This window comes from Phaseolus vulgaris, chromosome 1, assembly GCF_051622355.1.
Source record: "Phaseolus vulgaris cultivar YP4 chromosome 1, ASM5162235v1, whole genome shotgun sequence".
NCBI lineage: Eukaryota > Viridiplantae > Streptophyta > Magnoliopsida > Fabales > Fabaceae > Phaseolus > Phaseolus vulgaris.
This window is the reverse complement of record NC_143498.1, coordinates 40,063,344-40,135,432: the sequence shown is the minus strand read 5'-3', so window position 1 is coordinate 40,135,432 and position 72,089 is coordinate 40,063,344. Positions and strand designations below refer to the sequence as shown.

The window sequence follows — 72,089 nt, the reverse complement described above, 5'->3', positions numbered from 1 at the left end:
CGGTCATTCAAAAGGCAAAAGTGAGAAGGAGCAAATGAAAAGGTATTTAGAAATGTCACCCCAAACAAGTCACAACTCTATGGAAAGTGTGACTTTTCTACTACTTTCTCATAAGTCTTATACTTCTTTTCATACTTTCCTTTTATGTTCTATTTTAACAGTGCTTTGAGCTATCTGCGTTGTAAGACTTCGCGTGATCCATGAGATCACCATAACGTTGCACCTCTCCCACGCTTCGTATTCACTGTCACTATGTGAAGGTTTTGGTATCTCCCCATTGACAAATTTGAACTTGTTCTTTGAAACTAGGGTACGCTTCATTGCTCTACTCCAGGAATGGTAATTGGATCCATCAAGATGCGGCGTGACTAGAACCACCGTTGGACTTTCTCCTGGATGAAGGTAGTATGCATTGCTTTGATTTTGCTGATCATTCTTGGAGGAACTTTCTTGTATCGCAACCATGAGGAAGAAGAAGCCAAGAAAGGGGAAAAGAAAACAAGGAAAGGTTCGAAGGAGGAAAAAAAAAAACAAAGGCTACCCGCTCTGATACCATCTTGAGGTTCTGCATCTTTCTTAATAAAAGGGGCAAGATGAAAACAAGGAAGAAGCAGTGCACAGAAAGCAATCAGAATTAGAAGAGTGAAAAAAATGGAATTATTAATTCACACCTGCTGCATCTGCAGATGCCATTGTTTTATATTACAAAAAGGGAAAAGAAACTCTAATGGATTTTTGGTAAACAAAAGTGAACAAGGCCCAAACTAAAAAAAAAACAAAAGGACAAAAACACTAAAAAACTGACTTAGTAAAGTGAGGTTGTACTCGCTTATATATTATAATTAGTCATATTTTAGATCGATATATAATCTACAACACCCCGTCACTCCAAGGACATCGAACATGGAAATAAATGGTGGTCTAATAGCGGATGGTACGATTGGCTCAATCAATCTCAACTATGATAGGCTTTTAATAACTCTCATACCATATTAAGATAGTAAAATTTAAGTCTAACTCATATTCATAACAATAACTTTATAAGGTAAGGTTTGTCCCATCTATATATTATAATTTAGTCATATCTTTAACTAATAAGATTCTCTGAGAGTAAATTTTGTCATCTTGAGACTCAACATATAAGCAAGAGACCTACAAATACCACTTTTTATGTTCATTTAAATTTGAAAAAAAAAATACGTTTATCTATAATATTCTAACAACCAAGGTAAAAAAAAACATGTTTTGACGAAAAAAAATACTACAAAACAATAATTAAAACATTGATAACTAATTAGATATCAATTTAGAAACTATCTAATTTTTATTAATAATAAAAATTATTTTAAAATCAATATTTTTATAGTCTCTAAAATAGTATCTAATTTAGTCAATATAGGGACTAATTATTTTTAATCTCTAAAGTAGTGTCTAATTTAGTCAATATAGTAACTAATTATTTTTTATTTATAAAATTAATTTTTATTTAATGATTTGTTTAGTGACTAGACAAGTTGTATTAGTAATAACCTTACATTTCATCAGTAATTTATTTTACAAACTATAATTATATGAAAAATTATTTGAAAATATAATAATTACATTTTGAAATGACCATTTCAAAATCTTTAAATTGGAGTATGTCACAACAGGTTTGATAATCCAAAATTATAATTATATAACTAGAAATTGTGAAAGTGCATAAAAAATTATTTTGGATTAAAAACCAAAAAAAAAACATGTACATTTTAAAAAAAATGAGTTAACATTATTAGAGTGATAAATTAATATTAGAAATTTTCATCTGTAAAAATGAGATGAAGGAAGAAACAATTTCACTCCAAAAAGTATGTTTTTTTGTGTGATTTTCTGTTTTGGTTAAAGTGAAATGTAAAACAATTTTATAAATTGAGGAAAAGCTATTATGGCAATGAAAAACAGCTATATTATAAATGGATAAAATATTTTTCTATTTTTTAAATATATTAGTTTATATAAATAATTATTCTACTACATCAATTAAATACATAGTTATTGTTTCTCAGACTTTCCCACCTTTCACTCACTTTCAACTTTTATGGAGAGAAAGTGTAAACATGTTGATTATGATACTTCCCACCTAAACCTATTAAATGGACCCAAAATGACCCATGCCATACCATGCCATATTCCATCATCATTTATGCTGCATAATTCCCACACACTAATCAAGTTGGAATTGCTCTTTTCAATTATCAATTAATTACAGCTGAAACAAATAAAAGGCTACAAATAAAAATATTATTTCAATAAATAATATACAAAAATCCTTAAAAGGAAAAAAAAGAAATCATTTTTGTTGAATGAAAAGATATTAAATAAACTAAGTAAATTACAATAAGAATTATTTTATATAATGAAAATTAATATTTTATTTATTATTTCAACATAAACAAGTTTTTAATTTTATTTACTGTCGTGAAATATTCATTTTAATATATTAAAATAAAATGAAAAGGATAAAGACCACTTATTTCCTCCTTTTCTTGTAGAGAGAAGAGAGGAATAATATTAATTGTTTCATTTAGGGAAAACAATTATGGAATTGTTTATCAGATACTTTTATTCATGTCTAATTTAGATTACAAAAAAATATAATACAAAAAATAATTTAGATTATTTTTTAAAGAAAAATTAAAATAAATTTTATTACAAAAAAATTTCCCTACACCATATCAATTCCAACATGTACCCAACCTCTTATTGAAAATGACAAAAATATCCTCTAAAATGACGAAAATAACCTTTAAAAAGAGGTTTAAATAAAAATTACTTTTGGAACTTTCTATCTGGAAATATTTCAGATTTAGATATCCGGAACACATTTTTGAATTTCGGAAATTTTTATTTGGAATGCATTTTTAATTTTGTGTTCTGAAATTTTTTATCCTAAATGTATTTTTTTATTTTTTAATTACATTTACTATTCTGAATTTTTAAATCCAGAATAAGGGTAATTTGGAAATTTAAAAAAATAATAGGGTGCAGGAAGAAATTGCCTTTTCTAGTTTGTGGACAAATTTAACTGTAAGTGAACTTCGTCATGTGTCTAACTGATGTGGTACAGTTTTCAAAACATGGCAAATTCTCCCTACACCATATCAGTTCCAGACAGATTCTCCGTGCACCATATCATTTTTAACTGACATCCAATCACACATAGAAAAAGTCCAATCTACCCTTAATGAATCTAAAAATACCTTAAAGTGTGATAGGCACCTAATGTCATGCACCCAACCCTATTTTTCTTCTTCTTCTTGTTCGTTTGTGCTTGAAGTAGTAGCAGCCGCAGCCACCCTCAGCCACTGTCATCTCCCTTGGTTTGCTTCACCATCAGTTATGGGATGGTTTGGTAAGTAATGAAAAATATTTTTTTGCATTTGGTATGTATTTATTTATTGATGATATATGTTGATTATTGTAGGATCGTCGTGAGTTGAAGGTCGTTTCACATGGGAGGAAGATAAATAAGTTAGGAGCACCTCATGAGCGCATACAGGCTGCTGTAGAATTGTCTGGCTTAGGTAGTCTGCTTCATGCTAGTTATGAGAGTTTAGACCGATGATTGTTGTGTGCTTTTGTAGAGAGGTGGCATGCAGAGACAAACAATTTTCATTTACCGGTTGGGGAGATGACCATCACTCTTGATGATGTGTCAAATTTGTTGCATTTACCCATTGTTAGTCATTTTTACACGCAGGAAACCTTAGATTCAGATTTGGCGAATGATTTATTGGTAGAATTCCTCCGTGTTGACCGTGGACTTGCATCTGAAGAAACAAGACACTGTCGGAGAGCTCATGTGCGCCTGAGTTGGTTAACAGATGTGTATGAAGATGCATGCTCAAGGAGGCAATGGACTGTGGCTGCCAGAGCTTACTTACTTCACCTTGTCGATTGCACTATTTTTGTGGACAAGAGTGTTACATCAGTCAGTGTGTTTTATCTTGGGTTTTTTGTTGATTTGAGGCTTACCGGGGGATATTCTTGGGCAGCAGCTGCCCTAACTCACATGTATGAGCAGCTAGGAGATTGTAGTTATGCAAACACTAAGCAACTAGCTGGTTATGCGACATTGTTGCACGGGTGGATTTATGAGCACTTCCCGTTTATAGGGATGAGACGTATGCAAGCACTGTATTCTGAAGACCAACCTCGGTGTAGGTTGTATGATGCTGGAAAAGGTACTTCAATTGTTGTTGTTCGATCACAGTTGGATACATTGACACCAGCTTCCATTCGGTTTTGTCCATACAACGAGCACAGAGAAGAACGTCCATTCGAGTGGATTTCCTTATTTTGTGGTTATTTGAGGCTTGGAAATTGGACACAATTGCACATGCCAGAACGTGTTCTGCGTTAGTATGGCTATACACAGATCATCCCTCGCAACCCATCTGTACTTGGACATGGTCATCCGGATACGAATGAAATGGACCGTCGATGGTTACATTTCAATGATTATGTCATACATGACTGTGCCACAACACCTCATCCTAGCGCTTGCGTTGAAGAGTACATGGCTTGGTTTATATATGTATCACATCCATATGAGATTAATACGGATGAGGATAAGCGTTCTGTACTGGTACCCTCAAATGCACGTGATCACGAAGCAGTGCCAAGTCATCCTGGGGAGTCACATCCTGCTTTGGTATGCTTCTAACTTTGTTAACGTATTAATTTGTATTATCTTTTTCTAATAGTATGTCATTCATGCTTGTAGGGTATTTGTCGTAGAATTACAGAGACATTGCAACCATTACTTAATCATGACAATGTCGTGGAGGGCAGCCCTGTTTGGGAAGGCATACAAGCAGCCATTATGTTAGCACGGGGAGCGACTGATGATAGAGTTGTATATGTCAGGAGACATGCACGTAGGAATGATTGACAATGTATTAGGATTTCTTTTTATGTAATATTTTTATCCATGACAATGTATTTGAACCTTATCTATATGTTTCAATATGGATTTTAATATTGTTATTAAGAATGTTTTCGGTTTCTGCTTCATGCTACTTACAATGTTTTAGTAGACACCTCACTCATTTCCGGACATTGACATCCATAGACACCTAACTAGCTTCCGGATTTTTATCCGTAGACAAAATTTTGACTTCCGGATATGGCCATCCGCAGGCACTTCACTGACTTCCGAATATGGTCATCCATATGCTCCTCATAATTGTGTAGGACAGTTCCAAAAGCTATTCAACATTGCAAATGTACTGAATACATAACCATTGCAAATGTACTAAATACATAACCATTGCAAATGTATATTCAAATACGCTAAACATCCATAAACCTAAACATTAAGTATCTATTACAAATGTTATGATTACAAATATCGTCTAATGGATATTAGTTGTGTATAAACTTGTATCCGACTAGTATAGTTTGGGTCGTAGGATAACGATGTGATGCCCACAATATATCCGTAGGTGGAATTGGACAATCATCTTTGAGTTTGACCTATAAAGGTAATAAATATAAGGTACATAAATCCTAATTTAGTAGTACGAGAAAGTTTTTGATTGGTTTAGTTTATACCTGCACAAAATGATTTTCGTGGACATGCCCAATTGCAATGATTCGGTGATGACGGGAGTTACTAGGTGCTTGGGTTCTTAAAGGAAAAATACTCAATGATTGTAACATGGACAAAGAAACAAGAATGACATTATACCGATTTGCAATAACATATCCCATGTCTGGAATTGCCATCCACTTATTTGTTTCTGCCTACAAGTACAATTGAGAAACAAAGTTAAATGAAGAAATGCAATGTAAAAATGAAATGGTGTTAGTGGTTGGTACCATAGACATGTGTTCCACTAGAAGTGACTTCTTCAAGTATTCATATCTATCATCACCACCAAAGAGTTGAACATATTCTTGTCTCCATTCACTTAATTCTTTTAACAAATTCATTCGAACAACAGCCCATGACTCCTCTCCCATTTCCAATTGGGCAACAACAGCACAGTAGCCACAATAGCCATCAGCCTTAACGTCGACAACATCAACAATGTATGGATGATACCCTACAGGGAACTGATCAAGGAAAGGAATACATTTTGCTGGTACAATTTCTGGTAAGCTTTCTTCATTAGATTTTTTTGCTTGCACAACTATCATGTTGTGAGTGTAAGAAATCCACATGTTCAAAATAAGAAGGGATTCGCTTAGTTGATCTCATTAATTTGGTAGGACGAGACATCTTTGCAGAACCTTTTGTTTTCACCTTATGATCTGGTGCGTAAATAGATGTCTTCTCTAGAAAGGGAATCTCCTGCAATTTACTTTTGATGTTAACCTTACCTGCAACATCCAACTTTTTGAACCGCTTCGTGATGACCTCAAACTCTATCAATTGACAACTCAGATGAAGATTGCTCAGTTGCAATGTCTTCAAAGCTTAAACGAGTCCACATCACATGTATTGATTTAAGTGGTATGCTACCAACACCAAATGAAGCTAATTGACACGCACAAGGAAGACCATGAGTACATGTAAGACTACATCCACACCTACTTTTATCAAACCCCACTGATTTAACCTTATCAACCTCTTCCGAAATAAGGTTCAAAGCATATTTAGACATAAAACCTAACAATTTTTTGTAAGTTCTAACCTTAAACTGATGTCCAACCACATGCAGACTCTTTTCGAATGAAGCTTTGATTGCATTATTTTGTAAAATAATCATCTTATTGATGGAATCCCAGCAGAAACATAAATCCATGCCTTGACAATTTTTTCTTTATGTGGACGTAACCATGTATCCATCACATAATCAACAAATATAGGCCATGGAGAACAGACAACTCGAAGAGCATTGACACGATCTTCAAAGGCCTCAACAATATCACAATCCACAACAGATCCCCACACTTCCATTACTTGATCCCATGCCTCTCTTGGAAGCACCAACATTTTACATTTTGCTTTCACATTTTTAACAATGTGAAATCGACAGAGCAAATTATAAGCTTCAGGAAACACCATTCTAATTGCATTCATTAAGGCAACATCTCTATCACATACCATCACCCTAGGGCATGAATCAACTCTAAAAACAACCCTTTAAGTCTGTCAAGGCCCACAAAAATTATTTTCCTTTTCTGTTGCTAGTAAACAAAATGCAACGGAGAAAGTCAAACATGTAGACGTAATCCCAACAACCTCAAGTAACAGCATCCTATACTTGTTCTTCTTGTATGTACTATCCATTAATATGACTATTAAATGAGTTCACCATTTTTACTGAATCTGGGTGTGTCCAAAATTTATCTTGCACAATATTCGAGACCTCATCACACCTACGCCAATGCACGTACCTGTCTCGCTCCAGTAACAACATCAGTTGTTGCATTTTTGTTCTGTGACCTCGTTGTGATCTTCGGTGAACAGTGATTGCATTATAAACCTGCTTAATCGTCGTCACATTCTTCACATTTCTCTCTTTCATGGTTAGTAAAATATTTCTTGGCTTCACCGAAGTTTTAGTCATATCCTCAACCATAACCTTTTACTCTATACTTAACATACGGATGACCCACCATTGTCTCTGTCAAGTCATGCTTGTGAGAACCATAAATTAATTCAACCATCCACCCTTGACCACCTTTGACTGGTTTGCCTCGCAATCTGAAAGGACACTCACACTTCCTACTTCCCGTTCGACTGACATCTACTTCTTTTTTATACCGTCTGTATTTACCTCCACTCTCACATCCTAACAATACGTAGGTCATCCTTCCTCGTTGGCCCGTCCATGTATCCGACCTTAATATAACAATAACAAACCCATAACTATAGCTAACACTTCTCGCCCACTCTAACAGCTCATCTCGATCACGAAATACCTACAATAACATATGCCAAATTTTAAAACAATTCATAAAAAAAGCATTCACAACCCAACATTGACCATACCTCATTTGTAGAAAATGTCTCACTACACTCATGTGCCCTGTGTTCATTATCTAATGTGTTATAATTTATTGACTGCTCTAGATCAACATCATCTAATCCTTCCCACACATCAATCTCCCTTAAAACTCCCATGTATGACTCTGTTGTATCCATTGGGTTGCTGAAAAAAAAATGAGCACTTAGCTTCCGGATAAATAAATCCATAACAAAAAAAATATTAACTGGATATATACATCCGGATTGCATAAAACAATTCTGGATATGTACATCCATAAGCCAATTATGACCTACGGACATGGGTGTCCGAAAGCAACAAACCACACTTCCGGATGTTGACATCCGTAATTGAAAAATTTGACTTCCGGATATTAATATTCGTAGTGAAAAAAACAGATTTCTGGATGCCGATATCCAGGACCAACTGAGCTCGAACAAAAACCAGAAACGATTGAAAATTGATTACTTACCTCATTAACTCGGCAAACGAAGCTTACACTGAATGTCTGTGCACAACAATGAATGTAACCTCCTCTTTTGCAGCTCAAAGCAAAGTTTCACACAACAATGAACTTCCTTTACCTCACCATACAATAGTTTTCAAAGTGAAGAAGACAAGGGCATGATGGGATTTTAAAAAGTTCGTCAGGTGTCAGTCACAATTGATCGGGTGCAGGAAGCAATTGCCTCAATTCCAACAATCTGCTATTAAAAATGATAAAAAAAAATTCTCTAAAATAACGAAAATAATCTTAAATAACAAGAGGGTGTGGATAAAAAATTACTTCCAAAATTTTTTTCTGAGAATATTTTAGATTTAAAATTCCAAAACTCATTTTTAAATTCTGAATATTTTTATCCAAAATGCATTTTCAATTTTGTGTTTCACATTTTTTTTTTCAAAAATTTATTTTTTACTTTTAAATTATATTTATTATTCTGAATTTTCAAATTCAAAATAAGAATAATTTTGAAAAATGATAGCATAGAGGTTAAAATTGATATGGTGCATAAAGAAGATGCCTCAAAACATAAGCGTTAATCTTCGCATGAACCTAATCCATTATAAGGAGGTTTCTTCCTGTACCCCGATCAAATTTTTCCCTCCACCCTCAATTCCATCATCAATTAGGTGAAATGACAAAAATACCACATCTAATTGGTATTCTTTTTGGAAAGTTATTTCCAGAATATTTATTTAAAAAATACATCTTCAGAATATAATAGCTTATTCTGGAAACTCTGTTCAAAAAACATTTTTCGAATATAATTTTATAAATCCAAAAATTATATTATGAAACATTCTAGAGAAATTAATCCATAAATCATTTTTAAAAACGGTAAAAAAAAAATTTTCAAAATTGATTGGGTGCAGGGAGAAATTTGTTGCACCCATCCAATAATTGATAAAGTAAGTCCTAGGCCTAGATTACGTTTAATAACAAGTCAACTGCCTAATTTATAGTTATTTATAAATAACAAAACTTCAAAAATAGATACTCAACTACATTGTCTTACAATATACATTAAGAGAATATATCCATAAAAATATGCTTAATAACATTATTTATTTGTACAAAGTAACAAATACTAATTTTGCAAGTTTCTCAAGAACTCTAACTTGAATTTAATTATTTATTGTTTAAAATAAAACTTCACAAAAATGGCATGCATCCAAAATAAAAGTATTCTTCTACATAAATAATATTTAACTAATTAATTACTTCTTTAACCATATAATCAAATCTAATTATATTTTCTCCTTTGACAAGAAGACCCCCAAAATTATACTTACAAGGCTAACCCTCAAGTCATTCTATTTAAGGTCATCTCTCTAAAATGACAATCAATTCACCCACCGAGCATGATAGAGTAATTAAGAAATTCACCATATGCTTTGAACATGATCATGGGGTAAATATCTTAGGAGCCAAACATGCTTAGAACTGAAATGCTGACAAATCACCCGCATCCACGGGAAATAAGTTCAATTTCTTTCTAAATTAAATTGATCCTTATTTACAAGTTACAGCAAAATTTAGAATGAAAGATAATACGTATAGCAAAAATGGGAAAGGGGTAAGGGTAGGAGATCTAATACACAAGAAAACAAGGGGGGGAAGGGAGATTCTATCGACATTACGATACAGGCTTGACATCCGGAACATCATCAAGAATGAAGGGACCAAGCTTACCAGTCCTGAATAGAGTAAGTAACTTCTTGGATACCATTAACCGTGCTTCTGAAGCTTTGTGCGGTATCTTCATTGCCTTTTGGAGTGCACTAAATTGCAGGTCAATAAGGCTCTCCAAATCGCTCTCGTCTTCTACATTCCCATTGAATTCTGTTACAGTTGAATAGAGTGCGTGCTGAACTCCCATTACAAGATCCTTTTGTAAAATGGGAATAAATTATGTCAAGAGAAACAAAAAAAAAATGAGAAACGTGGGTAATTTCCATCATCATAAACTGCAACATCAAATGCAAGAAACGTACTTCAAAGCACCTTTCTCGTAACTTCAGATGCAAGACAAAGTAGAACTACATATAGGTGACAGTGAGTCCTAAAAAAATTATATGTGCTTGCAGACAAATTCATGTGTCGTCTTCATTTTAACAAAACTGCAGCCATTTGTAGTAACTACGGTTTTCTGTTACTCTTCTATAAGCTTATAATAGTTTTTCAAACAGATGGCATCATATGGAACGTGATGGTCCACAACATATTTTATTTTTACGCTATCAGAGGATTTAAATTAAATCGACAGACTAATAATAACTAAACAACTTTTAAAGAAAAAGTGATGGAATAACTTCGGATGCTACAGTAAAATGTCAAAACATTGATGGCAAAAAGATTTCTAATATAATGGGATTAAAACAATTGGGAAGTGTAATATAATTGGGACTTCATCAGCCAAGGTGTGAAAATTTCCAACATTGGTAGTTAAAAGCGTGATATTCCATTACACAGAAGACAAACTACAGAAAATTGTTCCTTGTTACCTCAACATACACCAAATCAGATCTATTTGGCGGATTTCTTCTCTTTGGCTTAAGATTTTTCAGACTATATTCATGATTCTCCTCAGCTTCGTATTTAATCCCATCTATTCTCCTATTATTTAGGTGCTTCCAGTGAAGTGGAGTCCCCCGGGTATTCAAAACTGCCAATAAGTACTGAGCAATACGCTCCTCACCCACTACTGAATCTTTGACGGACCCTGTCAATGCATCAACCAAGTTTGCATGACAAAATATACCAGGACATATGCTAAAAAGGATATCATATTCAGAAATCCAACAGCTGTAGATGCCCTGCCTAGTCCCATTTAGAGGTAAGTTACATGCCCCACATGAGAACACATGAGAACACATGAGAAAAAGAGATATTCAGTTCAGTTTCCAAAACTGGTCTGGGAAAACAACAATGAATGTACAAGATGTAGGGCAAAAAATAAAAAACTTCTATCCACATAGACTGGTAGAAAACAGAGATGGTTGTCTTAAAAAATGACAAAAATATGTCACATTCAAAGAATACCTAATTCAGTACCCATGAACATTAGTACTGAAAAAAGAAAGAATCATGAAAGTCAATCAATTACTCATAGCAATTTGAAACTACATAATTTTGTCTTTTTTAACACAGTTTTTCACAAATCGAAAAATGCCCACCTCCACAGTTTCATTGTCCTGGAGTGCCCTTAATGCCTATTCACAGATTAAAACCAGCCTTGTCCTTATGTTATCTTGATAAAATAGATTAAATCCTCAATAGTTAATAAGACAAAGTCACCTTCCTATTACTTTATCCACTAAAGAAAACAGAAAATACACAACAGGGAAACTGATTGTTTGATACACAAGTAGTTTAAACACAATCAATAAAAAAATGGGACCACAACAAGAGTTCAGCAAGCAACAAATGGCTTTTATATCCTGCCTAAAGTATCGATATGAAAACATCAAATAGAACTTCAAAATCAATTCCAAAGAAATGGGAATAGATCATCACTGTAAAAGGTAACGGAATCAAATTAGTGGAATTTAACATCAAATTCAAATTCAAATTAAAACCTTGCCAGGTTATCTTATGTGCGTTAATGTGAGACCTAATCACAGGACTAGTAAGAATCCTTCTTCCAACCTATAGTGAATCAGGAGACGTATACACATCCTTAACAGAGCCCCTTCAACCTAGTATAAAACACTAACTACGTAGGTCAGGCTCCGCCCACTGCTGCTGTCCCATAAAGGCATCTGCTACAGTTTATTAAATGCAATAAAATAGTAAACAGACAATGTGGTTTGCAAGTAAAATATAAGAAAAGTAAGAGAGACAACACAACTACTGAACCATATAAAAGAAGACTTCTTCTGTGTATAAATTTAAACATTCTCCTTATTTTATTCGTATTCTATGTACAGAAATAAGAACAGAAATTATAGGTCATCCTTCGCAACAAAGACTTCCTTGCATAACTACACAAGGTAATTCATTTCAGGCTTTTACAATTTGCAGACTAGATTGTAGGCACATGGAAAACTGGGAGGAAGAAAAGATCAAATTAATGCTTTTTATTCATATTCCATTTCACAAATCACAGTTCCCTGTAAAGGCTTTGAATAAATCCACAGAAATCAAACATGTTGAGCATAAAAAATGTAATTTTGGTACCTACTTTTAGCCAACAAAGCCATGCACTGATAATAATGTCAAATTTATTAATAACAAAGAAATATTTTATATAAATTTTAAAAGACATATTACCTGCCAGTGCCAGCTTTAACCCTGTCTCTATGTCCGAGATACTAGGAACCAGAACGCCTGGGGAATCTAGTACATATATGCTTGGTTTATGAGCTATCTGAAACATCAGGTCAAAGTCATAGTTTAACTATGGAACCACCAACTAAAAATAGAATCAATTGACAGACCGATAATAAAACAAAATGCAGAAGCATAGAATATGCACTGATTTCCTTCTCCCTTCTCATTTGCAAATCCTTTCTTCATTTATATGCCAAATAATAAATTTTCAAGCCAATAGTAAAAACTTTCAGGAATTAGGAAAAGACAAAAATAATAATCTCAGAAAAATATTTTGACAACAAAAAAAATAAAAACTATTTCTGAAACATTTAGCAGGTTTCCAATATTTTCAAGAAAGGGTAAAGCGTAATGTGGTACAATACAAAGCTAAATATGTAGTACATATGGGTACACTTTGTAGGTATGATATTTTGATTGGTTTACCTCACTAATACAAATTTCTTTTCCTCAAACAAAAAAATACAAATCATATATACTCCTAAAATTCCTGGAATTTATTTACAGTAGTATTTTTTTTAAAGAATTTCCTACTAAAATGGAAAGTTTCGTTAAGCTGTCATGTATGTATGGGTGTTCATTGAATTTGGGTACACGATAACCCAACTTGACAAAATCCAACCCAATTAGATTGTGTTTCATTTATGATTGAGTCACATTTATGATTAGGTCAAACTCGACCCAACCTAAACTAATTCACTCGTGTACAAGTTGGGTGATGGGTTTAGACCCAACCCAAGACTCACTCTTATATTGTGTTATGGACAAATGGTGTTATGTTTTTCTTTTCATGTCTTGAATTAGTTTGGAAAAACTTGATATGACTTGAGACAAAGAAAATAATTAGTTTAGTTTCGAAACTGATTAAAATCATTAGTGCATCTAGTCTGGGACTCTTACCACTTAGATGACAAAAAAAGGAAAAATACTACATTTTCTTTCATTTTATCAACCAAAGGTTAAACAATATGTCATAAAGTTGCTTATCATCCCCTCTTCTCCCCAGTCCGTTTCATGCTATTTTCTTCCCATGTTTCCCGTTCACTTGTGTTACAGGAACCATGTTGCCACTTGCAACAATTAGGAATGTTTACGCTATTGATCTAGATTGCAAAAGTACACAATCAGATAATAGTTGGAACATAGGATGCTATAGGTGAGAACAAAAATGGTACTTCACTCCAAAATATGGATGCGTACTGAAATACAAACCAACACAACAAGAATCCATGATTCGAAATGTATGAAAACATTGTCATTACACACATGAATCTAAATTTGATTCATGTGATTCAATGACTGTCTGTTTCAATTTATTTTTGAAGATACTCATCTTTTTTTTCTCAAGGAACTTCCGTATAAAAAACAAAAAATAAAACCCTTAAAATATGCTATTCAAAAACACACACTCAAGGAGGAACATTAATATATGAAACAGAACGGAGGCATAATTGTCTCTGGCATAAAACTGTGCCTTGATTCCAACGAATCACAATGGAATCAAAAGAATTGTAGTTCTGCGGCACATTAAATAATTTTTGCACAACCAAGGCAACAGAATTAGAAACTAGAGACAAGCAAACCAGTAAACATTTATATCATTTTCAGAAATTAACTTTTAAACCAAAAGCAATAACTGGGGAAATACAGAATACTAATACTTAGTCAGATGGGGAATAAAGATCTGCTATCTATTATCATTTGAAGTGGCTGAACCTGTGCAGACTACTATATCAAAACAACAACCTTAAGGTCCTCATTACATAAACATCTCCATTAGTATTTATATGCAAGGAATAAAAAAAGATAAAATGAAGGCACAATCTACTTTTTTGTCTCAGCTTTTGAGAAAGTTTAATAAGAGAGTCAATATAAAATTTAATTACATAAGTTGATTTTAGCTTACACGAGAAATTCGTTATATCTTACTTTCTTGTTGAAATAAATTTATCTAAACAGGACATGATATTATATTTTTTCACTATTATGACTTGAACATTGGTTTAACTTTATGTTCATGTTAATGTTTTTAACCAGACCTTAAATCCTGCTATGTCTTGAGTAACTCCAGGTAGCGGACCCACAGCAGCACGCTTCATCTTCTCCTGCGCTATCAAACAACACCATTCCAATTCCACAACAAACAAAAAAAAAACTCATCCAAACCATTCAAATCAATGGTTTCAAGAATTCACGAAACTATTACCAGGAAAGCGAGACTTTGCAATCTGATGAATGGAATTAATCAAAGCAGACTTGCCAACGTTGGGAACACCGACCACCATCACGAGCAGCGTCGGTTCCCTGCAAATGACTTCCTTCAACTTGAACTCCACCAGCTCGAGAAGCTTATTCACAGAACTCTTGCTGTGAGCATTTATCGGAATGCAATCCTGCTTGCACGTTTCGAAATAATGCGTCCACTTCTGCAGTAACAACAACACTCGGCGTGAATAACCTAACAGGTAAACGACAATGACTACGGTAATAATGACGGTGATGATGGCAATCATTTTACATGCATGATGTTAGGGTTGGCAAGGTCTTTTTTATTGAGTGCAACGACGCGTCGTTTTGCGGAGAGGTGAGGCTGGAGATCGGCGTTGGCGGAGGAGAGAGGAATGCGAGCATCTCGGACTTCAATAACGAGGTCGGAAAGTTTGAGACGGTGGCGGATGGCGCGTGTGGCCGCGGCCATGTGGCCGGGGAACCAGCTGATGGCTCCTCCGCCGGCGTTGAACGCCATGTCTCCTAAACCTAACCCTTTCTTAAGCAATTCCTTTAACCCTGACATTCTTCTCTTCTCTGCTCTTTCGGTCACCTTCGCAGTTGCAGTGACTGCGCGAGAATTTCAGATGTTGAACCTACTTAGGATTGGCCCAGGGATGACCAATGGTTTTCGGGGCTTTTACTTCCTGCACCCCCTATTTTTCATCCTCCTTCCCCCCACAGTTGGGTGAAATGGCCGAGTTGACCTCCATCCGCTTCTCCCACGCCGCTACCGCCGCCACTGTCACCACTGTTGCACCATCACCGCTCTAGAAGAAGAAAAAGAGAACGAGAACGCTGCAATTAGAAGAATAAAGAAATAAAAATCCTGAAAAACTTTAAAAAAAAAGAGTAAAATAGTTGTTTTGAAAATTGTGGGGGTTCAAGTTGAAGAATGGAGGTTGCTGCAAGTCAAAGTTCAATCCAGAAAATAAATGAATATGTGATCATCACTATTGATGTCACTCTCTCAAAATCACTAGTTTTTACATTCCTTTATTCGATACACAAAAAATATGTAATATAAATTTATGCAAGTTATTTTCATAACATTTCGTCTGCAAACCTATATTACATTTGGTTATTTTTATCAACCAGATTAAAATATGAATTTAGTAACTTTTCACAATACAACAAATATTATTTGTACATAACTACTCCTAACGGTAAAATAAATATTATTTGGATACAATTTAAATAAGTTAAAAGTATTTTTTTTTGCATACAATCACTGTATTGTTTGAACTTAGCTACTTCTGTCTAAAGCACTTTGTTTACAAAAAGATTGTGATTTAAAATAGCAAAGGTGTTGCTCATTAAAAATGATAAACATCTTAAGATGGATTACAAGATGATAAATACTCTTTTAGACAATTATCAAGACAAGAAATGTTCTTCCCACAAACACAATAGCTAATGATTGTTTAATATTACAAGAGTTTGAAAGCGTTAAAAAATATTTCATAAGTCTCGTCAACCTTTCTTTTTCAAAAAAGGGAACTTTTTTATATGAAGATAAGAAGAAGAAAAATCGTTGCAAATTCCTTTAAAATCGTTGTGAGGTTTACAAGCATTTCACTCTCTTCGTCCATTATTTGATCGTATTCAAACACATTGCATGTGACTATTTTACACAACTCTTCCACTACACGATATGACTTAACAAGCATAGGGTAGGTAGTTTCATTCCTCTTTAGCTGGATGCATTTCAGCCAATGAGCTTCGTAGGTGATGACATGATGGAATGGAAGGGAATATTATATGTTGCGGTGTAGCTGGTATAAGCATTTGGTTGTTGTTATAAGCATTTAGTCTCTTTAAATGTGCCTACTTTCTGAGGTCCAGTGGTAAGCTAGGAATTGTACCTTAACTTGTATGCGGGACTAGTTATAACAAGCAAAGCAGCTAGGATTGGTCCTAATGTGTAATAATCCTGTTGTTGTTTTCCTAAGGTAGAGATTAGTTTGTAAAAGGGTTGGGACACCCCTTAAGTGTCTCTTTTATTTTATTAATTCATTGCTGATAAAAAAAAATTCCTTTTTAGCGTAAAACATAGGGCTTGACATATTTTACTGATTGTGCAACATTGATATTTCTGCCTTTTTAAACATAATGAATAAGCATTTATAAATGTTATCGATATGTACTATGAATATTAAAGGCTTATCATATGTCAAACAAAGTATATTTACCATTTGTATAAACAAAGAATACAAGCAAAGTACTCGTTAGGCAAAACAAAACACTTATATTTGTTACGTCAAATAAGACACTTGTGTCTAATAAGATCTGATGCTTATAAAAATTTATGTTTTACACTTTATTTTTTAAACACGTAATCAAAACCAAATAAAAATATTTGTGGAACTTTAAACTAACAAATGCACAATGATCAAAATTTTATTAAGTTTTGGAGCGTGTAAGGCACTTTTTAAATTCAATGGTGGATATGATGGGGAATTGGATGATTGTCCATAACTCTAAATTGAAATTCATGTTCATTACAATAATAATATTATGGTTTAAATTATCTGTATTAAAATAAGATGAGAGACTACTTTGAGGTCATATGAAATGTTGTCTCGATATCCATATAACAATTTTCACCAAGCACGTTGAGCGACATTATATGTATAGTCACCTCAATATTCATAGGTGTATAAGAAGGTGTGTTGGCATCGTAGGCTTGTGGACATTGACTGAAATCTCCTTATTATTTTGTTGTATCAGTTAAATGAGCCCAATAAGAGGATGAATATGGGTCAGGGAGATAAAGGTTGGGAATCCATCCTTAACAAAGATAAGCATATTGTTGTTACTACTAAAGGGCATTGTGAATTGTTTTTTATGTTGCTAATTATCGCCAAAACTGCATTTTTTATTGCCACCATTGTGGTTTTTGTTATTATTGTTAGGATTTTCACCATTTTTCCACACCGATTGAGTGGGGGATTTTAGTACGTTAGAAGGTCTCGTCAACATTCTTAAATGTCGTTGCAACCATTGTCATATTTGAACTCATGGTTAAGGGTGTCAGTGTGGCCAACTTGTCCCATTTTGACTCACCTTGCATTTGACTCACAAAAAATGAGTAAGAACAGACTCTAACCAACATAAGACTAGTGGCCCAATATGCCTGACTCGTCCTGCATAAATGCATGCTTCACATAAATGTTAAAAAAATAAATAAATAAAAATAGTCATTTATAATATTTGATCTCAAATTTTAGGGCATTATAAAAATAAAAATTTATTACAAATATAACAATTAAAAGATTGTTTTAATGTTAATTATTTATTTTTTACTATAAATAAATAAGAAAGTATAGCATAAAAAATATTAAAATAGATAATGAGATTAAATTTAGTTCATGATTGTAAATATATGATATTGATAAAATAATAAATGAAAGTATTTATTCATATTCAACATATAAACAATTTTGTACAACAATAAAAGATTAAAAAAAATAATGGTCCCGAGTAGGGGTGGGTCAGCCTGTACTTTAGCTTGCGTGTGTTGCAAGTGATATAGGGTAGGGTAAGCCTAAACGAACTGGTGGGTTTAAAAGGTCTAGTTATCATGTTTTTTTTACAGCAAATTATGGGTCACCTTTATGGTGTATCCTGCATTGTCGTCCTTACTCATAGTTGTCATCTTAATCACTCACTTTTTTTCTGGTGTAAGCATGGAACAAGCTCGATAAAAAAAGAGAGGAATAGGATATGAATTAATGTACCTATCCCTTTATATGCAACAATGAGTCCAAACATCATTCATTGATTTGAAATACAAATACCAATATTTTTTTGCTGATATAAAGATATTTTGAGTCATTAACAATATGTTGACACATTTGGAAAATCTTCCATTCGAGTTGTGAAAAATTCTTGCTCGAGCATGATCACACATAAATATTTTAAAAATGGTCTCATAATTGATCTCACATCTCCATTGTAGTAGAGTTGAGCTCAAATATAACCGTCAAAAGTGTTGGGTATGAAGTCAGGACCAATTGGGTTGGGCTGACTAGACACCATGTTTAGTGAGTGGGTTTAATCATTGTGTCCCCTTTATACTTTTTATTTAAAGAGATCATTATACTTGTAATTGTTGTGCAACAGGACATAATGAAAACCAACCTAATAGTTGCCCGTGTAGATGCAGGTTGCAGTTGGCGACCGAACCACGTTAAATTTTGTGTTGGTTATTTTCTGCAATCGATTCGTGATTATGTGTGTTGCTTCCGCGTGCATTTTTTCTCATCAAGTGGTATTAAGAGCTTTGGTTCATTTACCCACTAGAGATCCGATAAACAGAAATTAATCGACGAGACGTGAAAATTGCGGCTACAGTAGCATCCCAGAGTTAGGGTTTCGTAGAGGCGACAATTGCGTCCAAAAGCTTGGATTTCGCAGAGGCGACAACACCGTCCCAAAGCTAGGGTTTCGTATAGGCGACAACAACCACTACAAAAAAAATCACTTTTAGCGACCACCAAATTCGGTCGCTAAAAGCAATATAATCGGTCGCTAAACATATCTGCGACCGAAACAGTCACCAAATAAAGATGGAAGCGAAAACCCTAGTTGCAAAGCCTTTAGCGACCGAATTATAAAGTAGTTGCTAATTTGCAACCGAAATTTCGGTGGCTAACTTGGTCGCAAAAATTTGGTCACCAAAATTCAGAAACCAAATTAGCAACCGAAATTTCGGTGGTTAAATTGGTCGTAGAAAATTTGATCACCAAAATTTAGGAACTAAATTAGCAACTAAAATTTTATATAAAATTGGTGGCTAAATCGGTGACTGAAATAGAAACTGATAGCAACCACCATTTTTGGTCGCTAATGGATTAAAATAATTAAATAAAAAAAACTTTTGGTGGCTAATTCGGTGGCTAAATGAAGACCCCTATAGCGACAAATTTGATTTCGGTGGCTAAATATATTTTTTAATTTATAAAATGATCTCTAATTTAATTAATTAGTAATTAATTATTTTAATTTCTAAAATTAGTTTTATTTAATTATATTTTTAGTGATATTTATTTTTTATTCTTATTACAGATTTACTCTCAAGTTTTTATAATTTATTTAACAAAAAATGTGTACTTTCTCTTAATTTTACAACACCAAAAACTTCTTGAAAGAGTTTAAGAACAAAGTTAACATCAATTTTCTTTAACAAACAAATTGTTTTCGTGCTCTAATAATCAAGAACAACACAGTACAATCACGTATAAATGTATAAGTGACATATCTCGAATGCTAAAGTAAACATATAATCCACACAAATCCCAAAAAGAAAAAGAAAAGACAAGAAACAACATAAAGAAAACCGTGATCAATTTGAAAATCTTGAACATGTGAACTTTCCCTGGTAGTGCAGCTGTTCATGTGAAATTCACAAAAAGTTGGGGAAGTTACTCAGACTTGGGGATATAATATAAACAAAAGCACTGGTCATACTCGTGTCCACAAAGGGTGTGTGCATAAGCAAATCTGGGATTCAGTTGAACAACTCGCTGAAAATTCTTCAGTGCAGTTTCATGATCCTTTTGCAGGCTATAGCAATTACCCATTGCACACCTGCCAAAGCATTCAACCACAATTATAAACCCAGATAAAATGATAATAATCATAATAGAAAATCCCAATAAAGCAGAGACATCTACACACTCACGGTTCTCAAATAGCAGGTAATGACAATAAGTATACTTCATGAAAAGGTTTAGAAAAAACATAGGTCAGGTAAGGAAAACAGTGATGTACACAAATGGGCTAGATATGGGAGAACTCGTATGCCAAATGGAAGTAGATAAGAATATAGATGCTAAAGTTATCATATATATGTCTGAAATGTGGCATAAGCCGACAACAAATGCACTTGCAAACATACAACAAAGTTTTCACTCACCTCAAATGACCATTTGCCTACACAAAGCCATGCAATTTAAAGCATTCTGGTAAAGTAAACATGGATGATAGAAAGTAGAAATGACTTCTAAAGGAAATAATTTAAAAAAGAAAAATATAAAACCAGTACATTTTGAATAATCAGCAAGAACATATGAAGCCTACCAAGACTGAGGAGTTAAACGATTAGTGGATCCAGTTCCTGAGCCAGGTAACTTAACTTCATATCCTCCTTTAGGTGTTGCACCAGAGATAGCTTAGACTCTTCGTCAAGCAATAGGCATAACAATTAGACATTAAATATAAGCATGAAGCTAAGGAAAGCAATAAAACAAAATAGTTCAAGAAGGCTAGCTATGTCACACATTAATTTTCATGGTGCTTTTGTAGCTCCTAGATGAGTGCCATTAAAACAAGGAATTGTTTATATAAATAGCCCATAACATCAGAGAAGCGTTGGACTAAAAAATTCGCAGCATAATTTTACTGCAGGCTGATATTATTAATTATAATACTTTTCTCCAAATGGTGCATCAGACTAGTAAGAAAAATTAGCTCTCTTTGGATTCATCCTCAGCTCCCTAGTATCGTGAATTTGCTATTATTTGCTATCATTAATAGTGGCATATTTTTCTACCAAGAAGCTCTATTAATTGAACCATCGACTAATCCAAGTCCAAAAGGCAGGGGAGGAAATCAAATCACATGCTTTATTCATACTAGAAACTTCGAAACTGAAAAAACATTGCATTGTATAATTATTGTACCTTGGTATATTTTAGATATGTTAGATAATCTCTTAAGAGTGATTTTCATATCTATCTTCCTTATTTAAGGATTTCGATAATTAGTATAAATATGGGTTAGTATATTACGTTTTGAAACACACCACCATCATTCAGATTTTGTTATAGCTTTTCATTCTTTTCCACCTAAATCCCTCCAGGTTCATCAAATCAAAGAACATCTATTATTATTATTATTATACAATATATGATATTACAGAAACTAATGAATGTAATATAAACTCACATAAAGGAGTGTTGAGTATACATCCATTCCTTCCAAACTATAAGGCATGATCTGGCGAGGAAGGCTAAAGGCCTGATCAACTTCTAAGTAATCAACCAACTCAAAGTACACTTTTCCAACCTGCTTAAAATATCCAAGCATCAAATTTAAACCTATTCAGCAGCAAGAGGTTATCATCCAAGCTCTTAACAAATTATGAAACTAAATAACTATCAATATGTTTAGGGAATCTGACAATAAAGGTACAATTTGTATTGTGTATTTTTAAAGTTTAAGCAACAAAATAAGCCATTTGTGGAGTTACTCTATAGTCCCATGATGAATGTCAAGAAAATTTTGGGAACTATTCTTTGTTCTATAGAAGTTGCCTCTGATTTCAGCTATTAGATTTGTGTTATTTTTGTGACAGAAGGCTTGAGGAAAAAATTAAAGCAAGCAATCAAAGTACATTCGTTCGCACCTCCGTTCACCTCCGCTCGCACCTCCGCTCACACCTCCATTCGCCTCCACTCGCACCTCCGCTCGTACCTCCGTTTGCCTTCGTTTGCCTCTGCTCGCACCTCTGCTCGCCTCCGTTTGCACCTCCATTCTGTTAAGATTATTTGTTAAGATTTATAACCGTTAGATTTTTATTCAGTCAAACAATAATACCTATTGTTATGGGATTTATTCTGTTTTAGAATCTGTTAGTAGTGGGCAGTTTTATTACTGTTAGTTATGGGCAGTTTAATTTTTGCTTATTCTGTAAAGGCTATATAATAGCCATCGTTTATTCAATAAAGCACAGAGCACTTTTCTCTCATTATATCTACCCTTTCTCTGTCTTTTTAACATCTGGTATCAGAGCTCCATCACGGGGCCTGATAAAAAAAAAAAAATAGAAGTAGCAATCTTCAACAAGGGAAAATCATCAAAGATGTTAGAGAGTTCATTTGTGCAACCAGCAGTTCCGAAATTTGATGGACACTATGATCATTGGGCGATGCTCATGGAAAATTTTATGCGCTCTAAAGAGTACTGGGGCGTGATTGAAAATGGGGTTCCTGCAGCAGTAGAAGGTGTTAGTCTCACAGATGCCCAGAAAAAACACAATGACGATCAGAAGTTGAAAGATTTGAAAGCAAAAAACTATCTATTTCAAGCATTAGATCGTTCTATCTTGGAGACTATCATTAATAAGGATACAACAAAGGACATATGGGATTCTTTGAAGCAGAAATATCAAGGTTCGTCCCGGGTTAAGCGTGCACACTTACAAGCTCTTCGAAAAGAGTTTGAAATTCTTCACATGAAGGAAGGCGAATCTGTGAACAAGTATTTCGCTCGGACCCTTACCATAGCCAATAAGATGAAAGTAAATGGTGAGAATAAGGGAGACGTTGTTGTAGTTGAAAAGATTTTAAGATCCTTAACTCCCAAATTTAATTATGTTGTGTGTTCCATTGAGGAGTCTAAGGATACTGACACCTTGACCATTGATGAGTTGCAAAGCAGCCTGCTCGTGCATGAACAACGCATGAGTTCTCAGGTAGAGGAAGAACACGCTTTGAAGATTATGTACGCAACACAATCTGGAGGAAGGGGTCGAGGTCGTGGCAGAGGAAGAGGACGGGGACGAGGTAGACAAAGCTTCGACAAGGCCATAGTAGAGTGTTATCATTGTCACAAGCTAGGCCATTTTCAATGGGAATGTCCAAGCAAGGAGGAGGCCCACTATGCAGAAACTGAAGAAGCAATGTTACTGATGGCTTTCACAGATATGAATAAAGTCCATACAGTAGATGTGTGGTTTCTTGACTCGGGGTGCAGCAATCATATGTGTGGAAAGAAGGAATACTTCTCAGACTTGGATGAAAGTTTTAGAGAATCAGTGAAGCTTGGTAACAACTCAAGCATGGTGGTATCAGGTAAGGGTAATATACGGTTGCAAGTAAATGGAATCACACAGATAATTACAGGGGTATTCTATGTTCCAGAACTGAAGAACAATTTATTGAGTATTGGGCAACTACAAGAAAAAGGGCTTACGATTCTGTTTCAAAACGGAAAGTGTAAGGTGTTTCACCGTGAGAGAGGTTTAATCATGGAGACCAAGATGACTTCAAATCGAATGTTCATACTACATGCTATATCACAACCTATAGCATCTACTTGTTTCAATACAATTACAGAAGATATGGGGCAACTTTGGCATTGTAGATATGGCCACTTGAGCTTTAAGGGCTTGAAGACTCTACAACAAAAGAAGATGGTGAATGGATTACCACAACTTAAGTCTCCCGTAAGACTTTGTAAAGATTGCCTGGTGGGTAAGCAACAACGACACTCGTTTCCAAGGAAGAGCACCTGGCGAGCTTCACAAGTTCTCCAACTGGTGCATGCTGACATTTGTGGACCAATCACACCCATTTCTAACAGCAAGAAACAGTATTTGATTACTTTCACTGATGATTTTAGTAGAAAAACATGGGTTTATTTTTTAATAGAGAAATCAGAAGCCTTTGCTATTTTAAAAATTTCAAGACTCATGTTGAGAAGGAAACAAATTCATTTATTAAAGCCCTACGTACTGATCGAGGAGGAGAATTTACATCACAAGAATTCACTAATTTTTGTGAAGTAAATGGTATTCGCAGACAATTGACAGCCGCATACACGCCACAACAGAATGGAGTTGCAGAACGAAAAAATAGAACTATTATGAATATGGTTCGTAGTATGATTTCTGCAAAAAAACTTCCCAAGAGTTTTTGGCCTGAAGCAGTCAACTGGACCGTGCATTTATTGAATCGCAGCCCAACATTGGCTGTCAAAAATAAAACCCCGGAAGAAGCTTGGAGTGGAGTGAAGCCTTCAGTCGCACATTTTAGAGTTTTTGGTTGTATTGCTCATGTTCATGTACATGACAGTAATAGAACCAAGTTGGATGATAAGAGCTTAAACTGTGTTTTATTGGGAGTCAGTGAAGAATCAAAGGCTTATCGACTTTATGATCCCACTTCTCAAAAGATCATAATAAGTCGGGATGTTGTATTCGAAGAAGACATGAATTGGGATTGGGATAAGATCTATGAAGGATCCATTATGTGCGAATTGCAATGGGGTGATCATGAGGAGGATACAGTTGCGTTTGATGAAAATGAAGAGGGGAGTGAATCTGATGAATCTGATCTCAACGCTGATATAGAAGGGGAGAATTTTTCCTCTGATTCTTTGGCTGACATGAGCTCTCCTAGCTCAACTGAAGGAAGGAACAGGAGGCCACCTATCTGGATGAGAGACTATACAACAGGGGAAGGTATTTCTGAAGATGATAATGAAGCTCACTTAACCATACATGCAGGTACTGATCCTATTCACTTTGAAGATGCCTTGAAAAGTGAGAAATGGAGGCATGCCATGGATCTAGAAATGGAAGCAATAAACAAAAATAGCACTTGGGAATTGATGGAGTTACCCAAGGGAGGAAAGAAGGTTGGCGTAAAATGGATCTATAAGACAAAATTCAATGAAAAAGGAGATGTCGACAAATACAAGGCTAGACTTGTAGCAAAGGGGTATACTCAACAACATGGGGTAGACTATACTGAAGTATTTGCACCTGTGGCACGTATGGAGACAATTCGTTTGGTAGTAGCACTTGCAGCTCAAAGAGGATGGTCCATCCACCAACTAGACGTAAAATCTGCATTTTTACATGGAGAGTTAAATGAAGAGGTCTTTGTGGAGCAACCTTGCGGTTATGTGCAAAAGGGACAAGAACATAAGGTTTACAAATTAAAAAAGGCACTCTACGGACTTAAGCAAGCCCCACGCGCTTGGTATAGTCGTATAGAAGCCTATTTCATGAAGGAAGGTTTTGAGAAATGTGACTATGAGCATACTTTGTTCATCAAGACAAGAAAAGAAGGCAAAGTGTTAATTGTAAGTCTTTATGTTGATGATCTCATTTTTACTGGAAATGATGAGTTGATGTTTACAGATTTTAAAGCTTCCATGAAGCATGAGTTTGATATGGCAGATCTTGGTAAGATGAGGTATTTCCTTGGTCTTGAAGTCCTGCAAAGATCTGATGGTGTTTTTATCAGTCAGAAGAAGTATGCATTGGAGGTGCTGAGACGGTTTGGAATGGACAACAGTAACTCTGTTCATAATCCTATTGTTCCTGGCTGTAAACTCATGAAAGATGAAGATGGAGTAAAGGTGGACAAGACTCATTATAAACAAGTTGTGGGTAGTCTCATGTACCTCACTGCAACTCGTCCAGACATGATGTTTGTGGTAAGTCTTATTAGTAGGTATATGGAAAATCCTACTGAACTTCATTTACAAGCAGCAAAAAGGGTCCTGAGATATTTGAAGGGAACAACTGAGTTGGGTATTTTCTATAGGAAGGGAGGAGATGATAAATTTGTTGCTTACACTGACAGTGATTATGCTGGAGATTTAGATGAGAGAAAGAGTACTTCAGGTTATGTGTTCTTATTAAGTTCAGGAGCAGTTTCATGGTCATCAAAAAAACAACCAATAGTAAGTTTATCTTCCACTGAGGCAGAATTTATTGTTGCAGCCTCATGTGCATGTCAGACATTATGGTTAAAAGGAGTGTTGGAAAAGCTGGGTCAGAAGCAAGCCAAGCCAACTAGTATTCACTGTGATAGCAGTTCTACAATCAAACTCTCAAAGAACCCAGTAATGCATGGTCGCAGTAAGCACATAGATGTGCGGTTTCATTTCCTTCGAGAGCTCACAAAGGCAGGATCTGTGGAATTGGTACATTGTGGCACAAAGGAACAGTTGGCTGATGTGATGACTAAACCGTTGAAGTTGGATATTTTCTTAAAGCTAAGAGGGTTATTAGGAGTTTGTTCTGAGATAGAAATAAACTGAATACTAACATTCAGTTTAAGGGAGGAATTGTTAAGATTATTTGTTAAGATTTATAACCGTTAGATTTTTATTCAGTCAAACAATAATACCTATTGTTATGGGATTTATTCTGTTTTAGAATCTGTTAGTAGTGGGCAGTTTTATTACTGTTAGTTATGGGCAGTTTAATTTTTGCTTATTCTGTAAAGGCTATATAATAGCCATCGTTTATTCAAAAAAGCACAGAGCACTTTTCTCTCATTATATCTACCCTTTCTCTGTCTTTTTAACACATTCGTCTCACGACAACCACCCGCAACCTCCTCCTTCTCCTCCGTTCGCACCATGACCAGCACCTGTAGCTTCCTCATCTTCTTTCAATACCTAAAAGCTAACAAAAAGATTAAAGAAGAGCAAAGTGAGAGAAAATTTTTTCAAGAGTTTCTAGTTTATTACACACACAAAATTAGTTTCCAACATCCCAATATTTTATCTAATTACATTATTTATTATTAAGAATTAATAAAACTATTATCTAATTTCATGACTTGCAGATACTTATTACCTCTTTACTAATTTTTATTTAAACAACTTTTTTTTAAAACAAGTGATAAAAATGCTATTAATAAAAAATATTAATAATTAAAATATTATTTACAATTTAATCTGAAAATTTATTCACTTTTATAAAATTAAAGTTATTTTAAAGAGATAATTTATTTAAATTTAATTATGTGGCATAATTTATTTTTTTTAAAAGGATTAATTTTATTAATAATAATATTTTGTTATGTAATTTTATTCAGAATTTTTATTTGAGTTGATATTTTAAAAATAATATTTAATTAATTTTATTTAAATTTAAGAAATTACAAATATAATTGACACATATTTTTTAAATAGAAAATGAAACAATTAATACAACTAATAAATTTTTAATTGGATGATTACTCATGAATATCCAGAGTATGATACTTGTATAGTTTTTTAAAATAAAAATGAATTATTATTATTATTATTAAAATAAACAATTACATTTAGCGATGAAAAGAAATTTGGTGACTAAAATATAAATATATTTGGTGGCTGATTCGGTAACAAAAATAAACAATTATATTTAGCGACCAAAACAAAATCGGTGACTAAAAATAAACAAATTTGGTGGCTGATGCGGTGGCAAAAATAAACAATTATATTTAGCGACCAACACAAAATCGGTGGCTAAAAAACAAACATATTCAGTGGCTAATTCGGTGGCAGAAAATAAGCAATTCGGTCGCTAAAAAATAAACATATTCGGTCTCTAATTCGGTCGCAAATATCTTTTTCCCAATTTATTCAAAACAGTCACCACTTTAGCGACCGATGGTTTTGTCACTGTCATATTCGGTCGTTGATTCAATCGCAAAACTAACTAACATCATTAATAATTCAGTTGGTCGCTATGTCGGTCGCAAATTTGACATTACGGGTATTCGGTGGCTATTTCGGTTGCAAACTGCGACCACTTATTTTCGGTCGCTGAATTCGGTGACTAAATTGTTATTTTCTTGTATTGAACGTCCCAAAGCTAGGGTTTCGTAGGGGCAGCAACAGCGTCCCAAAGCTTGGGTTTCGTAGGGGCGGTAGCAACACCCCAAAGCTAGGGTTTCATAGGGGCTGCAGTAGCGTTTCAAAGCTAGGGTGTTGCAGAGGCGGAAACAACGTCCCAAACCTAGGGTTTCGCAGGGGTTGCAGTTGTGTCCCAAAGCTAGGATTTAACAGCGGCCCAGGATTCGCGACAGCCCAGACCTGCGACTCGCAACAGGCGCGCAGTAGGCGGTGCGACGTGCAGTAGTGGCGACTCGTGACGTTGTGCAGGTGGCTTGCTCGCAGTAGGGTCGTGTACAGGCAGTGCGACGACGAATTGCGTTTCGCAGCGAACAAATGCAGGTGCTTGCGGTGAGCGAGACGACACTGAGGTGCAGTGCGATGGCAGTGACAGAAACGCAAGGTGGCGCGTGCATTTTTCTGCTGGTGCAACTGTGACTGTGTTGTGCTAGGCGCGGGGTGTGACTGTTTTTCGCTGCAGCACAAAATTATGATAGTTTAATTACTGAGCACATCAATATTCGATCTTAGTCAAACTTACTTCAGTGGACATTAAGTTTGATGATGAAGTTCAAGTTTTACTACTGGTATTGTCTTTGCCTGACAGTTGATCTGAAACTGGTACAGTAGTTACCAGTTCAACGGGATCCGATGAATTCACTTTTGAGAAGATTCGTGATCTTATTCTTGGCGAGGATGTCCGAAGAAGGAGTTCAGGGGAATTATCTAGTGAATTGCTCTATGTCATTAGAGGTAAGAAAAATATCAAAGATAATGGTGGCAAGAACAAAAGAAGAAGTCAGTCAAAAACTCGGGATTGCTCAAGTGTAACATGTTGGAACTGCAAGGAGGTGGGGCATTTCAGGAATCAATGCCCAGATGATAAACAGGTCAATACTGCAGAAGACTTCGCGAGCGAGGACCTTTTAGTCTGTTGCATGGATAACAGTGTGGATTCATGGTCATGGATTCTGGTGTTTTATTTCATGCTACCCACAATAGTGAAGCATTGCAGAATCTAGTTATTGGAGACTTTGGAAAGGTAAGATTAACAGACAACAAAACTCTTGATGTTACGGGCATGGATGACATAGTGTTGAAGACGCCAGTTGATTTCTGGACTTTAAAGGATGTTAGAGTGGTTCCAAGCTTGACGAAAAGTTTGATTTTTGTTAGGCAGTTGGTCAAACAGGGACATGAAGTGAAGTTTGGAAATCAACAGTGGAAGGTCATCAAAGGAAATCTTGTCATGGCCCGCGGAAGAAAGAGAGGTTCATTGTATAGGGTTGGATTACCGTCTGAGGAAGTGACCATCCTAGTTCAAAAGATAAACAAAGTCCGGTTCACAAAATATCGTGGACAAAGGAGGGTTGTCTTTGCAAGAGAGAAAACCAAAGCCACAGGTCAGATTCAGGATGAACGAACATGGAAAGGTTCAGGTAGACCAGTTAGAGGTACTTATGGCAGTTGGAGCACGGGTCGTGCTTCAGTTGAGGTTCCTAAACGAAAGTGGGTTAGGAGAACCAGTATTCCAGCTGTTGAAACATCTCTAAAAAAAATTTCTTGTTGAGTATGGAGTATGTTTGTTCTCAGGCTATTCTAGGATTCAACAGTTCCTGTAAGTGGGAGCCGGTAGGAACAGAGAACGTGATGGAAACCAAGTAGAGGATGCTCAAGCCCATGAAGCCCAAGCCCAACAAGGGGCCCAAGCCCAACGAATCACTAGGAGCATGGCAAGAGCTTTGGGACAAGAGTATCAAAAGATGGCTCTTCTTATTTCTTTTGTAGAGTATGGGTGCGGATGTAATAAATAGGTGTGTAAGTAGTAAGGGATGCTAAGGGGAGTGTAGATAGGAGTTAGGAGGTGCCAAACTAGGAAGGAAAGTCACACTTCCTTCATGCACTAGTTGGCGCCGAATTTGAGTCTCATTTGAGGCACATTTGGCTTTGCATTTCAGCACCTTATAGGCTATAAATAAAGGTGCTGCCCTTGTACAATTCAGATTTGGAATTTAGAGTAGAGAGACTATACTCAAATTTAGAGAGAAATTGTGAGTCTTGTGTCTTCTTCTTCCTTTGCCTTATCTTGTGTGCCAAAGGTGAGCTTCAAGTGGCGGCAACCTTGCACTTATCTTGGAACAAGGCTCCAAGTGGCGTGACTGAACTTCCAAAGTCTCAATTCCAGCAAGCTTCATTCCATAAGTGTTCCTTCCTTCATTCCTTTCATTTTATTCGGTAGTTTCCATGCTTAGGTGTTTTCCATTCATTCCCACCGATTGTAATTGTGTTTTCCAGCTTTGTTTTCAAATTTTGTTTGGTGCAGTAGCATTATTTTCAAATTCTGTTCGGTTTCCATTTGTTGTTCTTCAATTCTTGTTGTTTGATTCCATTTGACAATATATGGACTTCCATATGAGCTTTGGTTTGGTGCAAAGTCTTGGTGAGTTCTTGAGTTAGAACATTGATCCAATTTTAAGTAAAGTGCCATTTCATGACCAACTCATGTTGCTCATAAGAATGTCAAAGAATCATGTATTCTTGTTATTGCATTCACATCAGAATGGGTCAGTGACTGACGTGTTGAAACTCAGGGGAGTTTTAACGAAGTCTTCAAAATGATTAAGAAGGCCGGTGGCAACTAGAGGTGGAACATTGAGTTTCGTCGACAGATTACAGATGTACATGTACACGGATGAAGCGCAGATCAACATTGTTCTGTGGCTTCAAGTGAGAGATTATTGGGTATGAAGTCAGGACCAATTGGGTTAGACTAGACTGACTAGACACCATATTTAGTGAGTGGGCTTAATTATTGTGTCCACTTTATAATTTCTATTTAAAGAGATCATTATACTTATAATTGTTGTGCAACAAGACATAATGAAAACCTAATAGTTGTCCGTGTGGATGTAGGTTGCAGTTGGCGACCGAACCACGTTAAATTCTGTGTTGGTTATTTTCTGCAGTTGATTCGTGATTATGTGTGTTGCTTCCGCGTGCATTTTTTCTCATAAAAAAGATAATTCAAAATAGTGAAACAAATCCACTAAAGACCCGTTGTATCAAGAGTTGACTATTTCCCTCATCAATTTTTTTGCACCTTCTTTTTGCTACTTTTTTTTAAAGTGAAATGATACTATGAAGGGATTTTGTGAGATCATACATGAATTGTGAAAAGCTAAGTGTATATTCTATGCTGAACATTTTCCATTTTAAGAATGATGAAGATAAAGTTCTTGATATTAGAGATGATGAAAGTTGAGTGAAAAGAGTTATTTGAGCCAAACATAACTCACAAGCAAAAGCAAAAGGACCATGAGAAAGAAAATGATTAAGAGAGGAATATATGGAAGGGTCTTTAATCTCTTGATACCACCCTGATTGTATTCCATTCAGATCACAAATTGTATACAATAATACTAGCAGAATTTAAAGTTATAAAATAGGTAAGACAATTAAGCTAATTGACTAAGAATAAAATATCGCAAAGAATATAAAAGATTAAAATAATATTTTAAATACTTACATATTTTATTTTATCATCATTCATACGTTAACAAACAAATAAATCTACTCACAAACAAACTTAGCTGCTTAAAATAATTTTCGAAGGACATAAATGTTAGCGTCTATATTTTAAAAAAATGAAAATGCTAACTTCGCTAGTTTTATTGGCTGATGGTTTTAACCTAGATAAAATAACATTTTAATCACGAATGTGAAAAAGATGTCAACAGATTACTTAATCAAAAGATAAACATGAATTATCAAAGTTATTAGTGAAGAGAATTAATTAGGAATAGAAAAGGCTTTTAAATATCCACTAAATATTTTCAACTACTATCAAGCAACCTTTATATATTTCATGAACATGAATGATACTTCTTTTTATATTAAAATATGTATTTTTTACAGATATATGCTTAAAATTAAAACATAAAAGATAAATACATTAAAATTGTAAATAAAATGTTTCAACCTCAAATTCGAGAGATAGCATCACTAGGTCAATCATCTCATCTAAGGTATTGTTCGCTTAGGATTCCTCCTAGTTGAGGGGCTAAGGAACCTTTTCGGCCCCACGGTGGGCGTCAATGTTTCGACCTCAAGTCTAAGAGATATCATCGCTATGGTCAATCACCGCATCTGAGGTATTGTTTGCTTTGGAGGTCAGTGCGCTCTGTCATTGTTTTGTGCCATTGACCTCAAATGCTAAGTGATGTGGGACTATATTAGTGGTACCGGAACAAACCTCTCAGTTGAGGTATAAGGGGAGTAGATTCTCCCTAGCTGAGGAGTTTGGGACACATTTTCGTTCACATAGACGACGTCAATGTTCCGACCTTATGTTTGAGAGATAACATCGTTAGGATCAATCACCACATCCAAAGTATTGTCCGTTTTGGAGGTTCGGTCACCACATCCAAAGTATTGTCCGTTTTGGAGGTTCGGTGCTCCATCATGGTGTTATCATTAAAAGACGTTTCAGTGGGTTGGAGGAGGAAGAAGTTTATAAATTACCTTAGTTTCAACTCCTGAACGATCTGAAACTATATTAACGTACCAATACATAAAATATTTTAAATTTAATGTCCATGCCACGAGATACTTATTTAATTTAAATAATATTTCAATACATATAAAGAGAAAAAAGGGTTAATATAAAATTAAATGGCATTACGATATACCTTCAAATATTTATATGGTATTCATTTATCACTTATATGAAATCTACAGGACAAAAAGGAGGGTGGCATAATGGTTTGCTGGTATGTTCCATCCAAGGCTCATTCTTACTGCACCCATCAAATTTCTTCCTGTAACACATCAATTTTAGAAAATTATATTTTATCTATTTTTAAATGATTTCTGGATTATTTTTTAAAATATTTTTCGAAACACACTTTCTAGAACTCATCAAATATATTTTAAAAAATGTTTATCGGAATAGAATTTCCAAATAATACTTTTCAAAATAGAATTTCCAAAAACATATTTTTGAAAGATTTTAAACTTTCTTAAAAATATGTAATATGTTTCAAAGTGTATTCTCCTTAATAGATTTTCTAAAGTGTGTTCCAGACAAAACTTTTTAGAAAAAAAACGAATTAGATTAAATATTTGATATTTTACATAAGATGTATGGAATACAGAAAAGATCACCAAGAAATCTAGAAAGACCAACTCGCGTTTATAAAGAATGTAAAAGTTATATTAAAAAATAAAGTTTAAGATTTTTAGTATGTATTTTTTAAAATTTTATTAATCCTAAAAACTAAAATATGTGTGTTACTAATAATTTTAATATATTTTATAAATCAAAGTTATTTAAAACTTATACAAAATCAACACTCTAATGAAATTGAAATGAAATTATTGATATAGTTTATATTCTTTCACTAAATTTATTTATTTGTTTAAATTATTTTTATTAGATAAATAATATTTATCTTTTTTCTATCGATCAGTTTCTTAGTAGTTAGAGTGTTAAAATTGAATAGCAGTTGTTAAACGCACTAAAAGGATAACTATGAAAGCCACCACAACTACGCAATTACAACTAAAAATGAAGAAGAACATTAACCTATAACAATGATATTTGGTTGGTTCAATTAAGATTGCAGTGTATTCAAGGATGATAATGTGAGTCTTTCACAAAAAATCAAAATCCTACTCTACAACTAAAATGAAGCTGCATCATCATGCTATCTTATATTTTATATATTCTTCTTTTTTTTAAAATATATATACGTTAATTTAATTTAATTTTTTTTCTAAAAAAGTGTGTTATCAACTCATAAAGATTTATAATAGATATGAGTTGTAAGATAATTATTATAAAATTAATAAATTTACTATACATATATATATGATAATTATTATTGAACCAATTTACTACATTTATAATATATATTTACTACATCCTTTTGAAGGAACATAAAAATTAATGAATGATGAGTCAATTTGTATAAGAAATCATCATATCATCTCGAATTTAAATTTAAGATAATGAATTTGTAAAATTTATTCAGTGTATTTCTTAACTTTCTAGTCTCAAATGTAAAACTCAAACTCACAAACAAATCATTATTTACAATTTATTAATAATAGTTTCATTAATCATCAAGCGCAAAAAGAGTAGAAAAATGGTTTGTAGATTTTGGTTCAAAGTTTAATAATAAATCAAAGTCCGTATTAAGAAAATATTTTAATAATTAAAAATATATAAACTCATCTCAAAATATATATATAATATCGTAATTTTATGATACTAACAAATAAAATTAAATATGAAACTATAAGGTCTTAATTTTTAAAATACACACAAGTTTAAAAAAAATGTTTGCACCATATTTAAATTGAAATTTCAATAACATGCATGATATTTATTATTAATAATAATAATGTCAAGTTTATACTTAGAATAAAAAATTAGTAATCTATTTTAGTTTTTTTTTTCAAAAATGATTTTTTACCACTACCAAATCGAATAAGAACTGGTTCCTGATTTAAATAGTTGATTTAGTCCAATTCTTATAATATAGATTACCTCTTTTGTTTTTAAAGAAGGGATTTTACCTTCGCAAGGTTAACATGTATAGTAGTAGTTCTTCATTAAGTTTCATATTTTATCTTTTGATGAAAAGTCACTTTTTCACGATTTTTGATGAAGAGATAACCTCTAACAAAGTGAACTTTGATGTCTAATAAAGATGTTCGAATTCTTGCTTTTTTTTCAGGTTTGTATTATTTTTTTTCAAATTTAAAATTTGATTTAATTTATTCAAATGAAAATATAGAAAATACAGTATTGTTTTAAATTGCAAACTATTTTTTATTTTTTTAGTACTAATTTACTCAATCCAACATAACATATAGTTTATTCATTTGACATTTTTTATAAAGAAAAATAACACATCTAACTCTAACTATTTTAATGAGATTAGATTGCAAGTTCAATAAAATATAACCCAATCCTACCAATAAAATTGATGCAATTTCGTGATAGAATTGTTTTCATGCACATTCATTGTTTTTTTTTTAATTTCTCACTTAGACTGAATTAAAAATGGATTTATAAATATGGGCATTCAAGAGAGAAAAATAATAAAATGTCATATTAGTCTATGTTTTACGACGAATTGCATCTATTTATTTTGGTATGCTTACACATAAATGGTGTTTAATAATTACAAATTTCATATTAATAGCGATTTTGGAGTTACTATTCGTTTATTCATTTGAGTTTTAGAAATATTAGAAATATAACATATGGATGAGTATTTTTCAAAAAAACATATTTAATAAAAATAATTCTCTTTTTACATATATGACCGTTCTATTTTTTTTATCAAGTGATTCAGATTAAAAATTAACTAATTATATTTATAATTTCATGCAAAATACTCTCATAATTTCATTAAAATAAATCAAAATTCATAAATATCAAAATCATTTAAATAAATTAAATCAATAATATGGCATATGCTCTTACTTCATTACATACATCACAATTCAAAAACAACTCAAGCACATAAATTATATGGCGACAACTTTTAAAGATAACAAGTCATATCAAGTTTACTTTATCCAATCATGATAACACTAAAACCAGAAGTTCTAAATAATTACATAGCTTATAAGTTTAAAAATCACAACAATTTCAACTAAAACTAAGAACTTGAATACTCTAAGCAAAATTTTAAAAAACCATAACCAAAACCAAATTTTGACCAATCATTCTACATCTCAAAATGAGTTTAAATTACTCATTTTCAACTATTAAATGTTAAAATTGACCAACACCAACTACCAAAATTATTGTCTCCAAGTTTATATTAACATAACCAAAGTTAATCACATCAAACTCAAATATACAATCTTAAACAAAACAATAAATTTTTTCAATTGTTATAATAGAGTCCAACATTCATCATATTCTAATACTACTATCAAGTCATAACTTTCATTTTTGAGAATCATATTTTTTTTATAACACTTGTGTACTTGTTCACTCAATTCATTAATGGTACAAAATTCAATTTAGAGTATCTCATCAAAATTTCTCTCAAGCCTTAGTGCCTCCACATATGTTTTAATTTCAATAAACATGCACCAATTTACTACGTTAACTTCTTTCATCAAATCCTTAACACAATGAATACTAGTTGACATTTCTAAATCACTACCAAGAGAGTCTTCACATTTTAGTGTTGTACATTCATCAACTTAAACTTTTAAATATAACTTACTTAGAAAAGTTAATAATGATATCCTTCATTTACTTGAAAATCTAGCTACTCCAACAAAACTTTAAAAAATCTTGATTCATATTGATCATCAAACTCAATATATCACTAAGACCTTATGTTAAAAGGTCAATCTATGTCCATTATACTACACATGAAAGTATACGACTTACACATGCAAAAGGTCGCAATCAAACCAATTAAAGAACAAAAATAAATTTACTCTAAACAAAAATTCTATTGGTAATTTTTATTTTTTTGTTAGTTTTATTAAGACTTAATAAAAAACTTTAGAAAGAAAAAAAATTGTGTTAAAGAGATAATAATTTCTAATCATTTTTCCTAATCAATATGAGTTTGTGCAGGGTAGACAGATCCAAGATAGCATTGGTATAGCATCTGAAGCTATTAACATGTTTTCTAAAAAGGTTAGAGGAGGTAATGTCACTTACAAAGTTGATATTCATGAAGATTATTACAAAATAGAACAGAGATGAACAAAAGAGTAAACTGAAGACAAAGGATATGAGAATGAATATCTCTTCTTTCTTGTTATTGAAATCAAAACAAATGGTCTGAATATATACAAGTAGTACACTCATTCTAGGTTTAACTAAAGATGAAAAGAATCAATAATTAAATACTAGAATCATAGCACACAAGACAAAATAAAGCTTATTCACCTCTATAAAGAGAAACAACTGATAATTAGAAAAGACACCCAATTATTCTCCTCTATAAAGAGAAACAACTGATAATTAAAAAAGACACCCAATTAATATTAGGATCCTTCTATAACTCTGGTATCTGTATCCTTTAATAAAGACTTTGACGCTCTGAGTTGGAAGTTCTTATTATTAGTTTTGACACGTTTTGGTTTTCACCCCTCGTTTGTCGGTTGGATTAGTACAATTCTTTGTTCAGCTATGCTTTCTATCAGAATGAATGACAATTTGGTGGATTTTTTTTCCTTGCAGTAGAGGTGTCAGACAAGGTGATCCTTTGTCTCATTTACTTTTCTGTCTTGCAGAGGAAGTTCTTAGTATAGGTATCTCTAAGCTTGTAAATGATAAGAAAATTTTACATATGGCTAGTCCGCAAGGCTATCTCACTCCCTCTCACATTTTATATGCTGATGACATATTTGTTCTCTGTAGGGGAGATATTAAGTATCTTAGAAATTTGAGTATTTTTCTTAAAACATATGGTGATTTTTCTAGTCAATATGTTAATAACTCTAAAAGTAGTTTTTTCACCATGGATAATTCTGCAAGATTTGTCACCAAGATTCAACGTATTCTTTCTTGTAGTCATGGTTGCTTGTCTTTCAATTATTTAGGAGTGTCAATCTTTGTTGATGCTCCAAAGTGTCAATTTCTTCAACCTTTGGCTCATAAAGTCAAATTGAAGCTAGCATTTTGGAAAGGTAAATCTCTTAGCATGATGGGTCGAATTCAGTTGGTCAATACAGTGATTACTGGATTTCTAGCTTCTATCTTTAATATGTATAAATGTCCTATTTCACTTCTTAACCAAGTTGAGCAGTGGTGTCAAAATTTAATTTTGACTGGTGATATTATGAAAAAAGGTATAGTCACCGTGAATTGGGATACGATTTGTTCTCCTTTTGAGAATGGAGGTTTGAAGATTATTAATCTTCGTCATGAAAATAATGCATATCTTCTTAAGCTTGCTTGTAACTTTGCTTATAGAAACAGACCTTGGTCTTTTCTCCTGAAAGCCAAGGTTCTTAAATCAAAATACGAGTTTAGAATGGTTTATAGATCTCCATCTCTTTGGTCTAGAATTAAGCAGTTTTATTCTACTATACTTTATTATACTTCTTAGACTGTTGGTACAAGTACTTTTATTAATTTATGGAATGATAAATGGTGTTTTACTACTTCTTTAGCAAATATTGCACGGTTATCTGATGTTGCTAGCATTCCGGATACAGTCTCTCAGTTTTGGACAGGTTGTGATTGCTATATTCCCTTGTTTTTACAACAGATGCCTCATTTTTTTAATCATATCATGGTTAGGAAGGAACAAAATATTCCTAATTGGATTCTAGAAGAGTTTGGTCGTTTCACTCTTAAATCAGCTATGACTTTTTTTCTTTGAACCAGGAGTTTCATGTGGTTGGGGTAAATTCATTTGGTCTTCATCTATTCCGCCTTCTAAAACTCTAGTACTCTGGAAAGTTTTTCATGGGCGGCTTCCTACAAATCAACATATTCAGAATAAAGGTTTGCATATATGTTCTTTTGTGAAAAGCATGAGGAATCTATTTGATGTCTTTTTACGGCAAGTGCACCACGTTTGTCAGAAGTAATAATTGTCTCTAAGGATGGATATCGATCCCACAAGGAACAATGAATTATCGAGTACAATATTCGATAAATATAACACTAAAACAATAAAAAGAGTTTTGAGTTGATTATATTGGCACTGATTAATAAGAAAACAAACAAAGAATTAGTTGCTTCAATTGGAAAAATAGAGATTAGGTTTCATCTTTCTTACTCTCATGTATTTTTATTAGCATGTCAATATTAAGTTCTTTGATTGAAATTGATGCCCGTATAAAAATCATTTATATTGATTACTCGCATATAAAATCCTTAAGAATGTCTCTAACTATCGATCCCTCGCATAATTATAAGAACAACTTAGAACGAAGCTCAGACGTTTAATAACAATTAACATTTCAAGTTTATTCCTAGTACTCAAATATGTTAAATATTGTTGTTTAGGTCCAAACCCTAAAAATACCTCCCGGTCAGATTTAGGATTTTCAATTTGTCACGGAAAGTTAAAAGTAAAACAACAATACCAATAATCAATCAAGAACTGAATATTAATATATAAGATATCACCTCAATACATAAGAGTTCGAGCAAATTACTCCCAGCCACGCATACTTCTAGCACCTTCCATTCTCCCAATTGAGTTACAATTCACTCTATGGTGTTTTCCTCTCAATCTGGCACACTAGGGTTAAACCTCTAGCCCTATATTTATACTAGATTTCTAGGATTAGGTTGCTTTCTGTGTCGCGCTAATGGGCTAAATGATAAAATATAAAAAAGACTCAATCTTTCTTTGCATCTTTTTCCATTATGGGACCTTCCAGCTTTCTCTTTTTAGCTCAAATTATTCTCCTTTACTCTAAATCTTCAATCCACCCTAGAAATATGCAATTAACACCAAAATTGAGAATAAAATGCTCTTATTCAAAAAAAGTTCATAAAAAATGTAAAATAGGTACAAATTCATAAATTAAGGATTATTTTATTTGTAAATTAGCAATAAATCCTCATAAGTACCTATATTTTAATATGAAATATTACGAAAATTAGACACTTATAACCATTCAACATTTATTTTTTGAATGTTCTAATGCTTTGCATATTTGGAGTTGAGTTCGACAGATTTTTCTTACTTCTCATTTCTCTAATAAGGATGATCTTCTTTCTTTTATTAAGAGTGATGGTAGTCCTTTGGTTAAATTGATTAAGCTTGTTGTGATAACTTTTTCTATTTGGATGATATGACGTATGAAGAATTATGCTAGACTTCAAGATAAGATTGAGGTTTCTAGGCTATTTTGGTAATTAAAGACTTAACTTGTCTAGTGGAAAATTAGTCTAAAGCTTCAATGAAGAATGATATGTTGGATTTTAACGTGATTAAGTTTTTTGATATAAATACTCGTAGTGGTAAAGTTCTTCATCTTCTTCCTGTTATATGAGAGTTTCCTTTACCAAGTTGAGTTAAAATTAACACTGATGGGGCTGCTAGGGGGTATCCCAGGCTTCCTACTTGTGGAGGTATTTTCCGTGGAAGTATGAGGGAGTTTATTGGTGCTTTCTTTGCGTGTCTTGAAGTTCAGTCTTCTATGGTTGCTGAGCTTTTATGGAGTTATACATGCTACGGAGGAAGCTCAAAAGATTGGACTTACTAATGTCTGACTTGAATGTGATTTTGCATTGGTTTGTGTTGCGCTTACTGTTAGGACTAATGTTCCGTGGATGTTTTGTAATCGATGAAATACTTGTCTTAATTACTGTAGGAAAATCAAGTTTAGGGTTACTCATATTTTTCGTGAAGGAAATGCACGTGCTGATTAGTTGGCTAATTTATGATTTATTCATAGAGAACATTTCATTGGTATAATAGGCTTTCATCTAGTTTGTTTTTAGAATTATTTATAATAGGTATAGTCTACCTATATATGTTAGCATATGAATTTTGGTTTAATCCTCCCATATTTTTTGTATTTTTTTTCATGTGGTGGCAAATGATTGTTGTTGCTTGAAGTGTCAACTTTGCTCAGATGTCAAGTTGTATAGTAATACCTAACATAAAAACTTTTATAAAAAAAACATTTTGTAAAAAAACTCACTCAATTCTTAATGTTTATAAAATAACACTGTTTAACCTAATTATATAAGTATTATCATTGAATCACTATTATTAACCTTAAAATATTATTTTAATCATTTTTTCTGATTTAAAATATAAACTTAACTAGGAAAATATTTATTGTAAATAACGTTGTTGTTTAACTGTAGTAAAGCATTTTCATTACAAATAAACTTTAAGTATGTTGCTAGGCATAATTATGTTGTTTAAATAGTCTAAATTTAAACTTTCTTTTAGAAAGCTCACTTTAAGTATGTGTTTGGATTTTATTTAAAAATTAAGCTAAATTGAATTCCATTGGAGTTAAAAAAAAACTAACAAAACATTGTAATTTTAAATTAGCTACAGTTTAAATTGAATTTAACTTCTAACTAGATTAAAAATAATTAAACATGTTGGCATAATATTTAAATAAATTCTAAAACATTTAAAAATATTAAAAATGGCACGTTTTAGATTTTTTTTTATAAAAAAACGAAAATAATTAAATATTTTAAATTCACAGCAGCACATTATTAAACAATTAAAAACATATGAAATAAACTTAGACAATAAATATGAGGAAAACTGAACTGTTTTTTGTTTCACATTTTTTTATATGAATCTTATGGCATCCCCACATGTAATAATAATTTTCATATAAGTTTAATTTAATTATGATAAAAGCATAGTAAAAACAAACTTAATTTTGAATTGATACAATAAATGTTCAAAAATTGCTCCTACAAGTTATCATATAGATTAACTGAACAAGTTTGACCCACTATTTGAAAATCAATATATTAATATTTTAGTTTGTTGATTACAGAAAGAAAATCGTTATTTAATATAATTAAAATAAAAAATACCTATTTTAAAACATTTAAATTATAATATCAAATGTTTTTTTAATTAAAATGAATAGACAATCAAAACATACAAATAAGAATAAAATAGCAGTAGTTTGAAATGAGAAATACAATTTTTTTTTCTGGGATGACGTGTAAATAACTTTAAAATATTAAAATTGTTTATTTAAGAAAGTGAAGAAAATAAAAGTTCCAATCTTCGAATTGGTACATCTCCAAGTTATATGGTATGAAATTAAATTGTTACCTATGTAAAAAAAAGTGAGCAAATTATTACTATATTTCAAAATTTATAATTAGAAACTTTAGAATACCAAAAAATATTAAAATCATTGATTTATTTAACTCATTTAACCCAAAAACACGTATATGTAAGATTTTATTTTCATTTATTATATACACGCAAAATTTTTGCCCTGATTTCGAGTAATTCCAGTCAGAAATATGCACCGTTAGATGAGTTGACTCAGTATGCAAAACGAACGGAAAATAATCGCCAAGTAGACCAAAAAGCGTGACCAATTTGAATTCAAAATCAAAGTTAACGTTACGATTCCGTAGCTGAGGTTCGGAGCTCAAAGCTAAGCCCGAACCAAAGCAAAAACCCCATTCTAACTCCAGAAAACAACCACTCTTCTACTCTTCTCACTTTTCTGGGTTCTTTCTTCTTGAATCCTTTGCCTAGGACCCGCATAAAAAAGATCATTTTTTTGGGGTTCTCTTCAACTTGGGTATGCATGTGTTTTGGTTTCAGGAACAAACAAAAGTGCTCTCTTGGGTTGTGCTTATTTTGTGTGATCATTTTGGTTTTCACTCTCATTTCTTTAAACCTTGCAGGAACCGGTTTTTGGGTTTCTTTTTTTATTAATCATGGAGAATGGTACGATAGATAAGACTCGTGATTTCAATATGGCTTCAAGAAAAGCTGAAGAAGCGGGTCAGTTTGTGTTTTCCTAAGCCAAGGGTTCACTTTTGTGCTTGTTTTTGTTTTACAAGATGTTTACTTGACGATGATGATTGCAGAACTTCCTTCTTTGTAAAAAAAAATCTTCATTTCCATGTTCCTGTGCTATTGAATTGTCTGATAGAATGTTACAATAAATTGTGCAGCTTGCAGACGCTATATGGCCACTCAGTGGCTAGAAAGCCAAGTGGGTCCTCTTGGTATATCGAGCGAGCCTACAGAGAGAGAACTCATTTCTTGCTTGAGAAATGGTCTGATACTTTGCAATGCCATTAACAAGATTCATCCAGGAGCAGTACCCAAAGTACTACATTATAATCCTGAATATGATTTATGTTTATTTATTGTATATTTAATTGAGCGATCAATTGGTAGCAGGTTCATATTGGGAAGTTTGAGTTTTTCATTTTTGTTCTTTCTTTCTCTTCGCCCCCACAAAATGCTTAAACCACTTTTTGATGATGTTTTTTTAAGGTTGTGGTTGTGGATAATCAAATGTCTTCACAATCACTTACCTGGGATTCTCAGCCATTGCCCGCCTATCAGTATTTTGTAAATTTACGCAACTTTCTTGTCGCAATGGAGGAATTAAATCTTCCGGCTTTTGAAGCTTCTGATCTTGAAAGGGTATGTTGCTTTATAGCTTTCACATTTTCCACTTGCACTTCCAAATAATTCACTCGCAGTGCTATTTTGATGTATGTAGCTATGTGCAATTGGTGTAATATAAAATGAGAAAGAAAAGTGTTTTTATCAGTAAATTTGCAAAGTGCTTTGATTATAGGTGTATGAACAAGTATGTTGGTTATTTATTTTCAGGATACTCTAGGGAAGGGATCGGCAGCCAAAGTGGTTGATTGCATTTTGGCACTTAAATCGTTTCAAGAGTTGAAGCAGATGAACAATCAGAATGGATACAACAAATACATAAAATCTCCTTTACCTATGAGAATGCTTTCAAGAGCTGCAGCTGCACTCCCCTTTGATGCTAGTAGGCACTTGGATTTGTCTGCCACAATGGAAAAGATGCCTCCCGCTGAGAGTAATATTTTGAATCGAGAAGGTTTAGTAATCCCTTAATCTTGTTAAATAATTTTATTATCTGATTTGCATCTGAGAGCTGAAGGCGAGTTGCACAGGATATTTCAAGCTACCAGAGTTTGCCAGTTGCCATCACATAAGAGGAAAATCAGTTTGGAATGTTGCTCTTTCTAAATTTTCACTCAACAATCAATTGTTGATATCATAAAATTTGTTTGAAAAATAAATTAATTACATGATTGAGTGATTGGGATTTTTCCAAGCTTACTCAATGAACTAAAAGCTGGATTTTTCCTTGAGTTGTACCTCTCCAACATACTATTATTCATCTCTTGCTATTAGAAAAGAAAGACAATGTTATTCCACTTTATGACAAAACAAAAATATATTTTGTTTTGATTGCATGTGATCAGTCAATTGTTATGAGTTTTTCCATTTAGACTTCGATATACAGTCTTTGTATTCTTCTGTGCACTTGAATGATTGTAATTTTCTTGCTACTACTCTTATTGAATGCACAGCAGAAATTGTGGAATTACTTGCCAAGCAACTGGTTGATCGTATGTTTGATGCCAAAGAAAATATTGATGGAAACATCATTGCTTCTCTCCGTAAAGAACACCTGGTAGTGGTAAGTAGTAATCATATGAACAAATAAGTCTAATTGAAAGTAGGATTCAGTCAACAAATGCCTAAACAACACCTTATTTTAAGGAATCAAAAAATGAAAAGTATGTAATGAAAGTATATCCTTTAAAACATAAAATTTTAAAAGGTTTTACTTTTTTGTTTAATATTTTATATCCTATATTTTTTAATTCTTACTTGGTGCGCTAGTTGACATTTTTAAAAAAAATTAACAAGCTGAAATAAGAAATAGATTGATTAGCCATTAAGTGTTTTATCTCCCACCTAATTTCTTTTTATTTACTGCAGGATCCAATAAAGGTATTTAATCAGATAATGGCATGTTGTAATGGGGAACAACCACCAACAAGGTTTCATGAGGTTTGTTTGAGTATATCAAATGTATGGTGTTTCTTGACGAGTCATATTGCTGTCCATCCTTCTTGCTGAAATTGTATGGGATTAAGATAAACAATCATACTTGGTTTCGTAAGCCAAAGAGCTAATATTGTGGTGAGAACGAGTATATCCCAATTCATAAAACTTACCACTTGTAGCTGCCACTGTTATAGCGAACCCGAAGTCATGTGAAAGGACAACTGAATAAGGCTTATTTGTCTTTCTAGCCTAGCATTCAATTGTGATTGAACTTTGCAAGATTTTGAAACGGAAATATCATAGTTTATTGTTAATATTTTCTTTGCCTCAGCTTTCGCAATGATTCTTGACCTTACATAATTGCCATTGCTTCTAAAGGATTTTGTGAAAGAAGAGGGGTTATCACATCATTCCACATCTACACAATCAAATGCTTTATCGGCTCCTGACAATTCTAAGGTACCTTTACTTTTCTGTAATTTCACACTAGAATAGTTATCAATGATGGTTAAAACATAGTGGCAAAGAATAATTATGTTCAAAGGAAAGAATTAAAATGATTGTCATAGTTTGTGACATGTTAATGACATGTTAATGGGGTTTACCAAATTACATCAGAAAAAATAATGTTCTCTTTTACCACAACATTTAGATCATCAATATTGTAACGCACTGGATATAATCTCAATTTTGGACTCTAATTTTTCCAATTTACTATTTATACAGCGTTGCCAAGCTTGTCCCGGAAAATGCAAATGCAACCAGGAGCATCTTTTAAACATGCAGGAAAAAGAACTTGTGGTATGCATTTTATCTCACTTGTTTTCACTTTAAGCAATGAATTGAAGTTATTTTAATTAGAAATCATAATTTAGAACTATTAAGAAGTGGACTTTAATAACTCAATCCCATAAAACCGACTTATAAGGTGAGGTTTGCACCCACTTATATACAATGAAATGTCTTCATCTCTAGTCGATGTGAGATCTCCAACACACCCCCCTCACGCTGAGAGTGACACCTTATGCGTGGGACAACATATTATGGGTGGTCCGATAACGGCCCGATAGCGGGTGGCCTGACAAGCCCAATAAATTCTCGCTAGGATAAGCTCGAAAATGGCTCTGATACCATAAGAAGTGGACTTTGAGTCTAACTCAACCTCATAAACTTGGTTTATAAAGTGAGGTTTGCATCTCTAGTCGATGTGGGATCTCCAACAAGAACTATGCTCAGTGTAGGAGGGCTAAATTATAGTTTAACAAACTATATCTGGATACTCTTTATAGTCATTTTTGTCTCACCAAAACTTCAATTGCTTTCTATTGCATGTATGCTGGTTATGTTACATCTTAATTTACTTTCTGGAGTAATTGAGAGGAAAAACATCACATCTAGCACAATGGATATGCAATGAACGAGTGATACTTGATGGAATAAACTTGCTCCCTAGTGATTTAGGAAATATGAAGACAATTGTCTTTTTTATGCCAAGTCAATATTTTGTTCCCTAGTGATTTAGGAAATAGGAAATATGAAGAAAATATGTGGTTATTTCTGATATTCTCTTCTTAGAAGAACCTAAAGGGGTACTACTGAGATAATTCTTTGGTGGAAACACAGATTGGGTCTACTGCATTTGTTGAGGTGTGTAAATTTCTTTTTTCAGGATCTCAAGGCTTTGAAGTTGAAAGTTAAGAAAGAGTTTGAAGATATGCAATCTCAGTTTCAAGGATTTTTTAATGACATTGGTATGAATAACTATTAACTTTTCCAGTATTTTTTAACTTCATCGTTGGCAAAATAAAATTTAGTTGATTTTCTTTGCTGACTTTCAATGCTACACCTCCTCACTATAAAAGGGGGGGATGCCATGTTGCTTAAGCTAATGAGACAAACATCCATCACTGTATATACCAATGATTTTAAACTTCATCTTTCTGTTACTTAGCTTTTGGGGTTGGTGGGGATGACTTTCTAGAAAATAAAAATTAATGAGGTGATGATCAGGTTAAAGAAATGTATAGGTGTTTTAAGAGGTGATTTTCTATCCTGTACCTGTCTATACATATGACATTTGCTTCTGAAAACTCTGTTAATAGTCCTGTGTTATGTTGCTTAATGAATTCAGGAAGTCAAATACAGGAGATGTCAACTAAAGCTATTGGATATAGCAGAGTAGTAGAAGAGAATAGGAAACTATACAATATGGTCCAAGATTTGAAAGGTTGAAATACTTTTAGTTTGATTATGTTTAATGTATAAGATCACTTTCTTTTTGTGTATTCTTGTCTTGATGATAAGTTAGTTTTGAACTCAGGTAATATTCGAGTTTACTGCAGAATCAGGCCATCATTCCAGGCCGAATCAAGCAATATTGTTGATTTCATTGGGGAAGATGGTTCTCTATTCATTTTAGATCCATCAAAAACACTGAAAGATGGAAGGAAACTTTTTCAGTTTAATCGTGTTTTTGGTCCAACAGCTGACCAAGGTAGAGTTCTAAAAGCCAATAGTATTTTGAACCAGTGTGACTACCTTTTTCTCTTACGATCTCTTTGTTGAAATTTACCGTTTTGTGCTCAGATGAGGTTTACAAGGATACTCAGCCATTAATTAGATCTGTGATGGATGGATACAATGTTTGTATTTTTGCTTATGGTCAAACTGGTTCAGGAAAGACTCACACCATGGTAAGATACTGAATATCACTCTGCTTCAGTTGCATCATGGATATGTTGTTTAAATTGATTCTAAAAGAAGAAAATCAAGATGAAAATTGCATTTCAGATAGAAATATACTAATATTGCATTACTATCCTGGCCACTGATCAATGCAAGAACCAGCAATGACTATTCGTTATATTTACAGACTGAAAACCTAGATGATTCAATCAAATATTTCTTTTTTGCTGCAGAGTGGTCCCTCAGGTGGAACATTTAAGGATATGGGAATCAATTATCTGGCTCTTACTGATCTGTTTCAAATGTCTAATGAAAGAAATGACATCATAAACTATGACATTTATGTTCAAATGGTTGAGATTTACAATGAACAAGTTAGAGATCTACTTGCAGAGGACAAAACTGACAACAAATATCCTTTTCATATTCATTATTCCATACATTTCCACACTGTTCTAAAGAAATAAGCAAGAGTAGGGTTGATTTATAGTCCGTTGATCTTAATATTTGCAAGTAATTTGTCTCCTTAACTAAACCTTAAATTAGAAATCCGGAGCTGCAATGATGATGGGTTGAGACTTCCAGATGCCAAATTGCGTCCTGTGAATTCTACAGCTGATGTTATGACCCTCATGAAACTTGGTGAGGTTAATCGCGCTGTCAGTTCGACTGCAATGAACAACAGGAGTAGTCGTTCCCACAGGTGAATTTCTGCTTTTCTTATATAAAGTACCTGGGGTGGTTTTTGAGGCACTGATAAGGCTAATCAACACGTTGCAGTGTACTTACTGTGCATGTTCATGGCAAAGATACATCTGGGAACTCCATTCGCAGTTGCTTGCACTTGGTAGACCTAGCTGGAAGTGAACGAGTAGACAAGTCTGAAGTTACAGGGGAAAGACTAAAGGAAGCACAATTTATTAACAAATCTCTTTCTTGTTTGGGAGATGTGATCACAGCCCTGGCTCAAAAGAATTCTCACATCCCTTACAGGAACAGCAAACTCACTCTTCTTTTGCAAGACTCCTTAGGTGCATGCTAATATTATATCATTTTCATTCTCTCTTCCAATTCCAGCTTTTTTTCTTTTGTAGAATTCCAGTTGTAGGGTGAGATGATGTCACAGAAAGGCTTTGGAGACTCTACTTTTTACTTTTCTAACCACATGACTAAATATTTGTTAGTAATGTGTTTCCTCTTGCAAATTTTTGCATTAGGTGGACATGCAAAAACATTGATGTTTGCTCATGTGAGTCCGGAAGCAGATTCCTTTGGTGAAACAGTGAGTACTTTAAAGTTTGCTCAGAGGGTTTCCACTGTGGAACTGGGGGCAGCCCGTTTGAACAAAGAAAGCAGTGAGGTTATGCAACTAAAAGAACAGGTTAGAATGTAAATTTGTGGCACAAACATTTTGTAACTTCTATGCATGCTCTGACATAACTTAAGAATTAGGTTGTCATTCAGTATCATAGACATATGTAAGAGTTGAAGCGAGTCAGTGTGTTCTAAAATCAAATGAAGTCGAAGTGATTTGTTTTACATGAATATTAGGTTGAGAGCCTTAAGATTGCATTGGCAACCAAGGAAACTCAGAGAATGTTCCAAAGAAACAGAGAGCAGTACACTCCGTTAGAGAAGCCAACACACTCTGAGAAAACTCCATTGCCCTCTCGAAGACTTAGCATTGAGAACTGCAGTGCCGTAAAGACCGATAAATGTGTGAGTCGTGAGGATAGAAGTGGAGCCAAATCACCACTTTTGTTACCTCGTTCCAGAAGATTAAGTTTGGAAGGTCCAAAAGCTATCAAGAAAGATGGTCTGCAATATGAGCCAGTATCTATGCAGAAATATCGCTCAATGCAAGATGAAGAGGCAGTGTCAAAACTAAATGGCCAGTTCAGCAGTGGCAATTCCAGGTCAGAGTTGCACCCCAAAACCCCTCGAAGTCCTATAAGCATTTCCTATCAAAAGAGATTGATAAAATTAAATGACGGGATGCAAGTTCATCCTATTAAACTGCCTCAAACACCTGAACCACCTGTTCGGGATGTACATGCCTCTAAGGTGATGGGTAGCACAAATGGCAAAGGATCCCAGATAAGAAGATCCTTGAGAACAATTGGGAAACTGATCAATGGTGGCCCTGATAAGAGGTGTGTTCTAACTGTTTACTTATACTGTTTGAATAAACTACTCTATAAACTACTCATATACCTCAGTTTTAGGAGAAAATAGACGAGAAGTTTTCTATAAGAAGTCAAGTTCTTAAGTTGATTTTAACTTACCTCAGTTTTAGGAGAAATAGACTATATAAGTTTTCTGTAAGAACAAGTCATTTTCTTTAGTTGATTTTAACTTACCTTAGTTTTCTATAACTTAGTTTTAACTTACCTTAGTTACCTTAGTTGATTTTAACTGTTTACCTTAGTCAAGTGTATAAGTTGATTTTGACTTGTGGAGAAGTTTAATTCTTTAGTTTCTTATTTTTCTTTTAATTGTTTATGAAAGGTTATACAAATGCGATCTTAATAATGATACACTGTTTTACTCAATCTTTATCCTCTGTGAAATATGCAGGAGCCAACATATGGTTGAAGTCAAGTCACCAATGGGCAGTGGCCATAGAAATCATGTAAAATCACCCATCAGGGGCACTGGCTATACAAATAGTGTAAAGTCACCAATTTCAGCTGTTGAGAAAACAAATAGGAGGAAATCTTTAACAGGGATTCAAGCACCACTGCCAAACAACTCACGTAGATCTTCACTTGGAGGAAAGCCAGTAGTAGCATGTAAGTTAAAACCTATAAAACTGCCATTTTACATTTATCAAGTGATATGAAAATATATACTAAAACTATAGTTTTGTATCCATATCTGAAGTTGAGGACAAGGAGACAAATGCTAGAACTCCTCCAAATCCTCATTCAGACACCAAGGCTTCAAAACGGTGGCTGTAGATCAGTGACAGTGGTGCCTCGACTTGAAGCATGCCAACATTGCTGACTTAGTTTAGGACAAGCTCCACTTTGGTGGGAGAGTTTTGGTTTTATGATCAAGTTAACAACAGTGTAAAAAATGTCACAGTATTTATTTATCTTTCAAGGAGGCTATATATCTGTCTTTTCCAAAGGGGCATTCTTGTAATTACAAAAATCAAGAAACTCAGAAAATGAAATTAAAAATTTACAAGCTCATGCAATGCAGGCTGAAGTTCTTCTTTACTCTAGCAACAAGTGGTGCCCTATATCACATCAATGTTTATCCTAATAATTTTGAAACATCATAGTATGGTGGGAAAGTTTTGTACGTAGTTTGGAGCCCAATTCCAGTTGCCCACATGGGTGGAGTCTTGGAGTAGAGGACTATCATGTGATAACATCACAAATTTTTCCCTCTTCAAGATAAAAAAACTATAAAATGGACCACCAACAACCTAACTTTTCCCAATGGTTTTAGTAAGAGATAGGATAAGAGATAGAGAAACATACGAGTAATTATACTTAAGCACTTTGTAGCGTGTAATTCACATCAAGGTCTTTTTTACCTTCTCTCATGTCCAAAATATATCCTTTGTTCTTTCATCAAATATCAGATTTTTGTGTTTATGAATCACAATTGCAATACATGGATATATTTTATTATGAATGATGAATGATTAGATATATAACGATTCAATATATACATTAGAATACAGCGAAATTACAAAGAAAAATATGGTTTCACAATCAATTACTCCACTTTACACCTCATTAAATATTAATATTTTAATTATTTTTAATTTTTTTAATTTTAAAAATTATTTTAACATTTTATATTTTGTCTAATATTTTATTAAAATTATTTTCTTATTTTCAATTTTTTTTATTGTAAATATTAATATTTTAGTGTATGTGTAAACTGACCGGTGTCAAAATATAATCTCCCAATGACAAATCATTCAACAAAAGTCTATACATAATACTAAAGCTTGTTCCGAAGCACCTGGCTAAACGACATAGTTAAACTTGCAAATCCTACAGATGTGAATAGATTAAGGATATGTGGATATGATATATTGTTATATAGTTGTTAGCTTCCCCTTCATAGTTTATTACCGTTAGTGGTCCCCACTGAATCTGCTCAACATGTCACATGTCAACAATGGAGTTTCCATGCTGACATCCAATTATGGCTGCAACAGAAGAATCATCACATGCTCAAATGCAACTGTGCAATTCTCGAGGATAACATTGCCACCATTCACAAAAGTTCCAAGAACAACATAGTTGCTTGTTTCTAGTACAACATATACCTATGATGCACTTCTTCAACACTTCAAGCATTGCCCCTTCAACTTTGTATATATAGACACGCATTATTACATATTCTCTTCATAAATGAACGTGTCAGATAATTAGCCTAAGAAATTAAGAAAAAAAATCACCTATGCCTTTTGGCACAAATTTAGGTTCCATCCGTAGGTGGCAGCTTTGCACTGTGGTTATCAGCTTTCTTGGATTCCCCTTTTCTAATAGAATATGTTATCTCCGAAAAATGACAAATTATTACGATCTTAAATTGTGAATCCATAATTTCATCTAATGTTTTATATAACATATGAATTTTATAAATTACAAGAAATAAATAAATAATAAGACTTGATTATGCGTGATAAAATATATTTGGAACCCCGCTGGCCTTGAGCTACCTAGTATCAGAAACCAAAAAATTCCCACATGAAATTTTGGCATGGCATGATCAACATTAACAATTGAAACCACCATTGGATTTGAAGTGACCAGTATAGATAAAATAGTTTTTTTCACACAAAAATGAGGGAAGTCGCAAATTATAGATTTTACTTACACATCCTAGTATACATTTGTATATGTTTGCTGTACTAAGAACTTTGCAGGTTGTCTTGATATGCATGAGAATGATAAATACTTAAGAAAAAAACTACTTTATACATTAAAAAAAGAACATGGTTAATGAAACCACTGAAATTCACATTGGTTGGTGCTGAAGATTGAGTTTTGATTTGGAGAGTGTATACTCATAAGCTCGATGCAACCTTTTTCTGAATCTTCCGAGGTCTAATATGACATTTTGGCTGTCAAGATAGATCTTCTTTGTGTATTCCCACCCCTTCTTGTTAATGCTTGTAGGGTCTCTTAGAATAGGATCATTTTTATCATATTTCTCATACAAAGTGCTCTCTCTAGGATGAATTTGATAGCCAGTGTATTTCAAGCCAAGCTTCCTTGCAGGTTCCCCGTAATAAGTTTCTGCTGCCCATGTGGTTCCAAGAGGAACCACTTGAATAAACACAGAGCCAGGTCTCAAAAACATAAAATGAGTCATAGCTGCTCCATGAACACCAATCATGACATCACTTGCATTAAGAGTCCTATAAATCTTGGCCAATTCTGTTGTTCTGCCTGGTTTCAAAATTTCCACCATAAACCCAATTTCCTTCGCCATCTTCACCAACAAATTCTCATTGGTTATGGCTCTTGACCCACTTCTAGAGAGAATAACCAACTTTGGTTTCTTCCTTGGATTTTCTTGCACTTGTTGCTTAATATACTGTTGTTCAGAGGTTTCTGATGATTGAGATGAAGAGTCTTGTTCTCTTGATTTTTCTTGTGCTATTCTTTCCTCCTTCTGAATCAAACCCCTAATCCTAGGCCAATAAGCTTGATCCAAAAGGTTTCTAAAATCAACAATGCTCTTGTTACCCCTCATCAACGCAGAATCCACAGTTAGCTCATCATGGATTCTGAGACCAACTATGGCTTCTGGGAAGCAATGAGTTCTATTGTCTCCTCTAAAATCAATTGGTGGAAAATCAGACAGCTGAGAAAGAATGTCCCCGTACTTCATGATCCACCAATTATGATATTCAAGAATCACAAACACTACCTTCTTATTGAAATGCTGTGAAGTAATGTATAAGGGTATGATTCCATCATTGAATTCATGATAAACATTGCCGGTGTAGCCCCCATTAGAGAAGAACACTGCCGGAACATCGTGATGGACATCACAACCACCAACATCATTTACTTTCTTTGAGACAAGGCTTAATTCATCGATGGTGTTCATAACACTTGTCTCCCATTTTCGAGTATATGGCTTGATCTTTTCATGCTGGAGTTCCTCCTCAGCAGAAACATTATCAGCGCTCCTTGGATTGTAGAGTAAGATCGAAGAGGAAGCAGAGTGTGTTCTTATATCACCTTTCATCACACAGACATCAGAACGAAAACCACTTCTATCACAGCAAATAGTTCCTGCGTTACCAAAAGAGCACAAAACATTACTTGGAGAAAACAACACGAAACCAACAAAACAAGCATAAATTTATAAAATTTATCATTAAAAAAACTCAATCATTAAAACGATTTAACAACAGGAACTTTCTCAGTAAAACACACAAATTCCATTACTTGGTCAGGCTAACTTTGTTAGCAATGAACTAAACCAAGGAAAATCCATGGGGCTACCCTTTTTCAATGATTATGTTTGGTAATCCACGTATAAAACAAACAACACAAGCAAACAAAAAGAAGAAGATATTACTCACCAGCAGAAACAGAAGAGCAAGTAGAATCATTTACATCAACCCCATCTGAGTTCCCATCATTTCCAAAAACAGGAGAGTCTGAAAAGAAGAAAAGAAGATCAACACAAAGACCAAGAAACAGAGACAAAAAAGAAAAGGAAAATCCCGAGAGATGAAGCTAGCCGGTTGCTTACACAAGAGAGAGAAGGAGAAGGAGGTGGGAAGGAAAAAAGGTGCGAAGACGTAGCAGCAAGAGAGAAAGGTGATGAGTAGGAGGAAAGACAAGAGCTTTGGCCTGGTTCTCTTGTAGTAGGCAGAGCTTGAGCAATCCAAGGTAATGATGGTGTGTGAGTCTTCATCTCTGGTGGGGTCTGCATTAGGCTTTCTGGGTTGATGGGAGCGGTGATAGTGTACCATAGTGTTTGTTGTGAAAGCAAAGCTGCAGTATTTATGACTTTTTGGCAGTTTGAAGAGGTTGAGAGAGAAAAAGGCTGAAAAGTAGAAATGGGTTCACCACAACACAAGAGAAGAAGAGAAGAAGTGGGAATATGTAGAAGGCAAAACTGTGTTTGAGGAAAATGGTATTTATTTGGTTGTTGAGAGAGAAGATGGTTTGGTTTTGATGGAATGAAGAAGAGAAAGAAAGAAAGGAATAAAAGGGAAGAGAAGAGAAGCGTGAAAAGGAAGGTTATTGGGTGGCGAGTTAGAAAGAAAGAAGAAATATTTGATTTGGCCGTGTTAGGAGCAAAGCTAGCAGGCAACAGTCAACTTCGTCAGCCGCGTCTCAGTCTGGAACACGCTGCTATCTAGGTGGCCTTCTCAGATACAACTATAAATACTTAAATATAAACATAACTACCTCATTTTCACATTCTTAATTCATAAACTTTCCCTTAAATCATATTTCAAATGCTCTCAACTACAATCTTTTAAATGGGAATCAAGTTGCTAAGAAAAGAGAATTAATATGAACCAAATCTATGCTTCATACAATTATTAACAAACTATTTAAATTAAATTTGTATTAAATGAAAAAAGTGTTTCTGAAATAATGTTGTGACAACAAAATTAAGTAAAGTCAGTAGATTTATTATTTATAATTGTTTTTAATATATAATAATATAATATTTTATATTCTTATTGTATAAATTATGATTTTAAGTTTAAATGTTTGTTTGATGAAAAATAGTGAAACATGAGATAGAGGTGGTACATTAGTTTTATGTTAGATTATGATATTAAGTTGAATTATAAAACTAATATGATTGTTAAAAAGACATTTGACCAATGATTTTGTTGGTATAATTGAAAAAAATAGTTGTGTGGTCCTAGTTTGAGACGTATCAAAGATGTGTTGGGTTTAGGAGTTAAAGGTTTTTTTCTATTAGATCTAATAAAATACTAAAATTCAGAGGGAAAATATCTATGTTTGATGATAATGAAAATGATTTTACATGTTTCTCTTTAATTAGTGTTTGAAAATAGATATTTGTGACAATTGACTGATATTATCATTAAGTATAATTTAAATTATGTATGTATAAAATCTAATATTAAGATTAAGTATAATTTAAATTATGTATAATATCTAATGTGAATTATCGATTGGGTTGGGTATAAGAAAACAACTATGTTACAATAAATAATATTTATTATTATGATAAATTTTAATTGAATTATTTTAACATGATAAATATTTTAAATCCAAATAACTTATTTTTTTCTTATTTTGTTGTTGTTTAATAATCTATTAATTGTATTCTATACATGGCGATGTAAGATTAGAGATAACTAAACAAGAATATATATGTATATATATAGAACCATATGAATTGTCACTTATGGAATACATGTAATTATTTTAATGTTTAGATATGTTTCTTTAAATACTTTGATATATAATAATATAAGTTGGAGAATTAAATATTTAATGGTTATTCTAGTTTTTTTTTTGTGCTACACACATTTATTACAATAGCGAAAACTGCAAATAGGCAAACCTAGGATACATATTGGTGGATAAAGTTTTTTCTTTCTTTCTTTTTTCTTATAAAGCTTATCCCTTTAATTTCTAAAATATTTTAGTTATAATATACTAAGACACATCATGGTTTATCTCTGTGCCACGTATCATATAATAATAAAATTACTTATATATTAAGCAACTAGAGCATCTCAAACCATAGCCACTCTAAACTAAGTATTGTCTTAAATCTTCATTGGTAGTCAAGTTAGAAATCAAAGTAATTCAAGTTAGGGTTAAATATTTACTTGAGACAATCAATTGATATAAGGAATTTGAAATTGAAGAGTGAAATGAAAAAATCAAAATAAACCAATAAAAAACATGTGAAATAAATATTCAAGTTAATGTTCAAAGTAAGTTAAAGTTTTAGAGGAAATCAAATTCAAAAAATGACTTACAGAAAAGGAAAACAAGTTTAAAAAAATAAAAACTAGCTTGTGAAAAAGCTTAAGAAGATAGAATCTTCTACTAGTTTTAAACCAACTACAAATGCAAAAGAAGCTGGCTAATTGTCTTTTTCTTCAAATATATTTAAAAATTATTTTTCTCATAGTGTAGAATATAACAATGTGAAAATAGTATATATTAAAAATAAATTCTTTTAATCTTTTAATAAAGACGAAAATATTTATTTTATTGTTATATTTTAAAAATGTAAATATGTTTATAATCCCTGAAAAAACATTGTTAATTTTAATAATGACCTTTTCTAATAATTTTTTAATCCTTATTTTAAACTTAAAATGAAAAATATTAATTAATATAATAAAGTATGAGAGAGTGTTTCAAATTAAGATAATTAAATTTTAGGCACTTAATTCAATTAGGTAATATATTTATCATTTAACAAAAATAGTTATTATTTTAAATTAAATAATTATATTTATCATTTACTTTTAAATAACGATTATTGTTTTATCTAACATATAATTTTAACTTATTATAGTTATAATAAAAATAAAAAATTATGATTTTTGTATTTAGAAAGAAAGTTCTTCTTTATAATATATTAGAAAATATATGATTTTACTATAATTTAAAATTACAATATAAAAATTAATAATATATGTTTTTATGTAATAAATTATAAGATTATAAATAAATTATAATTATTTTAAATAAAATACAATATTTTTATTTATATAAAATAATAATTACCGTATTTAATTAAATTACGGACTTAAAAAATATAATTATATTTATTTAAAATATTCTTTGTTACTTGAATTATATTAATTAACATTTTTTAACTTCAAGCTAAATTAAAACTAATTCATACTCTTATAAATGATTTTTGTAAAATATAAAATACATTTATTTTTTTTTAAATAGAAAAATTGTTTGAAACAAACGTTTTCTACAATATTATATAGTATACCTCAAGCAACACACATCGAATAAAGGTGAAACAAAATATTTTTTCTTCTTTCTTTGGAGGAATTGCTTCTTCTGTTAAATAATTAGAAAAATTCATGTAAAAGAAAAGTACAAAATGAATATTTCATTATTATTTTTAAAATACTGCAGTTCGAACCTTCTTCTCACTGAGATTTCCAAATTCTTTTCTTCCTTTGCCTTTCGAAATTGTCTTACAGAGTGTGCGAGAAAGCTTATGTAACGCGCTTTTAAGCGCGTGAGCATCACATCAACATACACCTCATTTTTTCTCTGTTAACTCAAATTCTAGGTTAGTCAAATCTATGATGAATATTAATGTTAATTACATATTAATCAATCTAATTATCATTATTCTTGCCATCTTAAGATAGTGATAGGGTTTGCTTGCATGTTAAAGATCGGACAAACAAAGGATCAAAAGTAATAAAAAAATAGTTACCAAATGTTTATTATCGGTTGACTCAGCCGTCGTTGACTTCAAAGGTAGATGGTGACTCCTCCTTTCTCCTGGTGGTTTTCGTTCTCTCCTTGGGTAGCTGAGAGTGGCCCTGTTGAAATAGAAGGGGTCCTACTTGTTGATTGCACTCCAACGATCAAGTCAGTACTGGACTATAATAAGTATGTAAAACAGTTTCAATCTTAGAAACGGCATACCTTTTTCTAGGTTCTTACCACCCTTTATATAAGTTGTATTAGGTCAACTTCCCTATCCCTCAAGGTTCTTTCCTTAAGTGGAATTAGGGTTTACTGGTGAGACATCATGTGACGCGTTGCACAAGCTTAGCGCAGTCACGACACAAGACTTGCCTTTTTTGGAGTGCAATCTTTCTAATCGTGTAGCCGCCAAGATACCTACTCATGTACCAGCGTTGCGGCACATCTGTTTTGTGGGTGCCTTAATTATTCATGTGTCATGCATGCAGTCTTTCCCTAGAAACCCTAACCCTAACGGGCCTTAGCTTCTTCAGGGAACACTTGTTTGTGCCGTACCCGAATATACTATACACACCCCATGCATGATTCTCTTGTGATTTAGGTCCTTCATGGTATCTGGGTGTTAACTCATATTGTTTGTGGACCCCAACTTACATGATCCACCATTACTATCAGACCATCATGACCGATGTCCGATGTCTTTCTTTATTGCCGATGACCGAAGTCTTAGCCAGGACACCAAAATTTTAAATTTATATTTGATTATCTACATGCCCATATAATTTTCAATAACATGCAAAGTTATTGTTTACTTTTATTTTTATGAAGAGGAATATCTTTTCATTAATATATTATAATTAATATCAAATACTTAATTACATTTTTATTTCTATTATTTATTTATTTTATTTGGTCTAATTAAAATGAAAATGTGTAGTTAAAAAAGAGAAACATAAAGAAGAAAGAGCATGGAAGGAATAAAAGGAGACTGTTTCAAAGCAATGGATGAATGAAGGATAATCACTCTGTCAAAAACAACTCAGATATAAGAAGGGTTTGTTTTTAAACTTTTTTTTAATATTTATTAATGTTTTGACTTCGAATCTACTAAAATATTATAATCAAAATTACTCATTTAAGATATTATCTCCTTAAAAAATATTTCATCACGAATTTGCGTAATTTTTTTTAAATAAAATAAAAAAAGAAAATTGTGTATAAATTTTACTCCAGTGTTAAAAGGTATAAACTATTAAACTTATCATGATACTAATTAAAAAAAAGTAATCTTTCTCAGTATGTTATCACTACTTTAATTTTCTTTTATCTTTCATTTTCATTAATATTTTCTGTTCTTTATAAAGTCTTTTACTTTTGTGCAAATCATTTACACTTCTTTATTATATTTCTTTAAATTATATATCATTACTATTTTTCAAATTAAACCAATTTTATTAATTTCTACTATTTTGATGTACTTGATTTAGTTTTTCAGTTAACATTCTTTTCTCTATTTCCGAAAGTTTTTATTTAAAAAAAAATTAAAAGTGGACAGAGAACAGTTTAAGTTAACTTTATATATGTTTAATTACAATAATAAAACTTTGGTATCATAAAATATAAGTTTTAATATTTGTAGTAATAAATTAAATACTGAAATTGATTATTTTTCATTAAACCTTAATCTTAAAGAAAAGTGATAATCTAAGTTAAAAATTATAATAATATTACTAACTTAAATAATAAAAAAGTATTGTACTTGTTTTTTATTAAAATGTTTTATTTATATTTTAACGCAAAAACACAAACATAATTAGAGCAATGATTGAGAGAGTATAATTCAATTCTAAAAATATAAATCAAATTGAAAACTCCTATTTATAATTTCTTAAATGATTAAAAAAATTTCTAAATCAATAAAGGGAAGTATGCATGAAATGGGACACACAAGGGACGAACTTTGTTCACCTAATCATTGTTTTCATCAAGGTGGGAGATATTTTAAGTTTGGAAAAGACAAATTTAAAATTTTAATATTTATTCTCCTTGCATTTTATTGAATTTAGATATTCTTATGAGTAATTTGTCATACTATTTTTTATATAGTTTTAATTTACATATTTTTTTAAATGAATTATATATTAAATTATTAATTATATTTTAACTTAAACAATACATACATTTTTTTAGGAATTGTATTATATTTTAGTTAAGGGCATTATTTCTAATCTTCTATTTATTTTTTTAAAATTTTAAATATCATAAAACATAATATATATATATATATAATGTAAATTATATATAAAGCATATAATAGTATATTCATTTATTTGGACGTTAAGAGGTGTTTGCAACCCATGAATCAACCTAATTTATCACGAGTTCATGAAGTTAAGTTGAATTTTTTTTTTAAAGAAAATTATAAGCTATTTTTATATTTTTGAGAAAATAAAAAATATACAAACTTCCTCTTGAATCTTTAATTATTTAAATGATTCATATTTTAATTTATTTTAATACTTTTACTTACTATATAGTTATCATTTGAATTAAGTTTGTATTAGTTATTAAGTATTGGAAATTATCATCTCCAATTTAAAATTACTTAAAATGTATAACTTTTTCTATATTTTTAAAATTTTATGAGTAAGGTTGAGTTAATTTAATTTTAATTCAACCTAAAGAGTTAAAGTATACGAGTCAGTTGGCTTATTTTGATACAATTATCGTCTTTATATCTATCTCGTAAAAAATGTAATATACTCTTATCTAATCAAATGTAGTATTTTTATCAAAATATAACTAGATTTGAGTGTGTATCAACAAGTTTGTTTGTCATATAACTATATTTGAGTGTGTATTCACAAGTTTGTTTATCATATTTATTTGAGAGTTAAATAAAAAATTATTTTTTATAATACATCATTTAAGGACCAATTTCATAAATTAAGTGGAGAAAAATTAAGCTAAACGAAGAAAGAATAGATACATTATTATTTAAAAATTATAAATAATATATATAATATAAAACCAATTTATTTTTTATTTATATAAAACATTTCATATCTCTAAAATATAAAACCTCTATTTTTTTAAGATTTCTAAAGTCGTTTCTTATCTTTTTCTCCTATTAGAATAAACAAATTAGAAAGTGACATAGTATATGATAATCTCACTCGATCAAATTTTAGTTTTAAGTTTCATTTTTCCTTAAATCTCAAGTTATTTTTTATTATTTGATCGAATGTGTGGGTTTTAATGATAGTTTATGAGATCAAAGTTAAATAGATGAATCTCTTAATATAAATATGTAGTTATATGTTTGGTTTGTGAATGAGGTTCCTTTGAAGAAGTTAGAACTTTTTAACTTTTTTAAAGTTTTTCTCATCTTTATTTTTATCCATATTTAATAATATAGATGCAATATCTAATTAACATATAAAAATATACAATTATTTTATATTGTATCTCAAAATATATCTCTTTTCATAGGAATTTTAATATATACACAAAGGTTTAAAACCAAAACATTAAAAATAATAAAAATCTCATCCTCCAGCTACTCATTGAGGAGCTCTAACACCTGCAACCTCATATGCTCTCATGTAAATATACGATCATCACAAATGAAGAAAACAAAACACAACAAACAACAAGGTAAGTTAACTATAAAATAATTCTATCAAATTTCAATTTCAATTTAACAAACATAAGTCATCAAGTCTCATACAATTTCTCAACCCATAAATGTCTATCATAATTCGTCATTCACATTGCTCATGTCAGATTTTTACTGACCAACATACTTAGACACTTGACTCTACTTCTAGAAGACTCGTGCATTGACTCAGACTCAAAGATTTTCACTTGTCATACTAACTCATTGTGAATCAACACAACTACGCTCATAAATAATCTCAATATCATATCACCTAGTATGACAAGGTTAATTCATATGACCTGAAAGACCAAATTTTATTTCACACCACAGACAAAATCATATGAACCTACTTCAACTCTTAACACATGATAATCTTCATCTATATGACTCCAATATATCAGGAGATTCAGAATATCTCCTTTTAAACGAATCTCTAATCAATGCACATCCTAAACAATCTTAACCTGGTATTTTCTTTCCTGAAAGTACTATGTCTTAATTAAGATTCATATTTCACATTTCACTACATCCAAAATCACAATTAAATCGTACCAAAGCTTAAAATTTCAAAACACACAAAAATTTATCCAATAATCACATAAATATCTAATTAAAGGATTTTTCAATTAAATATACATAAAATAATTTTTTACATAAGTTATAAGTAAAAACTATCAAATAAACACAAACCAACATTTTAAAAGCAAGGATAAAAATTTTAGTTTTAAGTTTTTTTTTAAAGGCTAGCTTGAGCGAAAATCATCTCGCTTGAGCGAGAATGGGTCTTGCCTAAGCGAAAATTTTCTTGCTTGAGTGAGATTGAACCCAAAAACACCAAGAGTTTCATCATAGGCCTCACTTGAGCGAGATTTCTTCTCGCTTGAGCAAAAACAAACCCGAGAGCACCCAATATTTAATTTTATTCTCGTTTGAGCGAGATATGTAAAAAAAAATCTACATAAACCTGATATATTTTTTTATTTTTCTACCAAAATTACATTCAACTCATATTTTTATAAATCTACACATTAAAAATCATAATTATTCAAACACTCTCATCAAGCTATGATGCCAATCTATACATATATGTGCTCTCTAAACCAACATCATCTAAAATCAATACAACTAATTCTCATCAAACATTACATTTAAGTGATTCAACAAACTATTCAAATACATTCATTAACTCATTCAAATCAAAACCCATATACATTCTACCATATCTACAATTTCATATTCCAATTTCAATCAAATTATATTCTACTAAAAAATAAGAAATCCTACAAGAAAAATTGGAATTTGTGACCACGTCACCCCCACAATCTGGATCTTATAACCTAGGGTTCTATTGAAAAGAATAAGGCTAGTTTCCCTTACGTAAGTTTGAGTAGGTGCTCACTAAGAGTTCCAAACCTACCAAAAGCTTAAGGATAACTTAGTCTACACCAAAGAGTCTTGAATAAAAATTCTAACTACATCACTATGACTGTGGGCTAACAGAGTTTAATCCTGAAGCTAAAAGAGTCACATGCAAGGGTCTATACTAAAGGCAAACCTAACTAAATCAAAACTGACTCAAAGGAAAAAAGAGCAAAACTGAAAATACTCTGTCTAAAACTTTGATAAGACAGTCTTGTAGTATTCGCTGTTAGGAATCCAATGACGGACTCCGATCGTCATTCTGATGATAGAGATGTTCAGAAAATTAGGAAAAAGGTAGAGGAAGGAAAAAATAAAAGTTTATAGAGATAACAGTTCTTTTAAAAGGAAATATGTTAACTGAATCTTCTATTTATATACTATTTTTACTTTAATAATAAAATATCGATGTATCATTTAAAATATATCGCTTCTACTCTAAAATTATTTTTTAGGTCTTACAAATTCCTTAAAGAGCACAAAAGTTAAGGTAAAAAAACTAATTTGATTTAATACTTTAGCAAGTATTATAATTTTGAGAGTGAAACTTTAATGATTTAAAACCCTTTTATATATACTCAGATGTTTAAATTCATGATGATGTTTTTATTGATTTTTTTTTATGTTGGCTTAATAATAATTATCTCTTAATGATATTGCTATTGTATAGAAGCATACACGACTAAAGATTGTATTGGGTTTATTTTATTTACATCTCTAAGTCTTGTTAGGTTGTATTAGTTTGAATTGAGGAAAAAAAGTCTCTTTAGATTGAAAAAGTAGTTGTTTTGGAATAAAAAACTTAGTTCACATTTTTTTTGTCACTTAAAAGTAAGAGACATCATAATAATTCGTTCTTTTATAAGAGTTTGGTCGTTTAAGTGTTGTGAGCATGTTTAAGTAAAAAGAGATGGACGCTTAAGTGGTTGGATGTTTGAAGAGGGCAAGATAATTTTTTTCTCTTCTTTAAAGATGTTTCTTATGAAAATTTTCTTGTGTCATTGTTTTACTTGAATTAAACAATGTGTATTTGTTTATTGTCTAGGGAATTATGATATGAAATGAGATTTTTGAGAAATCACAAGCAAGTGATATATGTGAATTATTTATTATTGGAAATGTAAAACTATGATTGATAATATATAATGTCAACATTGAGTTGTTTTAAGCACAATGAAATCTCAAGTTCTATTAACAACTTTAATCACACATATATGAAAGTACTAGATGATGAAGAGTGTGAGGAAGTTTCTACTAACTACATGAGTTTAAGTAGAGGTTACTTGAATCTCTTGAAGATTTTCATATACGTCTAAGTTGTGAGTAAAAATTAGAATGATGTTTCACTTGATGACCAAATAATTCTAATAAGAATTAATCTCTAATATTAGTCATAAATGTAATATTTTAAAAAGATTAATTTTTATAAATATTTATGCAATATATAATTAGTGGAATTAATTAAATGAATATTAATTATGACTTAACTTATAATATATGATATATGTTTTGTTAGTTGTTTTAAAAATTATTATGATATTTTTAATATAGGAAGAGATGATTCTCCATGTAAAATGATATAAGGAGGAGGATGTATAAAAAGAAATTATCTTTTGAATAACTTTTTCTTTGGTTTTGAATATATTGTAGTTTGGATTTATATAAATATTTAAGTAACTTATTTCTCTAAAGTTAAATACTTGGATTTTAGGATACTAGGAGTGAGTTTTATCTATTTGTAATTATATAAAAGACTAATTTTATATGGGATGAAGATGAAAGTTTAAACTTGTATTGAAAAGGTTATATTTAAGTTTCACAAAGATTGTGTGTAGAAAAAGAAGAAAAAAAGAATCCATGAATTAAGGAAAGCGCATAAATGGTTGAAAAGAAAGTTGAAAAAGGTGAGTAAATGATGCCTTGATTTATGAAAAAATGCGGTCACAATAATACACTAACCATACTTTTCCCTAATTTTACACAAATATTCAAACTCTAAACTTTACCCATTATTCCTATACTTTTATCATTATATCATTTTCTTGTTTTATATCTTAAACACAAGTTATATCTTAAGATATCAAATATATTTAATTTTATTTAATAATAAGTAAAAACATGTTAAAAGAATATTTACGACAACAACTATTCACGGATTTTAATCAAATTAAATTAATTATTTATTCGCACCTCTTTATAATCTATGCACTATTATTGATTAATTAAATAATTTATTGGATATATAAAATCACGACATGAGAAAAACACAATTAAAATACTGAATTGAAGCCAATAAAAAATCTAAAATTTGCTTTCTTTATCTTTTATATTACGTTGCACATGTAAAATATACACTACAACAACATCATGAAATAAAAACAAATTTTTAGAGACAAAAAATAATTAGTTGTTATAGTGATTAAATTAAAAACCATTTTAGAGACTAAAAAAATTTTGGTTGTTAAATGGTTTCTAAATTGATATCTAATTAGCTCACAAGGTTTTTGCTACCAAATTTAAAAACTAAATAATTGGTAGTTAAAACATTGGTAGCTAATTAAATACCAATTTAGAAACAATTTAACAATAACTAATTTAGAAACTATTTTTTTTACTTTATAAAATGATCTCTACTTCAGTTACTATAAGAACTAATTACTTATGTTCTCTAAGATTGGTTTCTATTTCTATGTTTTTATTGTAGGGATATTGATTTAACTATAAATAATATTTTATGTTATTTGTAAAATAAGAATTAATGCTTTTTTATATCAATTGTGTAATATTTAGTTATGTACTAATGGTATTTAGTTCAAATTTTGACAAAATAAAATGTTATCTTTTTAAAAAAACAAAAAATTACTCTTAAATAATCTAAAATAACATTACAAATCTTCAAATATAACATAAAAAACTAAAACATAAAAGTAAAAACAACTAAACATAACCTTAAATTATTTAAACCTAAATTATAATTCAACAATATTGTGAACATAAACATTCTTATATCTAAATATTATATAATAATGTGCGTGAGATATTTTTGTTATATATATAAACTAGTGTAATGTGCAATCCTATTACTATAATTTAAAATTGTAACATCATCATCACACTTACTTAGGTTTATGTTTATTTGTTCGTGAGAATAAACAATAGAGGTTTATTTGTTAAAAAGTAAATATTGAAAAAATGAGAAGAAAATGATAATGATGAATGGAGAATATAGCAGCATCCATGGCTGCCACCTCTGAAAAGATCTTGAAAAGCAGAGGCGATAATGGCGGCGTCTTTTCCGATACTCTTTTTGACTTCAACGCCATTTCACCTTCAAAACTTACACTTTCATTTTTTAAGGACTTCAAATCCACACCAATGCATCAATGCCTTGGAATTCGATCACTCTTAAAGGGGCCTTAAAATTTGTGTTTCTTCCAACTCAGACAACCTTTTTTCACTACTAATTTTAAACATATTTAGATATTTTAAAATATTATCCTTCTAACATGCAATTGTAATACTAGTAGCCCATGAACATTAACTAAGGTATAAAAGTGATTTTCTTTTTATAAAGAAGTGTTATCATCAGCATTTTTATGAGTCTATGAACACAATATTCATAGATCTTTCATGGATGATTTTTTTCACAAAATTGTGTAATTCCATTTAATATTTCTTGAAATGAGAAAAAAATATTTTAAAATTGTTCATGAGTACAATTTCAGTTTAAATATGTTAATCTGAAGTCTTATTTATCATGTATGATTTTAGTTATGTCAAATTTCAGAAATCATACTTTATATGTACGATTTGTTTAATTTTATAATAAAGTTTTTTTTTCTATTTCAAAAAATATCAAATAAAATTATACTATTTGAGGAAAATTTTTTCATATATTCCCATCTTGCTTGTTTGTTTAAGGCAGAAATATTTCATGTATTATCATAGAGATTAAGGTCCAAAAGGGTATTTTTGCAAATTATTTTTAGAATAATTTCTTTTAATGTACGTTTAATGGATCAATAGATTTCTAAATTATGTGAAAAAAAAGTAATTAGATTCATGAACTAAAAATTATTTTAATTGAATCTTTAATCTTCTAAAACAAATTCATTGGGTTTCTAAATTTAGTATAAAAGTAACAAATTGTTATTTTTCTTAATGTTTAAAAGCGTACAATTTCTACCTTCATTCCATGCTTTCATCATGTACTTTATGGGAGTGTTGACATATTGGATGGCAGAGTAATTTAGAATACATTTTTTAATTTTTATATTATGTAATTCAAAATATTTTCGAACCATGAATAATTTGAACTTTTGCAGATAGAAAGGTGCAAAAAAAAATAAGAGGGTGCCGAAAGAAATTTCCTTAAAAGCGTTGTAATCTAAGATGAAGCTTTGAAACATCCATAAACAGTGGTTGTGAAAAGCAACTAATTTAAAGAATCCAACTACACAAAAAAATGTAGATGAGAAACTCAATTACCATCTCTTATCTAATATATTATTACATAAAGTTATAAAAATTTATATAATAACACATCACAACGAACACACTAAATTGAACTCACTTTCGATATTCACATTTACTTTTTATTCATTATTTTCTCTTAATTACTTAATAATTTAATCATCAGGGCGTCATTCGCATGTAATGTTATTCTCGATCTTTATTACAATCAAGAAGCTCACACTTATACAGTGTTTTTTTTTTCAAATAAATTGCAAGGTTAAACTTATGAGAGGTTCTAATGTAATAAAAACTTATTAAATAAGAACTTAGTCAAATCATTTATCCAAACATGCCCTATGACCATAACATAAGCCCTTCCATTAGAAGATAGCCGAGTTTCTTTATTCAGAAGTTGAGTAGCTCAACCAATGCTTATGGCTTAAGTGTTATCCCTGTATAATATTACTTACAGATTACTCATCAAGTTTTTCTTAATATAAAAAGTGCACTTACAATGGCAGATTAACCAGCATACATGCTGCATAATAAAGTATAAATAAATGGAATGTAACAAATGAGGTGTGCAACAGTACTCTTCTCTTTTCTTAAGATCAGCTTCAAAGTCATCAAACCATATTCATAACCATTAATTTGTACTGTAGAGTACATATTTATTTTAACAATGATGAATGAGAATAATTGCTTATTCATCTAAATAGTTAGACAATGAAAACTATGGCACAAGCATACTCCTGAGTCCAAAAGACTCAGATGCATTTTGAAAATCTTTAACTAAAGCACGAATCTCTTCCTAACTAATGTGGACAATCAGTTGTTACCTGTCTAGCACAATAAGGCATGGCACAAAAATATCGTTCACTGTAAATTTTGATGGGCAATAACAGGCTTTGTATTTACAAAACTCCCCAGTGTATAATTGGCAAATAGTTCACAATTTGAAACTAGGACCAAACTCTCTTGAAAAATAAGGGTATATCTATAGGAAAGTAGTTCACAATCACATGCAACATATGGTCAATGACATGTGTCAGCTGGAAACTCTAGGTTGCTTGCATCCATGCTCTGGTAAAAGGTTATCAGGTGCTGCTCTTTTTGGTTTCAACTGAAAAGATGAAAGATCATTGACATCTATTAGATCCCTGTGGGCTGATGAGTGGAGGGTAGGAATGTGTACAACCATGTGCTGACCTAACTGTACCAAAACATATTGGATTTAACTTTCAAGAGTCACTAACCTTCTCCTCAGCATGCTGATAGATATGTCTCAGGAGGATATTTTTGGCTTCAGTACTTATCACTGTCAGAACAAATTTCAGCAAGTTAGCAAACCCTCAGTTACAAAACACCCAGTAATAACTCTACCCAAATTAAAAACAAGAGTGACAGAAAATGAGGGATGTACATCTGTCAAAAAAAGAAAAACTAAAAACCTGCAACCAATGTTTTTCATGTTTGTTACCTTTCTATATACACAAAACTTTTTGTGTGTGGCAAACAGAGAAAAATAAGTTAAAGTAATAGGTTTAATGCATCTAGTTTGGCTCCTCCTCCAAGATCAGGATTAAAGGAAAATACATTTTTCAAACGGATTATCGATCAGATAAAAACAGAGCAAAGCATTGCCACGGAAGTAGAAAAAGTTATACTGACTACCTTGATCAGATGGTGGAAGGGTCCTGCTGTGAGTAGGATGGTAAGTGGCCGGTGCCATTTTCTGCATGAAAATAGAAGTTTCATCTTCAGAGAGCAAATGAAAATATATGATTAAGTGATCCATAGTACACTTCAGAAAAAATAAGAGTGCCAGAGGTACAAAAAAGGCACGTTTAGTTTTCAGTTGAGAGACCCCTAACATGCATTCAAAAACTAAATCTGAGAAAATCTCTTGCTTGATTTTCAGGTTGTAGGATTGTAAACTGAGTTTTGCCTCAAGTCTGAATTGAAATTTAGTTTGAAATGGAAGAAAAGACAAAGTTGTTTTACCAACTTAGTTCGTAACATAAAGTTCATTCAAACTTAAGTTGCAAACTTCAATCCATGTATGCACAAAGAAGTTGGCCCTAAAACTGCTTTGTTTATCCATGGCTTGGTTAGGAAAAAGGAAATGAATAACAGTAGCTCATTCCGTGTGTTTATCTTCGATATCACACCAGTCATTCTCTTATTTGAGCTTCTTTCTTATCAAATATAATTGAATAGAGAAACATCTTACCTTTGTTTAACATAAAACAAGAATTATGTATGCATGTACGTATAGTGGAATCATACTTTTATGGATTAGCGAATCTAAGAATCTTTGGAAAGGAAAAGAAAAACTACATTCAGCAAAAGGTATTTTGAAGCAACTAAATTTGTGTCAGGCTAATGGAAACTAATATATGCCTGAAAGCTAGAAAGATATTTCTTATAATATAAAGGACAAATTACGTATAAAACTAGCCTTTCTAACTATTTTTAAAAAAGTGAAATAGTTATTTTAAATAGAAGAATTTATTGTTGCTACAATATTGAACAAGAAAACCAAATTTAACAGCATTATGTTTAGAGTGAAAAAGAACAAGAAACAACAGGAAACAGCAAATCATCCCATGCTTGAGAAGTTTAAAACTTTCAAATTTATGAATATATTGCAGAATGCAAAAAAGATGTAGAGGGGGAAAAAGGATAAACAGTGAAGTTATTGAGACTAAATGGATATGTCCCCAAAGACAAAGCGGCATATAACATCAATGGTGAAGACTTCAACGTCAGGTGAACAACAAATTGCACAATGCCATAAGCCTATTATGAATTAGTAATAACAATCAGAATGTCAAGAAATACTCTGTCCCTTGCGATAAAAAGAAACAAACTAAAAATGTAACGATTGCAAATACATGTTCTTCTACACTATAACTTCTCTACCATGTACCAACTTAAAACATTGACGAACAGTTTCAAAATTAGAAGATGGGATTCAAATATGGAAGTGTGTTAACTAGAAGAAAGTCTTATCTTGAAGGTTAACAACCAAATTTTGTCCTGAAGGGAGAAGAGGGATAAGAATAAAAAACAAGACAATTGTCTCTTCCCTAAATTTCCAACCCAAATAATTGTAGATTAGACAGTAGTAAACCAAAAATTCAGAATCACAAACAATCAGATTTCTCAACAAGTGACAAAGCATACATTTGCATCAAAATGAGTTATTACCAGGATTATCAATTTCTTATACTACAACAACTTACAGAAGAACTTGAAGGATCGGAAGGTCGAAGCTGACTGAAGTTGTGAGGGTCATAGGACGGCCAATTACCCAGTACAGACTCCATAGAGTGGCGGTTGCTGCTCCAAATTTCAGAGAGAGAGATTAAGGCGTGAAAAAAGAGAGGAAATGGATGAGGAAGACAATGACACACAACACAAAACCCAATCCAAAAACAGCTGTTGTGGACTGAACTTCACATCACATGTGTGCACCAATTGCATAGGATACCACACCACACCCCTTGTCCTAACTCTAAACCCAATTCTTCATTCCCACTTGCACAGGATGCTGGTAAACTGCAAATTAAGAAAAAGGGGTAAGTGAATTCCAATTAAAGAAAAAAGGAGAAAAATCCCTAACATCATCTTCCCAATGCAAGAGAAATAAAATTCACCAGAACTCTGAACTATATCAGATTATGAATCAATACACAGGCTCACTGATGAAGTCGTCAAAATGAAAACACAAACATACAAGAACACTGAAAACAAAAAAATTGAAGATCCAGTATTTGTTGAATGAAGCAGATATTGGAAAAACACTAACAGGAGAAGTGTAAGCGTTAGAAATAATCTGAGTCGGAAGACAGTAGAAAAATTGGTGAGTGTGAGACAATAAATTACCCTGTGAAATTCTGAGAAGGGATTTCAGATCTATGAAGAATGTGATAAAGTTAAGTTAAGTTATGTTATGGTTTGGTTGAGAAGTGAAAGAAAAGGAAAAGGAAAAGCTGAAAATTGCAGCCACCATTACCAACTGATCATCATTTGGAGCTACTCATCACCTCCGCCAAATTTAATAAAGAGCTGTAATTTGTCAAGCTTTTTACAAAAATAGATTATTTTTAAAAAAAATTACAAATATGAGTAATTCCTATTTGGATTGGCAATTTTTTTTTTCTGAAATTAGAAAGTTATTTTGAGTTACCACTTCTAATTTATTTTCTGCCTAACTGAAATCGTGTTTAGGAAAATAAATTCTGAAATTTTTATTTTGTTTTCATAGAAATAATGATTGAAAGTGTGATTTTTTTAATTTTTTTCTATAAGAGTAGTGTTTGGAATCATAATTTTAGACTTTTTAAAAAAATTTATATATATTTTTATGTAATTAGTTAACTTTTTTATGGAAATTGACAAGTGTTATTGTTTGAAAAATGAAAC

The 72,089-nt window shown here is 32.0% G+C and overlaps 6 protein-coding genes across 9 annotated transcripts in view; 1 reads left to right on the top strand and 5 right to left on the bottom strand.

Moving 5' to 3' along the window:
- Window positions 1–321, bottom strand: part of LOC150029623 (uncharacterized) — a 1,435-nt gene extending 1,114 nt beyond the window's left edge. Inside the window, exon 1 of the mRNA XM_090296679.1 lies at window positions 167–321. Coding sequence (XP_090152805.1) covers window positions 167–321 — 155 coding nt within the window. The remainder of the gene's footprint in view (window positions 1–166) is intronic.
- Window positions 322–5,136: 4,815 nt separating this feature from the next.
- On the bottom strand, window positions 5,137–6,207 carry LOC137815968 (uncharacterized). Its single transcript, XM_068619073.1, has 4 exons — window positions 5,863–6,207; window positions 5,596–5,787; window positions 5,460–5,517; window positions 5,137–5,249 (listed from the first exon to the last, which is right to left on the bottom strand). Exons 1-4 carry the CDS (start codon window positions 6,205–6,207, stop codon window positions 5,137–5,139), a joined length of 708 nt encoding a protein of 235 aa, XP_068475174.1.
- Window positions 6,208–9,891: 3,684 nt separating this feature from the next.
- Window positions 9,892–15,990, bottom strand: LOC137814027 (P-loop containing nucleoside triphosphate hydrolases superfamily protein). 2 transcript variants are annotated; one of them, XR_016520973.1, is made up of 6 exons: window positions 15,335–15,735; window positions 15,023–15,242; window positions 14,856–14,926; window positions 12,757–12,853; window positions 10,989–11,304; window positions 9,892–10,372 (listed from the first exon to the last, which is right to left on the bottom strand). XR_016520973.1 is itself a non-coding variant. In XM_068616550.2 (6 exons), the coding sequence occupies exons 1-6, from the start codon at window positions 15,608–15,610 to the stop codon at window positions 10,121–10,123; spliced, it is 1,134 nt and encodes a 377-aa protein (XP_068472651.1). In that variant the 5' UTR covers window positions 15,611–15,990; the 3' UTR covers window positions 9,892–10,120. The 2 variants fall into 2 exon arrangements, 1 of the variants encoding a protein (XP_068472651.1); XM_068616550.2 differs by having other exon boundaries at window positions 10,989–11,206; window positions 15,335–15,990.
- Window positions 15,991–42,608: 26,618 nt separating this feature from the next.
- On the top strand, window positions 42,609–50,916 carry LOC137814026 (P-loop nucleoside triphosphate hydrolases superfamily protein with CH (Calponin Homology) domain-containing protein). The gene is given in 19 exon segments (XM_090302331.1): window positions 42,609–42,750; window positions 42,857–42,956; window positions 43,130–43,287; window positions 43,458–43,610; window positions 43,803–44,046; window positions 44,546–44,655; window positions 44,961–45,032; window positions 45,408–45,488; window positions 45,756–45,830; window positions 46,699–46,780; window positions 47,161–47,256; window positions 47,350–47,523; window positions 47,616–47,722; window positions 47,948–48,417; window positions 48,495–48,745; window positions 48,932–49,095; window positions 49,266–49,867; window positions 50,292–50,506; window positions 50,598–50,916. Coding segments are annotated over 18 exon segments (3,198 nt in total). The 5' UTR covers window positions 42,609–42,750; window positions 42,857–42,889; the 3' UTR covers window positions 50,675–50,916.
- Window positions 50,917–52,529: 1,613 nt separating this feature from the next.
- Window positions 52,530–55,076, bottom strand: LOC137814025 (Glycosyltransferase family 61 protein). Its single transcript, XM_068616548.1, has 3 exons — window positions 54,459–55,076; window positions 54,286–54,363; window positions 52,530–53,992 (listed from the first exon to the last, which is right to left on the bottom strand). Exons 1-3 carry the CDS (start codon window positions 54,679–54,681, stop codon window positions 52,704–52,706), a joined length of 1,590 nt encoding a protein of 529 aa, XP_068472649.1. The 5' UTR covers window positions 54,682–55,076; the 3' UTR covers window positions 52,530–52,703.
- A 13,441-nt stretch (window positions 55,077–68,517) lies between these two features.
- LOC137814024 (DET1 complexing ubiquitin ligase) lies at window positions 68,518–71,744 on the bottom strand. Of its 3 annotated transcripts, none has more exons than XM_068616547.2 (5): window positions 71,680–71,744; window positions 70,907–71,222; window positions 69,333–69,393; window positions 68,915–68,976; window positions 68,518–68,781 (listed from the first exon to the last, which is right to left on the bottom strand). In XM_068616547.2, the coding sequence occupies exons 2-5, from the start codon at window positions 70,988–70,990 to the stop codon at window positions 68,707–68,709; spliced, it is 282 nt and encodes a 93-aa protein (XP_068472648.1). In that variant the 5' UTR covers window positions 70,991–71,222; window positions 71,680–71,744; the 3' UTR covers window positions 68,518–68,706. The 3 variants fall into 3 exon arrangements, with proteins under 3 accessions (XP_068472648.1, XP_068472647.1, XP_090158440.1); XM_068616546.2 differs by having other exon boundaries at window positions 71,550–71,714; XM_090302314.1 differs by lacking the exon at window positions 71,680–71,744 and adding an exon at window positions 71,321–71,463.
- Window positions 71,745–72,089: the final 345 nt, after the last annotated feature.

Bases quoted from the DNA above. Each gene is read 5' to 3' on its own strand.
- LOC137814024 (XM_068616547.2), bottom strand. From the start codon at position 70,990: ATGGAGTCTGTACTGGGTAATTGGCCGTCCTATGACCCTCACAACTTC. The intron at 68,977-69,332 runs GTAGTCAGTATA...TTGTTCTGACAG, and splicing joins CCTTCCACCATCTGATCAAG to TGATAAGTACTGAAGCCAAA. The intron at 68,782-68,914 runs GTTAGTGACTCT...TCATCTTTTCAG, and splicing joins ATCAGCATGCTGAGGAGAAG to TTGAAACCAAAAAGAGCAGC.
- LOC137814025 (XM_068616548.1), bottom strand. From the start codon at position 54,681: ATGGTACACTATCACCGCTCCCATCAACCCAGAAAGCCTAATGCAGAC. The intron at 54,364-54,458 runs GTAAGCAACCGG...TCTTCTTTTCAG, and splicing joins CTTCTCCTTCTCTCTCTTGT to ACTCTCCTGTTTTTGGAAAT. The intron at 53,993-54,285 runs GTGAGTAATATC...TTGGTAACGCAG, and splicing joins TTGCTCTTCTGTTTCTGCTG to GAACTATTTGCTGTGATAGA.
- LOC137814027 (XM_068616550.2), bottom strand. From the start codon at position 15,610: ATGTCAGGGTTAAAGGAATTGCTTAAGAAAGGGTTAGGTTTAGGAGAC. The intron at 15,243-15,334 runs GTAAAATGATTG...TTGTTACTGCAG, and splicing joins CCAACCCTAACATCATGCAT to AAGTGGACGCATTATTTCGA. The intron at 14,927-15,022 runs GTAATAGTTTCG...GTTGTTTGATAG, and splicing joins TGCAAAGTCTCGCTTTCCTG to CGCAGGAGAAGATGAAGCGT.
- LOC137815968 (XM_068619073.1), bottom strand. From the start codon at position 6,207: ATGTGGATTTCTTACACTCACAACATGATAGTTGTGCAAGCAAAAAAA. The intron at 5,788-5,862 runs GTACCAACCACT...TTGTACTTGTAG, and splicing joins TAGTGGAACACATGTCTATG to GCAGAAACAAATAAGTGGAT. The intron at 5,518-5,595 runs GTATAAACTAAA...TTACCTTTATAG, and splicing joins ACGAAAATCATTTTGTGCAG to GTCAAACTCAAAGATGATTG.